At 45.6% G+C, this 71214-nt stretch overlaps 2 protein-coding genes and 1 long non-coding RNA gene across 3 annotated transcripts; all 3 read right to left on the reverse strand.

Annotated features, from left to right (window-relative positions):
* Nucleotides 1-3630: 3630 nt before the first annotated feature.
* TEX26 (testis expressed 26) lies at nt 3631-35741 on the reverse strand. Its single transcript, XM_058688313.1, has 7 exons — nt 35735-35741; nt 30204-30285; nt 25039-25204; nt 19301-19457; nt 10948-11124; nt 9086-9247; nt 3631-3895 (listed from the first exon to the last, which is right to left on the reverse strand). Exons 2-7 carry the CDS (start codon nt 30251-30253, stop codon nt 3804-3806), a joined length of 804 nt encoding a protein of 267 aa, XP_058544296.1. The 5' UTR covers nt 30254-30285; nt 35735-35741; the 3' UTR covers nt 3631-3803.
* A 6835-nt stretch (nt 35742-42576) lies between these two features.
* Nucleotides 42577-59804, reverse strand: MEDAG (mesenteric estrogen dependent adipogenesis). Its single transcript, XM_058688322.1, has 5 exons — nt 59386-59804; nt 49541-49650; nt 46545-46657; nt 45843-46128; nt 42577-43758 (listed from the first exon to the last, which is right to left on the reverse strand). The coding sequence occupies exons 1-5, from the start codon at nt 59679-59681 to the stop codon at nt 43634-43636; spliced, it is 930 nt and encodes a 309-aa protein (XP_058544305.1). The 5' UTR covers nt 59682-59804; the 3' UTR covers nt 42577-43633.
* Nucleotides 49657-59210, reverse strand: LOC131487525 (uncharacterized). Its single transcript, XR_009249803.1, has 3 exons — nt 58780-59210; nt 55630-55874; nt 49657-55011 (listed from the first exon to the last, which is right to left on the reverse strand). It is a non-coding gene; the product is annotated as an uncharacterized LOC131487525 (long non-coding RNA).
* Nucleotides 59805-71214: the final 11410 nt, after the last annotated feature.

The following is a 71214-nucleotide window of genomic DNA, read 5'->3' on the forward strand; positions in this document are numbered from 1 at the left end:
TTGGAGTGAGTGTTGTAAGGACAGTCAGGAAGCCCCACACTACACACACTAAACTAAGAGTGAATCCATGTGAAATTACTGGCTGGCCACAGCGAAATCCCTAGAACTCCAAGAAAGACATCAACAGCAGCTTGATGTTCGAGTGCTGGCCCAAGCGGGGCAAACACCAGCTTATAGGTAGAAAATTACCTATCTTAAAGAGACACCATTGGGATATTGTTGCTTTCATACAAAATGGAAATGGAAAGTAGGACAGGTGCAAACAAGAGATCCATAAAACACTGTGTGGTCAAGCTGCCTCCCCACGCAAATCTTGCTGGTAATTGTTATTCAGGGCAGGGAGCAGAGGAGAGAATGCCCCCACACAACTTCCGGGGAAGTAGAGAGAGTGAGGCTGAGAAGTCTTATCTTTAAAGAGCTTCCGATGCACTCCAATACCTCACAACAACCAAACTGCACATTACTGAGCGGGGCCCGGGCCTTGTGTGAAGTCACAAATTCGTCAGAAATTCAGAGTAGGTACAGATCTTTACTCCCCTCGAATCTTTGTGCCATGGTAGAGCAGTAGGCACTGAGCCATGGGAGAAGCCCAGAGCAAGGATCTACGTTTCAAGGTTCTCTGATGGGCCCCAATGGGCAGGTGTGGGAATATACCTTCCAGAAGCACTACACCTGTCCCCTTGTCGCTTGTGGTTCTGAGACAACCTGTCCAAGCCTGATGACCATACAAAACCTGGAGGGGTTTGCAACACTCTTCCCAGTCTATGCAGTTGAGAAAAGAGTTGTTCATCCCCTTCTTGGAGGAGCCAGAGGGAGCATGGGACTCCCCCCTGCCCTTCAGTAGCAAGGGCCCCTCTATTAGCCAAGCCCTTCACTGCTCAGCTGGTAAACACATACTGACCGGCCTTCCCCTCAGGCTCATTTTTCTTGGCTCAGAGGCCCCAGGGGACTGACCTAGCCTGAGGGCAGACAACCTATGATATCCTTTATGAGTACTCTATACATTGAGGGAAAAGACCAGACCCAATAATTAGAAAAGGTGGCTCCAATTAAGGCAGAGTCAACGAAGAAGGTAAGGATAAGTTTAACAAAAGAGAAGTAAACTCTCAAGGAGATTCAATCATAGAGTGAAAAAAACACTTTCTAAAACTAAAGCTAAAATAAAATTTGATGCCTGGATTTTAAAATGTGGCAAACACGGGGCGTCTGGGTGGCTCAGTTGGTTAAGTGTCCGACTTCGGCTCAGGCCATGATCTCGCGGTCCGTGGGTTCAAGCCCTGCGTCGGGCTCTGTGCTGACAGCTCAGAGCCTGGAGCCTGTTTCAGATTCTGTGTCTCCCTCTCTCTCTGCCCCTCCCCTGTTCATGCTCTCTCTCTCTCTGTCTCAAAAATGAATAAATGTTAAAAACAATTTTTTTAAATAAATAAATAAAATGTGGCAAACAGAAGGATCATTGCTAAGAACCAAACTGATGTTTTGAGTGAGCAAAAGGAAGAAACATACAACAGAAGTTAAAACCATTTTTAAAAATGACAACTATAAACAAAAAGGCAAAAGACTAAAGGGACAGATCCAGGAGGCCTCTGCTGCAAATATTATTATATTCAGAAGGAGAAAAGGTAGCATAGAGTGTTCCATAGAGAAAGGCCATAATAACAAAAGGTGAAATAAAAGAAATTACCTGAAGTTAAAGAAAAATTCCAAATGAAACTGAACATAGCTTCAAAAAGTTACCGAAATAGTCTAGAGATAACGAGAGAATCTTATAAACTTCCAGGAAGCACACACACGTGCACACACACACACACACACACACTCACAAAACCCAGATCACGTATGGCAGTAATTGAACTAGACCAGTATCTGACTTATAAACTGTACTCTCAACCAAGACAGTAGAATACCTGTGGGCAATTGAGAAAATCAAAGTTAGTTCCAAGAATTCTACACCCAGACAAGATACCATTTAATTAAGACAAAAGGTCAAAAGAATGACCTTGTGGGATAAGTAAGGTTCAGTGTGTTACCATCCTGGGAACCCATCTGAGAAAATCCATAGAAACTATTCTAACCAGATAAAAGTAAGTCAGAGCACGGATCTCATCATTTAGGAAGACAAAAGAATGGAGGAACCGGTGATAGTTAAATATAAGTGGATGATACTGATGACGTGACTGAAAATTATATGCCTTACATCTTCTTTAAATAGGAAAGGAAATTGCAAGGAAATCCTTAAGAAGCGCTTGAAGCAAAAATTCCAAACTCCCTCAGCAGTGAAGTGTGTGTGAGTGTGTGTGTACATGTGCATGTGGGGATGGGACAGGAAGTACACTACGAGATGGGGAAATAAAATATCTCCCATCAGTAAGTGGGGAAGGGAGGAGTTGTGAAGGAAAAGGCACTGGAAGCATAGGAATTGTGTAATTTTTTATTTTAATAGAGAACCCCAAATTCAGCAATGGCCATGTATGACTTTTCAAAAACTGCTTTTAATTCAAAAAATAGTATAATTTAAAAATCAGGGGCACCTGGGTGGCCCAGTCAGTTAAGCATCTGACTCTTGATTCCAGCTCATGTCATGATCTCACGGTTTGTGAGATCGAGGCCTCTGTCACGTTCCGCACCGACAGCATAGGCCCTACTTGGGATTCTCTCTCTCCCTCTCTCTCGCTTTGCCTCTCCCCCACTCGTGCTCTCTCCCTCTCTCTCTCTCTCTCAAAATAAATAAATAAACATTAAAACTAATAAAAATTAATGGCTTAAGAAAAAAATAAAGAAAAAATTTACAAGTAAATCTAAAAAGAACAATAAAGAATAACAAAAACTAATATGGCAATCATAAAAGCAAGTATGTCAAGCATCATAATTACTGACTAAATCCTCCTGGCAAAAGATAAAGACTTTCATTAGTTACAATATAAAACCCAGGCATAAGGTATTTCTGGAAGCATACTGAAACAATGCTACAAGGAAAGATTGGAAATTAAGGGAAGGCAAAGATATACCAAGAAAAGGCAAAGAAAAGCAAGCCCAACATGGATGGCAACACTAATATCAGCTTCAAGGTAATTCATGGCCAAAATTATTAATGAGGTCAAAGAGGAAGAGCATGTAATGAGTAGGAAACTAATCACTGAAAAAGCTCTATGAGTCATGAACACTGACAAACAACATAGCAGCTATATATTATATATTTACATATATAAATATAAATATATGAAATCCAAGGAGACATTAATGAAAACATTTTTACTGTGGGCTGTTTTTAATATTATTCTTTCAGAATTTGACAGTTCAAGTATACAAGCAAAGATAGACATGACATGAGAAACACAATAACCTACACATTTTTTTCTCCTCTTATATTCATGTAATTTACAAATTAATCATATGCACAACGAAAGAAAACTTTGGTGTATTTTTCAAAGCAAATATATATATTTTTAACTTTCAAACAGGCAATCAACAATTACACGTTTTTTTAAAATCCTCTAATTATTGGAAAATTAAGAAACCTCTTTGGCATAATTTCTGGGTCTAAGAGGATATCAAAACTGAAACCACAAATTAAGTATCCAAAAGATAATAGGACAAAACATTACAGCAAAATCTATTAGATACACTTAAAGCTATGGTGGTGGGAAGGATTTATGACCTTAAATGATTTTATTGTTTAAAAACAAAAAAAACCAAAATTACACAGCATCACGAATAAATTATTTAGAACAATTTGGATCTTATTATTTTTTCATTATTGAAAAAATGACTCAGTAGGCCCTCTGACCTGGTGCTTTCATTGATTTTCAATTTTCTTCATTTGAACCGTTTCCGTTATTTTCCTGTCCCACGTCAACGCCACAGTGAGAGCGAATAAAGCGATCAAGAATTTGTCTGTCTGAAAATTATGAAGAAAAACAGGATGAAATCTTCCATTTAACTACTTAAGCACTAAATAGAGAAATTCTGGGAAGGAGGAAAAATATCTGAGAATAGCGCTCTATATACAAATTTGATGGGACCAAAATATCAAAGGGCATATGTCTAATACCTAGAAAGGCACAATTGTATAAGTATGGATTAAAAAGAGTACACTTCATATTCAAAGGATCAGCAAGTCTTCCTGGAAAGGGCATGGAGTTTGGAATGAAACTGACTTAAGTTTTGTTTCCGTGCTCGCAAGCTTTGGCAAGTCACATGGCCTCTCCATCTCACTTCCTTGTCTTTGAATATATATAATAGCGCTTACCTTGCACCTTTGCTGGACTGGGTTAGGAATGCTATGTGAGAAGCACCTGGGCAGGGCCTGGTCCATAAAAGACAATAAATAGGATAGCCTTGTCCTTTACTACTGAGAACACAGTAATAAACCGTGATGACATAAAACCATAGAGGCTACTGTTCAAGAGCTTCTTGAAGCCAGGGCTATTTCTTCTGCCAACAAACCTTGGTACGCTTTGCTATCTTTGAGTAATAACTGACCATGAGAGGGCCCTTCAACCTTCTGGCCTCCATTTCCTCATCTGGAAAGTAAAGGAGCCTTGTCTGAGTCAGAACATCCATGGTTCCCTAATCGTCATTACATACACGTGTGCGCGCGCGTGTGTGTGTATTATATACATCAGAGAGGAGCTGTAAAATTTTTCTTACTCCCAGCAATTGTCATCTATGTAGCAAAGACCAAAAGAAAGGAAAAATGCAAGTGGCACCATGTCATCAAGTTCAATGCCCATGTTACAAATGTCAGCCGAGGTCTAAAGATCAAGAGTGCACGTGTGTGCACCAGGTTTACTCTCCAATTCTCTGTGGTTCTTTGCTTTTACGACCTAACATTTAATTGTAAGCCATCCCCACCCTGCTCCATATCTTTTCTGACCTCAGCGTTTTTTGAATTTTGGTATATTTTTCATGAAGTGAAACGCGCTGATCCTTCGCGTGCAGTTCGATGGGTTGACACTTGGGTGTATGTAACCCATACCCATATAATAGAGATCGCTGCCACCACTCCAGAAAGGCTTGTCAGGCTCCTTCCCCGTCAACACCTCCTCCCTCAAGACACTCACTCTTCTGATTTCCTTCATCACAGATAAATGTTGCCTGTTGTAGCCCTTTGAATAAAGGCCCACATACAAAACGTATGATTTTGTGTCTGGCTCCTCTCACTCGGCATAATGTTTTGGAAGTTCTTGTCGTTGAATACACCAATCACTGGGGCTTTTTAAGATCTAGTAGTATTTTGTGACCATACCAGTCTGTTTACCTTCTGCTATTGGTGGTAATTTGGGTTGTATCCGGTGTGGGACTATTAAGAATAAAATGGCCGTGAACATTTTTGTACAAGTCCTTCCATGGGCATGTGTTTTCTTGTCTCTTGGGTGAATACCCCGAAGTAGAATTTCTGGGTCATGGAGTAGATTTGGTTTAACTTTGTGGGAAACTGCCAGATCTGTTACAAGTGTTACAGTGATCCTACTATTTGATATACCCACCAGCAACTTTTTGCTCCCTACTCTCAACATTTGCTAGTTTGAGTCCTTGTCATTGCAAGCCCCAAATGGCTCCATTTTAAACCTTACAGCAAAGAGGTAATTGTAAATAAGCAAGCAAATGAACCAAAAATCATTCTTATACCAAAGGTAAACATACAGGGTGAATCAAATTTGGCGTGAATTAATAAAAAAAGATGAGATTGTGTCCAGTTTAATATCAATTTAAATAAATTAATGTCAGACAGGCTACTAGTTGTAATCCAGATGCTACTGTATTTATTACGTACAGATTCAGACTCACGTCTCCGTGATTTCATTTATGCTCCTCCCTCTGAAAGGCCCTGGTTCTTGTCAGGGTGATTCATCCTTAACCTTCAAAGGAAGCCTCCCTCCCAGAAGCAGCCTTCCCTCAGGCAATGTCAATCCACAGGGTTGGAACATACCCAAAGACTACTTCGATTACACAGCTCATGACATTACCACTGTGTGCCTGTCTCCCACACCTGACGATGAGTTCCTTGAAAAAAGAAGGATTTGTTTTTTATTTATCTTGGTATTTATCAAGTAGGCATTATAGGTATTCAATCGGTGAAGTTTCTGGAGTCCGTGAATATATTCGCCACAACATTGAATCCACACCCTAGGAAGGAATACTCCTGGGAGTGTTGATTGGAAGAGATAGAGAGGGAGTAATAGTTGAAAGCATCTGAAGCCAGATTTCAGGTAATTTTGTCGTTGGAGGGGGGACTACCCGGGGAGATGACAGTCCTTATCAATAGATAACAGAGGCCCCAAGAGTCAGAGCTGTTGGTGGTCTGAATCACTCAGAGATTAAAGCAATTTTGAAAACAGAATGGCCACTAAAGACATCTAGTTCAAAGCCCTCAAGTTCTCATAGAGAAACTCAATACCAAGTAGCGATCCTCAGAATTGTTGGAAACAAAAGATTTGCCTTCGGCTGCTCCCCCTTTCTTCTTCCCCAGCTTCATTTTGCGTCTTCCTGGAGTCTTCTCTATCCTACCTCCCCCCACCACCTCCCTAGCCCCTGCCCTGGGCCATATCCTTCATCCCTCCCCTTCCCCTCTCTCTTTCAAAATGTACCTGTTCTGGGCTCTGAGACTGTCTAAGAGGGATAATCCAGTAAAATACTTTAAGCTGAGGTGGTAATCATTCATTCAGCCTAACATATCTGCCAAGATTGTTATTCTCTTGCATACTGGCTCAGCCCTACCACAAATGAGCTCTGCTGAGACACTCGCCATCCAAAAAGCATAAGCGTCGTCCCAGATACTAGAAAATGACAGCAGGTTTTGGGCATAAGAATTCAAAGGGAACCTCCTACTTGCTTGTCAGCCTGTAGCATAGCTGGCTGATGGGTAGGTCATTCTAAAGCAAAACTAAGGAAGAGAAACCAAGACCCCATAGCAAGCAGATCCTACAAGCCACCAAGTCAGTGAAAAATGGCAAGGCTCTGGGGCACAAGCATCTTGTACCTGCCCCAGCACCCATCCTGAGGGCACCAGGAGGAGATCTGAAAAGCTACCGAAGCCTAGCTTGGCCCCAAAACTACTTTGTTAAGTAATAGGCCATGTCTCACTTGTCTGGAGAGAAAAGCCCAACTGGAGAGGTCCAACGGAATCAGCTTATGCTAGGAATCCTGGAGAAGGTACATCTGAGTGGAGCAGAGGCTGCAAAGCATCTAAAGAGTCCTCAGTTCACCCCTGGGGGGCACCACTAAGGCTCAATTACAAATCACACACACAGACAACCAAGGACAGAAGTGCCAGCGGCCACCATGGTTTTTCCACGCAGGCAGAGAAGTGACAGCTGCATCTGTATTTCAAGTCCCTGGGAAGATGCGAGCATCTGCTTTGGGAGCACTCTATAGGGTCAAACAGATGTGGCTCCCAGGTGAAAAGAGCACCTTACAGGACGCTGACTACAGTTTTATATAGGTGAACCACGCTGGGAAAAGGAACAGAAATCAGGCTTGAGCTTGATGGGATGACTCCCTGGAAGATCTGACCAGCCGACCTCAAAGAGCCTCTTGGTTTCCTTTTGACGTGCCAAACGGGCCAAGAGGCACCTGCTGAGAGGAATGAGGCTCCCGATGGAAAATACAGACTTCTGCTTCTGCCTTAGAGTGAGGCAAAACACCTGCTTCTTGTACCTCTTAAAACCCAACATTTAAGCTCTTTTAAAGGCCTTTGGGCCATCAGCCCTCAGTCTGCAATCATGGGAAGTATCCTCTTTCCCCCCTACACACACACACACACACACACACACACACTCCCTTTTCTGTCTTGCCCACAGTAGGGTTTCAGTTTTGTGTGGGGTAGGAGATCTCAGGATAAAAGGGTTTCAGTGAAGATTTCAGAAGATCAAGCTCTTCCGATCATAGCTGGGGACAGGCAAAGGACAGAGATTGGGGACCAAGGCAGGTAGGCGACAGGGAGCAGTCGGAGGATTACTGAGGAGCTGGCAGAAGACCTAAGCTTACGCTCGAGCACAGGGCACAAAACAAGGCAGTGACCCCCACACAGCCCGAAGCACTTCTTCCTTTAGCATTTAGTGTGTTTTATAACTTACCTAATACGTTAGTTTAGTGGCGTATGAATATACTTCATAAAAATAAATGTCTGCACTGGGGCATGTGCTCAAAGATGAGGAGAGACAGGGCAGTCACTAGCAGTGGGTGTCGAGCACAGCTGTCGGAGGAGTTGAGTTTCCTTCTCTCCAACTGCTCTGAGTTGACATTTTACACAGGCACAGAATGACCAGCGGCCCCTGAGATGCTCTCGAGGAGATTCCGGTCCCCAGGCCCTGAGCTGGGATAAGTCTTTGTCATGCAGAATGAACTAACACTGTCCTGAGCACGGCCTTCGCTTTTTGAGGGCATTATACACAGAGATTCTCATGTACTCTAAAAGGCTGTCACAAAAAGTACCACCAAACAGGAAATAAAGATCACATAAGATAAAACGAAATCGTGAGACAGTATAAACACCCACGGAAGAAATCACTTAACTGTAATAAAAACAGAAGTCGTATGGGAGCAATTCAACCACGGGCTGAATGAGTGAAATGAGCGAGATCAGGAATGAGTGAAAAGCTAGGTGTTTCTTTTGTAATAAGTGGGGCTACAGTCACTGGGGCCTCTTTTAAGAAAGCTTTTTTTCCGGGGCAGCTGGGTGGCTCAGTCGATTAAGCATCCGACTTCAGCTCAGGTCAATATCTCATGGTTCGTGAGTTCGAGGTCCATATCGGGCTCCTTGCTGACAGCTCAGAGTCTGGAGCCTGCTTCAGATTCTGCGTCTCCCTCTCTCTCTGCCCCGTCCCCCGCTCACACTCTGTCTCTCTCTCTCTCTCTCTCAAAAATAAAAATAAACACTAAAAAGTTAAAAACAAAAAAGAAAAAGAAAACGTTATTTTCAATGGGCTGAGGCTTACCCAAAACTATGGGATTTCTATGAGGCAATACCTATCTTTTCGTGAACATTTAACTCCAGTGGCTGAAAGTTGCAACAGTTTCTATTTGCATAAAGCAGTGTATTATGATCTGTAAATCCATTAAACAGTAACTCAAGACCTCCTCTTACCTTTATAGGAAAGACTCTGAAGGTACTCTGTGATTTGAGAGGGAGTAAATGAGTTTAAAATCACTAAGAAATCCAGGTAGGTCTTCCCATAATCGCTTTGGTACGTAGTCTGCTTCTTTGTGCGTTCTTGATTCCTCATGTGGCTGTACAGCACGGAAGGGACTAGAGGGACATACGGGAGGGAAAGACATGGAGGCTGTCACTGAGGAAAGAATTCCTGCCCTTATTTGTCTAGCAAGCCCCCAACAGCCCTGAACCCAACTTGGAGCTTAATCATCACCCTTAAGGTGCTGGAAAGGGAGGAGCTGTACATGAGTGACTCCTCCCGGGACTCGGGCTGAGCAGAGCTGCTCCGACTCAGGACCGTTGCTGTTGGCAGTGGTGGTGACTGGGGCTGATGGCCGGAGACTCAAGTTTGACCTCCGTTTTCAGAAAAATGCTCCCTGAAATCGACTCTTCTGCTGCTCAGCGTGTTGGGATGGTAGCATCCACTACCTCCTTAGTAAACTACTGCCTTCACGGAAGCTTCTTTCCCTTTTGTGCCATCCCCTGTGCAGACATGGGCTGACACACTAAGAGGAGTCCCTCAGGGACCCAGGTGTGTTCAGGTGAGACGTGATGACATCTCCAGCTGGCACTCATTGCACGTTCAGACTAATAAAGGCATCAGGTGCAAGCAAAGCCAAAATCACTTATGTTTGATTCTGAATATTTGCTCATTTAATGTGGGTTCCGATGGTCATGGAATTATCACAGAAAAAAAAAAAAAAGCAATGAAAACATGAGGTGAGAACCTAACTTCTACAGCATGCCCAATCTTTGAACCTTAAGGACACCTGAAATACTGCTTTCAGTTCCAGCTTGTCCCTTTACAGGGACCACTGGCCAGGGGAAGGAAGCAGGGGGAGGAAGAGGGCACTGTCATGCTACATCCTAAGAAGAGCATTTGGAGGGTCTGGAAATGCTTTCGGTAGAGAGCGTGGAAGGTATAAAGGAAGGTTTTCATAGAATAACTCACACTAGTTAACCTCTGTAGGAAGACGTAGAACCAAAGCCAAAGTGTAGCAAGGAAGGTTCCAGCCATTGAGAACTTTCCAAGAGTTGGAGTATCTAAGAATGAAAGAGTTGCCTTGGGGGTGGGGGGTATCCTCCAAAGAGTGACAACATCAGCCCTTGGCAAGGACGGGGTAGAGGGGATTCCCACAGGGTGTGAGATCCAGATGAGGTAACTTCTACGCTGTCTTCTAATCCCGAGAGGCTAAGCTTCTATCCTGTGATTTTTGTCTAGAGTACTACTCGATCCCACCTCCACACCAGGAATATATCACCATCTCAGACTGACAGCAAATTATCCTCTTAACCAGTAGCTTGGAGGTGGCTTGATCATGGAACTTTTAAGAGCTTTTCTGTTGAAAACAGTAGGAATCAGGATCGTAAAAGAATACGTGAATGGAATGGTTGCTGAATCTGAAGATACTTGATGGACATACCATACGGTCAAGCTTCCAGTGGATGATTGACAAATCTAAGTTCAGTCCCACTCAGTCTCTTTTTTTAGTCATTTTATAGTAACTAAATTCTTCCTTTTGTTTTACAAGGAGGAAGTGTCCCTCAATCCCCACCGCTGCCCCCAGGCAGAGCGTGCACTCATTTCACAGCAAAAGGAATCAGTTCTTTCCCAGGACTTATTCATTCCCTGGGTTTGAAGCTAGGCCTAGTTTTGATCCCTTGGAGGCTTACAGGGATCACTGGCATTCTTTGTGACTGTCACCAAGATTACCTGCCAGGGCCCAATGTGCTGAAGAATCTTGGAACAAGGACAGAATCTATAAAGTTGCTTTAAAAGCTATAGGTGTACTTACCTAGACCCTGAGAAGCAACTGGGAGGCTTGAGTAGCATCCATATCTGAAGCTAAAGTCCTGAAGCTCAGGAATTTTAGCTGGAACTTGGTAATTCCGTCGAAACTCAGTGTCTGCAGGTTGAGGAAGTAACTTTTTCTGTCCCAGCGACATCTGAGAACTTTCCTGAATCTCCTGAGCTGGAATGGAGACACAGACACAAGGCAGTAACCCCATGTAAGCTACTTAAAATAGCATCATATTTTCATTCCATTTTTACTTCCGGCAGTAGCTTCCAATTTTATCACACTAAGCCCACTCTTCTCGTATTTAGAGGTATAATCAATGTCGTTTTTATGGATATTTCAACCAAGAAATAATTTTCTGCTTTATCAGGCATGGGAAGTATATGCTCCAATGATTAGAAGTGGATTTTAATGAATATATTGTATGTCAGTTTGGAACGCTCTTCCGTTCTGCTCAATGGACACAGAAGGCATCCCTCATTCCAGTAGGGATGCCTCCTCCCTGGGGCAGGGTGGGGAGTGGAGAGAGAGATCTCAGGTAAGGCTACGGTTGACATGTAAGACATAAGATGCCAGTTAACTTTGAATTTCAGGTAAATAACGAAGAATTTTTGTAAAATACTCGCTTATCTACTCAATACTGTTATTCTAACGTAACAGGGCATCCTGTATTTTCATTTGTTAAATCTGGCAACCCTAGAAGTGCATATCATCCCCATCACCTGGGAAAGAACCACCTGAAGCTCATCCCTTTCTGATGGAGGGTTAGGTAACATCGTTGTCACTGGCGGACAACGGTGCCATTGTTTCGTTGTAATAACTCTGCTAACGAATATTCATCAAATACCGATGACGTGATGATAAATAATCAGTAAATACCTACGAGGCACTAACTAAACGCCAGCTTTCACAAGCGCTACCAGATCACAGAGGAGGCACAAGCTACCTCACTTAGAGGGAGTTCATCCCTAATTCTGGCTACCAAGGTGGTTGAGAGGCACGTCACACAACACCAATTTTATTCAGGACAAGAATGTTAACATGGCCATCTTGAGCAATATCCGAATGGTGCCACGATCTATTGAAACTAAACTCGAATCTTGTGCTGAATTTATTTTTCCGTAGTTTTTATGGATATTTTTTTTTTTTTTTTTTTAAATTTTTTTTTTCAACGTTTTTTATTTATTTTTGGGACAGAGAGAGACAGAGCATGAACGGGGGAGGGGCAGAGAGAGAGGGAGACACAGAATCGGAAACAGGCTCCAGGCTCTGAGCCATCAGCCCAGAGCCTGACGCGGGGCTCGAACTCACGGACCGCGAGATCATGACCTGGTTGAAGTCGGACGCTTAACCGACTGCGCCACCCAGGCGCCCCTATGGATATTTAATTCAAAGATATATCCAACAATATGTGATGGCATCTACTGGCACCCAAGAGCATTTTAATGATCTGTTTAGAAATGATTTACATCTAGACCAGCACAGTGAGAGAAAGCTTCACTACGTGCTGCCTCTTCATTTAGATGAGTCAGGAAGAGAGGATGTGGGTACTCAATGGCCCTCATAATGACCTCATAACCTGTCCAAGGAGAAGACAAAGTTATAGAGAAGATGCAACTCTAGGGCTTAAAAACAGGACATCCCTGAAGATGTTTTGGGAAACCATCTGGTATGGTTCCTAGTAAGCACCATCTATACCTTGGTTTTTGTATATCACTAGTAGCTTTATAGGAGGAAAATAAATTCTTGGTGAAGTCCTTGAAGTGCTCTGTGCCAAAGCTAAAAATAACTTAGTCATCGTTCTACCTTGCATGACCTCAAACTAGTGTGATTAGAAAGATGTACACACGGCAAACAGATACGGAATGTGACATCTTGTAACCGTAACCCTTGGAACCGTGGTTCTCACATGGAGATAATACATCACACTTACCTAGGAAGCTTCTTCCAAAACACAGTTGCTGAACCTCATCCCAGACATGGAGAATCTCTAGAAGTGGGGCCCCAGGCACTTACATTGTAAACAAGCTTCCCCTAGGCTTAAGAATCACTGACTCAGAGCCTTCAACGGGTGCTATAGAAGCCCAGAGAGGGCATAATGAGCTCTGTTAGGGGAAGGGAAGGAAGACAAGAGTTAAATGGCCGACACAGCGAAGGATGTGCTTCGGTGATGGGTCAACAGGGCAGCAAAAGTTGTGCACTGTGTTCATTAAGTACGATCTCGCTGGCAAGAGTGTGAGGTATGCAGGGCAGGGAGTAGCTGAGGGTGAATCAGGAGAGGTAAGTTAGAAACCAGGCTGTGAAGGGTTTTGAGGGGCTGGTCCGTGTAGACCAGGATCAAGCAGCGTAGTGGAGCAATTGGACGTGAAGACCCAGAAAAGACAAAGTTAGAGCCTAGACTTAGTCTGCGTTCCTTTGAAGATAAAGATTAAGTCTTACTCTTCATTGATCCTTAGCCATTATCACAGTAATCGACCTCGTTCTTCTCAACGCACGCTTTTATTGTCTTTACAAAATTTCACGTTAATGAGTTCCTTCAGTATCATCAAGAAGAGAAGTTCTTGATCCCAAGGGACCCAACTTATGCCTGAAGTCCCCGTAGTGGAACTGAAGTTTGCCCTGACGGGATAACCATGACTCAGAGCTAACGTGACCCAATGGTAACCACACCTCCAAGCCCTGGACTCCTCGCGGGGAGCCATCCCTGCTCCTCAGGAGCTCAGCTCCCACTCTTTCTTTTTCACTTGAGAACGGTTGACACCGCACTAGTGTACCTATAGCCCAAGGAGAGAAACTGGCCCATTTAAGATTAGCATGGCACTTGCAGAAAGTCCCAGTCAAACGTGCATCTACAACAAGGACTGTTCAAACCCACTGGGACCATGCGCATCATCTACAGCCAAGCAAGAACCAGTTCTGCTGTCTCTGTCTGCTGTTCTAATGCATCGGAGCCAAGTTCCCCAGGCCTCAATGTGAAAACAAGCACCTTTTCGTGCTTCTCACTCATTGGCCTTAATACAATGATGAAGATACAAAGATAAGACATGGCCCCTGCGCTTTAGAAGCTTCAAATACTAGAGAAACAGAACAAAAAAAGAGAGAATGACAATATTGGGTGATAAATAATGTGGAAAAGATAAGAATAAGATCTATAAAAACATATGGGAAGGCCAGCAATCCAAACGTGGGGGGTCAGAGAAGACTCCCAGGAGAGAGATGAAGCCTGTCTTTGGACTTCATTTATGGACAGACATAGGCTGCAAGAAGGGAGCGGCTGGTGGGCCACGGGAGGGGGGCAGTGTGTGCGCAAGGCACAAGGCCGCCGGGGGCGCGGTGGTTCTGGAGGAAGGAAGGCAGACGGTCTCGGGGAGAGTGTGGGGGCTGGTGAGGGAGCATGCTGGCATGGCAGGTAGGGACCAGATTGTACAGCCTCGCATTTAAGGCATTTAGCTTAGTGTCCCCTGAGGACACTGGGGAGTCACTGAAAGGTTTTCAGCTGGAAGGTGACATCAATTCGCACATCTGAAAACTATGGTGATGGTCCTGGTGATGGATCGGAAGCGACAAAACTGGAAAAGAGAGCTGGATTAGAGGTCATCCAAGGGGGAGACACGGGCGGCCGTGGCTTTGGGGAGGAAGAGGAACAGACGGAGCTAAGAGATTTAGGAGAGACTCTTGGCAGGTCTTGGGTATTTATCTACACATAGGGAGATGGTAATTTGTACATGCAGAAAGGCCTTTGCTTAGAAGCTCGAAGACATCTTTTAAGAAGGCTGACATTTCAGGGGCGCCTGGGTGGCGCAGTCGGTTAAGCGTCCGACTTCAGCCAGGTCACGATCTCGCGGTCCGTGAGTTCGAGCCCCGCATCGGGCTCTGGGCTGATGGCTCGGAGCCTGGAGCCTGTTTCCGATTCTGTGTCTCCCTCTCTCTCTGCCCCTCCCCCGTTCATGCTCTGTCTCTCTCTGTCCCAAAAATAAATAAAAAACGTTGAAAAAAAAAAATAAAAAAAAAAATAAAAAAAAAAAAGAAGGCTGACATTTCAAATCTTTTCCCATCACCCTTAATATTTACCTGAAGTAGGGAGGTCTTTTGATTCTATACTCATCTAATTTCAAAAAGTGTACTTCCTGTATATTTTTTCCATCATTCCACAAATATTTACAGAGCACCTCCCATACCCAGACTAGACTATACCGACCGTGCTAGATTCTGAGTGAATAAAGGCCTTTGGGGCACCTGCCGAATAGTGGAAGAAAGAATAAAGGAAAAACAACAAAAAACAAGAATCAGTAAACAAATGACTGCAAAATGCCAGGTGCTAGAAGGCAACAAATGAGATGGTGGCACACTTCTTCAGCTAAAACAGTAAGGAAAGGTCTCACAGGCAAGGGGACATTCTGGAGTCTACAGAATGACACAGTAAAATCACAGAAAGAGCTGGGAGAAGAACAATGCAGGCAAAGGGGACAGCCTGTGCACTGGTTGAAGGTTGGGGGTAGGGGGAAACGGTATCCTATAGGAATTTTAAAAAGGCCCATGTGGCTGGAGCCTGATGAATGAGGGGATGGAGGGAGGAGGAACAGTGAGGAGGTAAGCAAGGGCTATGGCAGTCTTGCAGGACCTTGTGAGCAAAGAGAAGGAACTGAAACTTGGATTTCATTCCAAGTGCAATGCAGGGAGCCTGGGTGGCTCAGTGGGTTAAGCATCTGACTTCAGCGCAGGTCATGATCTCACGGTTCATGAGTTTAAGTCCCTACCACCCTGAACGCACCCGATCTCGTCTGATCTCGGAAGCTAAGCAGGGTCGGGCCTGGTTAGTACTTGGATGGGAGTTCAAGTCCCACATCAAGTGAACTCATGCCCCACTTCTCGTGAGCTCCAGCCCTGCTTTGGGTGAACATGAGCCCCACTTTGGGTGAACACAAGCCCACTTCCCGTGAACATGAGCCCCACTTCAGGTGAGTCCTGTTTCTCTCTTTCTCTCTCTCCCTATCTCTCTCTCTCTCTGCCCCTCACTCACTTGTGCCCTCTCTCTCTCTCTCCCAAAAACAAAATCAAAACAAAATACAATGCAAAGCCAGTGAAATAAAGCAGTGGAATAATATGATCCAATTTAGATTCATAAAAATTATCATATATCATACTGGACTCCTCCCTCCCCAAACTTCACCAGAATGATAGTAGATTAGAGGTTACCACATTTTTAGAAGCTGGAGACCAAATACAGATGTGGCAACTGAATTAGCAAAGTAGAGGAAGCTAAAACTAAGTGGTTGATGAAAGGAATAACAAATCAGTGAGCTAATCCACATTGTAGACCCCCAATAGGCTTCTGTAACAGGAACAGGGTAAGGCAGGTACTGAGGCTCAGGCTGAAAACAAGCAGCTTGGGTGAAAGCTTGTATACAGCATGGTTGAGTTCCTGCACAATCTTCTTAACCTCATGCAGTCATTTGGTGATCCTTTCCTAACCAGAAATTTATTAGGTGTAAAACTGAATGAGAGAAGCTCAGGAGATTCCAGGACACGAGGCACAGTAGAAGGTGGGGTAGTGAGATGAACAGGAAAAAGAAGGGCTCAGTAAGTGTTGCATGGGAAGCAGGAAGATCCCAGTTTCCTCCCCAATCCTGCTCTCAGAAGGCCAACAGCCAAGGGTTTCTCTCTTTGGAGAAACTGACCTATAAATATGGGTATTTGGGGGTTTCCCAACAGAAAGAGAGCTTATCACCTAACCACCTAAATCAAGTACCAGCTAATAAGCCCCATCTCTGTATGTAGTTTGCAATCAGATTTGTGTGTCTCCCTTGTAGGTTTTGGGAACCTTAGAGATTAAGGTTTTGCCTACACTCACTTAAAAAGAGAGTCCAAAGAATTAAAAGAAGTTTTATTAGCATCATAGTAAATCCGCCTCTGCCCTCTTGTAAGTATGAACAGAAAACCAAATTTTCATTAGACCATTAAAACGCTCAGAAAATAGGGGCGCCTGGGTGGCACAGTCGGTTAAGCGTCCGACTTCAGCCAGGTCACGATCTCGCGGTCCGTGAGTTCGAGCCCCGCGTCGGGCTCTGGGCTGATGGCTCGGAGCCTGGAGCCTGTTTCCGCTTCTGTGTCTCCCTCTCTCTCTGCCCCTCCCCCGTTCATGCTCTGTCTCTCTCTGTCCCAAAAATAAATTAAAAACGTTGGAAAAAAAAAAAAAACGCTCAGAAAATAGAGACAATGCAAGGAATAGATGAAAATGTTGAAAATTAAGTGTATCATAAACATCCTAAAATTTATAAGAGAATTACTACATATATAAAACAAGAACAGAATGCTGTTTTAAAAAATAATCATAATAATCAGACCATAATAGACCATAATAATCAGAGGTCTATATATTGCAGTAAATAAAACTTATTAATTTTACTATTCAAATAAAAAATCAAAGGGAGGAAGAAAGCTAGTAAATTAATAAAAATCCAATAGGAGAGCTAGATTAAAAGCTAAAGAAATTTTCAAGTTAGCAAAACAAAAATACAAAGAGAAAGATACTAGGAGAGAAAAGATGAGAAAATTGGAGGATCAGTCCAACTAATAGGAGTTCAAGAAGAGAACAGAGAAAAGAGATGGGAGAAATGTGGGAAGGGACATGCAGGAAACAATGTCCAGAATTGAAGGACATGACTCTAGCTTCTAGGGCCCCTAATTGTCCAATATAATCAATGACAAAAGATTCTCACTGGGGCGCCTGGGTGGTGCAGTCGGTTAAGCGTCCGACTTCAGCCAGGTCACGATCTCGCGGTCCGTGAGTTCGAGCCCCGCGTCAGGCTCTGGGCTGATGGCTCGGAGCCTGGAGCCTGTTTCCGCTTCTGTGTCTCCCTCTCTCTCTGCCCCTCCCCCGTTCATGCTCTGTCTCTCTCTGTCCCAAAAATAAATAAAAAACATTGAAAAAAAATTTTTTAAAAGATTCTCACTAATGCATACAGTTGTGAAATTCATAATGTCAGGAATAAAGAAAAGATCTTAAGAGCTGCCAGGAAAAAAAATATATATGAGAGGGTCAGGAATCAAAATGGCATCAGTCTTGTACAAAGAAATCCTGGATGCTAGAAGATATTTGGAGGAATGCTTTCTGAGGGAAAATGATCATCAACATAAAATTTTATATCCAGCCAAACTATCAGACAAGTTTAAGGAATTAAAAAGGACATTTCCAAATAGGGCAGAACGCACTCAAAAAACTTCCTCCCATGCACTCTTTCTTAGGAACGTACTGAAAGATGTCCTTCGGCAAAACTAGGGAGAAGGGATAAGAAAGAGGAAGAGGAAACAAGATTCAATGCAGGCAGAGGCCAAAGTCATTCTTAGAATGATGAGAAAGGAAGTCATAGTGCAAGGTGGGGCAGCAAAGCTACAGAACAACCAGTCTGGATTAGAAGAGGATGATGAAGGGTGTCAAGCAGAAGATCTCTGGGAAAAACAGAAGTGATAGAGTGTTTGAAACTGTGTTTGGAAAAAAGTCTTGAAACGTATGTGATAAAGAATTTGGCAAAAATTAGTGACAGGCCCATAGAAAACTAAGCATATGAATAAAAAGTCAATTATTAACTCTGGTAAAAAAAAAAAAAAAAAAAAAAGGAAAGGAAACAATTATAAAATACCACCTAGCTCAGCAATGAATGTTTACATAATCATAATATATCATATCAGTATCACAATATAAACATTAGCAATTGAATCAAACAAGAATTTGTAATATAATTATAAAGAGAATGGATGGAAGGGGAGTGAGAAAGAGTTACAGGAGAGCCAAATCCTCAACCACTATAACAGGAAGTCAACAACAATGTCTAAAATTGATGAACCAAAGATAAAGGTATATGCATATTATTTTAAAATATGGAATATCACATAAGAACCACTGAAAGGATTGAATTGATCACCAATGGGGAGTAGGGTCAAAGAACTGCTATTACTTTGTAATAAGCCATTAGGTTACTATTTGATTTAGATGTACGCATGCATTAGTTTAATAAAAGTTTTAATTTTTCAAAATAGCAATAATTGGAAATGGCATGTTGAACTTGACCTCTTCATCTTTGCAGGGCTGTTTCGTCCTCGTTTTCCAGGCCCAGAAAGCCTTTCCTGGCTTCCCCTTCCCAACTTCAGGCTAGATGTCCCACTGTGTGCACCCACGGCACCCAGAATTTCCCGTATGATACACCTTTTCATATGTGACCTTTTGTTTGCTAAATTGCCTCTTTCTGTGTCTGTATTGTGAGTTCCTTAAGGAAAGAGACTGCATCTATGCTGTTCCCCACTGCAACTCCAGGGCACAACATATAAGCAGAGAGAAAATGAACGTGTTTACCTTTTGCTGTGTCCACAAAGTCTCTTCTAGTACTAGAAATAAACTGATTTGCTATTGCCTTCCTAACCTCTTCCTTTGTAGCAGCGATTTTCCAAGGGAGGTGGTTCTTTATTGATGCTGTTGATTGGCCCTGAGGCAACGTCCAGAGAAAGAAATCCTATTAATACAAACACAATTTTCAAGAAAATCGATATAGGTTCACCTAATGGGATGAAGACTATGTGTGTTTGTGGGTATATATTCTTCTGGGTCCTCTACACCCACTTACCACACTGCAGTGTGTGCAGAGTCCAGAGTGTGCCTCCAACCAGAAATCTCCAGCTGAGACCAGAGAAGAAGACCCACGTGAGTTCTTGACCTGGCTTTAAATGCCCAAGGAGCAGACAGTCTCAGGCTTCAAGAGACACCCTGCCTCCCATACAGAGTTCTCAGAAGCAGCCTGTAAGAGGGGGAGGGCAGGCGCTCTCTCCTCTTTGCCCCCAAAGAGATTTTACAATTATGAAACTTGAAGCCTCCAGCACCTCTTTCCATCTAACCACTCTCATGACCTTGCTTCCTATTTCCTTGAGAAAACTGAAGCCATCTGATGAGAACCTCCAAACACTGCCCGGCACGTCACCACATCTGCACTCATTACGCTGTGATGGGAGACCACTGTGTTTAGCCTACTCTGGCACGTGACCCAACCCCCCCCCCCCCCATTCTCACTTGTCTCTTGTAACTTCCATTTCTCCCTCTCTTTGGGGACATGGCTGTACAAGCTTGCCTTCATTTCTCTTATCTTAAAAACGCCCCCTTCACTCTACTTCCCCTCTAGTTACTTAGATATTTCCCAATTTCCCTTCGCAGGAACCCCCCCAAAATAGTTACATACATTGACCGCCCCCGAATTTGTCTTTTATGTGTCTTTTAATCTTCAGGGTCCCTCTCCATCCCCTTCTTTCCCTTATAATCTATTGAAGAAACCAAGCCCTTGGATGTGGAGAGGTTCCCACGCTCTGGATTTTGTTGAATGCATACTCATTGTGTAGTTAAACAAGTTCCTCTGTTCCCTGTATTTCCTACAGTTGGCAGAGACTGACTTACTCTCAGGATAGATCCCTCTGACAAGACTGCAAGTAGTATGTGACAAGGAGGATTACAACATATAGTTGTAATCTAGCTCAATGCCTAGATTAATGGATGAAAGGGGGTGATAGTCTATCAGTTCTTTATCATGTGTAAGCTAGAATATGTTTATAACGAGACATTTTCCCTCATCTACCGTTTAGTTTACCAGGGGCATAGTTCATATAGGGAAGGCACGGGGTGGGGGTGGGGGGGGGGGTGGGAGCTTGATCGTTTTCCTTCCATCAGTTTCTAAGATAATGAATTAGTTTCTTATCATCCTCTGAAAGTGGCCCCATTTTTTTTTTAACAGAACTCACAGATTTGAGCATATTTGATGTGTCTCAATCTATTGCATATGTTATCCTTATTGAAGCTCAAATTACCTTTGAGCCTGTGGGCACCTCTTTACTTTTGATATAGCTCTAGTCTTTTTTTTTTTTTTTTCTTTCTATATAGTTCCAGACTCATCTTGCACATTTCCCACCCCAGATCTGGACTCGGCCAGTTCTCCCAGGAGCCCTCTGTCTCACACTGATCAAGCATTCTTCTAACCACTACTCCTGTCAAGGCAACCCATGAACTCCATTCCATGCATGCCAATGGCCAAGTCTATCCTCGACTTCCTTGACCTTGACAGTGATCAGTCCTTTTTCCTTCATTTTCTTCACTTGGTTTTCAGCACAACACGCTCTGTTGGGCTTTCTCCTTCACCACTGACTGCCCCTTCTCAGTCCGTTTTGCTGCTTCTTCCACTGACCGCTTGTTAGTGAAATGCCCCAAGACTCAGTCCTTGAACCTCTTGTCTTTTCTAGCTTGATCATCTCATCCAGTCTCATTTGTTTCAAATACATAGGATGACTCCCATTTATCTTTGGCTTAGACCCTCTCCCTCAACACAGATCCCTACGGCCCAACGTCCTTCTTCTGTCGATCTCCAGTTGGAAGCTTGCTAGGACACTTCTAATTTCACATTCCCACAACCGAACCCCTGAGCGTCCCCCTGAGTCTTGAATATTCTACCTTTCAGTTAATGGCCACTCTATCTTTGCCACTGTTTCAATCTAAATCCCTGGAGTCATTCTTGGAGCATCTCTTTGCTTCCCACACCACATTCTTTGCATCAGGAAACCTTATTTACCTATGAAATATATTTAGAAGCAGACCAGTTCTTCCAATCACACATAACACCCTAGTCTGAGCCATCATCGTTTATCTCCTGGATTATTGCAGTAGCCTCTTGGCCAGTATCTCGGCTTCCACCTTTACGCTCTTATAGTCTACTCTTGGCCAGGGCGACCCGTTAAAGCATAATCATGTGACCCCCTCTTCTCAAAACTCAGCAGTGGCTCCTCCTTATTTCAGAGTAATAGTTATACTCTGCAATGGCCTATAGGACTCTACACAATTTACAACGCCCCCCTCACACATCTACCCCCACCTCCTTCCAACGCACCTCTCCTTTGTTTTCTGTCCTCACTTCCTTCTTCTCTCCAGCTGCCTGGATTGCCTTGCAATTCCTGAAACATCAGCCACGCTCCTGCCTCAAGGCTTTGCCTTTGAAAGGGTGAGAGGTTCTCACCCGAGATGAGATTTCCGGCATGACTTTTTCTCTCACCTCCCTCAAATCTCAATTTGCCTGTCACCATCTAAATGACACCTCCCTAAATTACCCCCACGTAACATTGCAAACCCTTCCCCCACCACTCCGCTCTGGATCCGCCTTACCCTGACCAATTTTTTTCCCCATAGAATTATCACTTTCTAAACTTTTATGGTGCATTACAGTTTGCCTGAGTGTTATATTTATCATCAGCTGTCCGTCTCCCCCTACTAAAGTGTAAGCTCTGTGAAGACAGGGTTTTTTTTTCTCATTTTCTTCACTGCTACATCCCAGACCTGGAAGAGTGCCTGACATATGAGGCACTCGGGAAATATTCGTTGCTTAAATGAATGAATAAAAGGTGGCACATATAACCATCCACTGCCTGAGGTCTTTGCCCTGCCAGTCATTGCTAAACCCAGGTAAACTGGTTTTTTCCAATATCCTGAATGGGAACTGCAGTCACCCTTGACCTCCGGTGGGACACTCCATGGATAGCAGAGATAATTTACACGGTGATGGATCTCTCTTGTATGTATCTCTTTCCCAGGCATTTATGATACCACCTCTTTCAGGCTTTCCTCTGGGGCTGCTCCTTGGTCTCCATTTACGGCTTCTTTCTTTGACCTGCACCTCAAACCTGGGGATTCCCCAGGGCTTCATCAGCCGGAGGTGTCTTTATGGTCCACACGTTCATCCTCGTAATACTAGTCACTCTGAGGCATCACTATACACATGCAAGCCTTGACCGCAAAAGGGGCCAGCCGACGGAAACGGCTGCAGGGTCCTGTGATCACTAGACAAGCCCTGACCCACCTCCAGCCCGTGTTCTGCCTGACTGCCCACACCCGGATGCGTCACAATTGCTGCCAATATATCATCAGGCCCCTGTTTCCCACCACGGTTTCCTTGAAGGAGCTCCAACCCACCAGTCTGTATTTTCACCCCCAGGGCAATCGCTTTTGCGGCAGATCCTCTCTATTGGCAGAGAGGGAGCACTTGCCAGTCTCATCCTAGTTCAGGTCCTGAGCCACAGTCGTAACTGTTCAACAGAAACAAACAAATGGCAGATAGAGAGGCCTCGGCAGAGTAAATAATGCAGCACACCCTCATTCAGGTCGATTGGAAGAGCCTTGATGGCTGGAGGGGCTACGCCCGGTGTGAAACCTCATTGGTTGAAAGCGTACAGGGCAGTCGCCCCCGCTACTGCTCATTGGCTACGAGTGCCCAGGACCACCTACCGCTCTAGCTCTCATTGGTTGGGAGCCTTCAATAACACCTAAAGAAAACAAATGCTTTGTGTGTGTATGTATGTATACATACACGGTATAATATTGTAACTGCTTTACATTAATTTTAAAATCTTAAGGCAAATATTTAAGAGGTAAATTCATTATAATGAATGGGTTCCAGGAGGCAATGGGGTGTTAAATGGGATATGTGTGTATGTCCTGATGACTCCCAAGTCGACATCTATAGCTCACCTCTTCCACACAAACTCCAGACCGAGATATTCAACTGCCTGTTGGACATATTTTCAACCAACGTGTCTTCAACTGAGTTCACATTTCCCCTATGCCCTTTCCCACCCAACGTGGTCCTCACCCATGCCTGCTCAGTAAACAGCAGGAGTGTCCACTCAGCCATGCAACTCAAAACCAGAAACATCATCCTTCATTCTTTCCCCTTCCTTGCCATTTATATTCTTTTAGTCATCAAATCCTACCCTTTCCACCACCTTATTACCTAATGAATACATCCCGGTGGGTACCATTCCGGGGGGCATCCAAATAAATGAAACTCTTTACTACAACTGAGCAGTGCCTTTTATGGTGGGAGAAGGGTACCCAGTGCCCAGAAGACAGAGGGAGGGTCAGTTACTTCCACCTATAGGAGAAGGGAATTAGAGATAGCTCTCTTTAAGCTGAGCCTTGGTGAATGTATGAATGTCCTTGGTGGACAGGAGAAGGGATTCTAGGTAGAGTAAACAAATGACAAAAGATCTGGCAGTTTGAGGACGCATAATACTGAACACAAATGTTTGCGAGTGCCAGTTGATAGCACTACTGACAATAGGCAAAAGGTGGAAACAGCCCAATGTCCAGCAATGGCTAAATGAATGAAGAAACTGTGGGATACACATACAATAGAGTATTATTCAACCATAAAAGGGAACCATAAAAAGGAATGAAGTACCGATAGATGCTACAGTGCGGATGAACCTTGAAAGCATTACACGAAATGAAGAAGCCAGATGTGAAAGGTCATGTGTTCTCTGATTCCCAATAAAAAGTATCCAGAATACATCATCCACAGAGATAGAAAGTAGATTGTTACTTGCCAGAGGCTAGGGAAGAGGGAAACAGGAAGTAATTTTATTTGTTTTTAATGTTTATGTATTTTAAGAGAGAGAAAGAGCACAAGCAGGAGAGGGGCAGAGAGGGAGGAAGACACAGGGTCTGAAGCAGGCTCCAGGCTCTGAGCTGTCAGCACAGAGCCTGACGCGGGGCTCAAACTCATGAACCGAGGGGCGCCTGGGTGGCGCAGTCGGTTAAGCGTCCGACTTCAGCCAGGTCACGATCTCGCGGTCCGTGAGTTCGAGCCCCGCGTCAGGCTCTGGGCCGATGGCTCGGAGCCTGGAGCCTGTTTCCGATTCTGTGTCTCCCTCTCTCTCTGCCCCTCCCCCGTTCATGCTCTGTCTCTCTCTGTCCCAAAAATAAATAAAAAATGTTGAAAAAAAAATAAAATAAAATAAAATAAAAAAAACTCATGAACCGTAAGATCATGACCTGAGCTAAAGTCAGACGCTCAACCAACTAAGCCACCCAGACATCCCTAAATTTTAAAAAATGTTTTGAAAACTTGGAGAGATAAGGGAGAAGTAGTTATAAATGAGAGATGGTAGGGGAAAAAATAGTATAAGAAGGACCATAACTGTAGATGAGGATCTTTGGAAATATTCAAACTCTTGTTCTTATGGAGTACTGATACAGCATTAAATTCAACAGATATGTAGGTATCATCTTACTTGACTGGGGCGAGATATTTGGCTCCTGACTCCTCTTGAAGTCCCGGTTTTGATCCAGTCTTCTTTAGAATATGATTTCCAAACATACTCATCGTTGTACTGTGTCTGATTGGGAATAGGGTCACTAAGTGAATAGGTATATCCTAGTCTTCTGATACCCTTTCGACTACAAGAAAAGATAGCGAAAATCAGAATAAGGGATTAAATGCCAAATCACACAGCAACACACAGGTCAAATAATTTTCCTTATTACATTTTTTTCTTTTTAAAGATTGGCTCAAGCAAGACTTGATGCCAGAAAGAATTTAATTTCCAGATTCCCTTGAAAGGAAACAATCCCATATCTTAGGAGGGCTCTTCACAAAAGTACTGGAGGCCTAAAATGGAATTTAAAAGAACAACAATCTAAAATTCATTAATTTTTTTAATTAAAAATACTTCTTAAAGAGCTAGGTACTCTCCCGTATAAATAACACTTCAATGTAATCAAATACTTGTTGAAGAAATGTTTCTCTCTATGCATGTATTCCTTCTGGTTAATAAAAGGAAGGTAGGTAAGAACCAGGACATCACTGGTCTGCAAGGCTGTAATGAAACCAAGCATCCAGGCAACGATCATCATTTGTACTCACAGTTCAAGAAGAGGGTCCACCATGGGGCACCTGGGTGGCGCAGTCGGTTAAGCGTCCGACTTCAGCCAGGTCACGATCTCGCGGTCCGTGAGTTCGAGCCCCGCGTCAGGCTCTGGGCCGATGGCTCGGAGCCTGTTTCCGATTCTGTGTCTCCCTCTCTCTCTGCCCCTCCCCCGTTCATGCTCTGTCTCTCTCTGTCCCAAAAATAAATAAAAAACGTTGAAAAAAAAAAATTTAAAAAAAAAAAAAAAAAAAAAAAAAAAAAAAAAAAAAGAAGAGGGTCCACCAGCTATCATGTTCCCTAGATGGACATACGCAACACGTATTAAATATTTTTGCCGAAATACCCAGTTTGAATTAGATGAAGTCTTTGGTATATTAGATTATAGGAAATGCATAAAAAGAGGTATATTTTAAATAACACAGTGGAGATGAAATCAGAAAAATCCAGAATTCTCAGAAAAAAAAAAATGAAATTCTCAGAAAAAAAAAAGAAAGGGAACCTATAGATTAAACGAGGCAAAAAACATAATAACCAAGTGCAATGTGTAGAACTTCTTTGAATTTAATTTCTAACCAACTTGTTATTTTTTTTTTTTAATTGTGAGACATCAGGGGGAAATTTGATTGCTGATTGGCCATTTGATATTAAGGAATTATTTTTTAGCCGACACAATGGTATTGTAGCATATGATTTTATTATTATTTTTTAATGTTTTATTTTATTTTTGAGAGAGAGAGATATAGAGAGAGAGAGAGAAAGCGGGGGAGGGGCAGAGAGAGAGGGAGACACAGAATCTGAAGCAGACTCCAGGCTCCGAGCTGTCAGCACAGAGCCCAACGCGGGGCTCGAACTCATGGACCATGAGATCACGACCTGAGCCGAAGCCAGATAGTTAACTGACTGACCCACCCCGGCGCCCCTATATCGTAGCATACTTTTAAAGAGTCCTTATCTTTTGGAGATACATAAGAATAATACTTAGAATTAAAATGATAGAATGCCTGGAATTTGCTTCAACATTATCCAGTGGGAAGGCTGGGTGGAAGGTATTGTCTGGGTATTGATTATTGTAGCTGGATACTGGCTGGGGATTCGTTGTATGTTCTTTTGTGTACGTCTAAAATGTTTCATATTGGCTTTTTAAAAAAAGAAGACTGGGTTAAATTCAGGTACTATCTATAAGAAACCAAACATCTGGGAAGTGGGATACATCTGGATGATGAACCAATTTACTTGTTATTCAGATGTGTGGGCTCAAGTAGGACTGTGGTCCTAAATCAAACTGAAGTAATCAAAGGCACATGACGATTTTCCAAAGGCAACACAGCACAATCGGCTTGAAAGGAGTTGATGTTCAGATCTCCATCTCCCAGTGTAATCTTCCTTAATGTGTCTCTGCCTGAAAGCAAACCCGCGTCGCTACCCAAGTGCTTCTGTCCCACACCTTTCTCTCCCCCCTAGGTCATGGCAGGATCTTAGGAAGGTGCAGTACGCCTCTGGGTCTAAGCCTCCAACAGTGAGAGGGGTGTGGTTCCAAGGAAGCCATCTTGTAATCCAAGTTCCATGCCCTTACCTTGGGCTCACGAGGATTTCTGAAGGGGTGGAGGTTGGGGGTGCTCTAACCAGGGCAAATGCTCTGTGGGGGGAGAAGGTGTTCTGGTTTTAGGTACATTGTGCCCTGCTTTGGCTAAGAGCAGTGTCTAGCTTCTCATTTCCTAATAATTACAAAACGTTCATCCCTCTTTGGGGAGAAGCCTCTGAGGAGAGAGCAGAGAATATAGAATGCTTTGAATGGTTCTTCTCCCCACCTATTTAAACATTTTTTTTTCAGGTTTTCAAAAAAAAATCCCGAAGACATGTCATTAGCTAGAAAGAAAAGCATCTCTGAGCAGGGGAAGCAGGACAGGGTGGTGATGCTTGATTCTTTTAAACACAACTGGAATCTTTTCTGAGACTACCAAATTTTTAAGGATTCACTGGGTAACGCTGGCACATAAAAATGTTGTCACGTTTTCCTTCAGATTTCCATCATTCAATAAGGTACTCAAGTCTTGGGTTTTTTTAAGCCAAACATACGATGAAATATTTAATCCAGTCCAGCCAGTCCTCATCTCATTCTACAATGTAAAATATTTAACGATACACAGAAATATAGGCTGCCTGGCCAGACCAATTAATTTTCAGCATATAGAACTTTCTCCTTCATTAAATGCATAGTGGATGTTTGATTTGTATCTATAGGAGAAGACGGGTGTTAGCTGAATCTATTGTGGCGATCATTTCACAATGTATGGAAGCCAAGCCATCACCCGTGGTGTGCCACACGGGTTCAATTTATACAGTGATGTGTGTTAATTATTCCTCAATAGAACTGGAAAAAATATTAAACAAGTTCCTTCCATGTGAAAGAGTAACTGATGTGATTTAATAGCCATTTGTTAAGACACAGACTTTCAGGATACTTGGAAAATGAGATGGGGAAAAACTCAATAACTGGAAGACATATCATCTAATTATTTGCTTTCAATAAAATCCAAGGAGTTCCCAGCCAGGTTGTCAGCTGCTCAATCGTTAACAAAAATCACCTTGTCATTTCTGGCACTTAACTCAGAGAGAGTTCAAAGTCTTGAATGGCAGTGCCACACCCAACTCCTTTCATTCACGGCTACTTATTCACGTGAACAAGACTGGTTAACATTAGCATCTATAAATTGAAAAATAAACAGCAGAAGCAGAAAAAAAATGGACGCTGAATGCAGTCTCACTCCCAAAATAGTAACACTTCAAACAGGATACATAAACTAATTGCAAACAGAACAGTCACATTTATCTCGTTAAGATACAATTCCAAAAAATGTCCTTCTTGTGTTTAGTGACTATTAACATCGGTAAAGTATTTATTGCTTTGAGCAATCGTGTACTAAAAATAATTGTTATAACTCAGTACTTAGGGTCACATAATGTGTTTAAAAATTAATTTCAATTAATATACTAAAATAGTTTCAAAGAAGTATAATGGGGCGATCAATAAATTGCTTTCAAACACAAAATATATGATAGCAGGGTAAAATTCTGCGGAGGAAGTGGAGAGGAATAAAAGTTCAAGAAGCAAAAGGAATGAAATAAATTGTCTACTGTCTGGTGTATTTTTTAAAAAGATCATAGAAAGTATCAATTTGCTAAGGTGTTTAGATTACCCATTGGCTATATTTTTTAATGACTTAATAGTTTTATCTTAAAGTGTCAATGTCTAGGATGGGCTATACATTTTATCTTCTGCAATTATTTTAATTTACGATGAAAACTTTCCTGTGAACTTTAAAAATATGCGAATTTGAAGACCACTGACCTAGACTCCATTAGTACCCATTTGTTTTTTGGCTCTTATCCCAAATGTTTCTTCTTCAGACAACTGTTACTGTCTGGGAAGCTGGCATGATCATCACCGTCAGATGATAAATCTCCCAGTTAGGGGACATAATGTAACTCAGTGGGATAGCCACTGAGGAGTCTTACAGCCCTGTAGTTTGTGAAAGTCTATCAGAGATTACCCTGGGGGGCGGGAATTAATGAAAAATTTTGAGTTACTTCTCCATGCTGGTCACTGTACTAGTGTTTTCTTCTGTCATCAGAACCACCACCTGAGGCAGGAATCATTATTCCTACTTTGCCAACCATAAAACTGAGCCACAGCTTGTCACCTGCCAAAGGTAGCAGAGATAAGAAGGGGTAGAGCAAAGAGCGGAGGTCAGAGCCCATTTCTGCCCGACTCCTCAGCCGTGGTCTTGCCCACGATCCATTTGACTTCTCAGCAGCTTGAACTTTTAAGGTGCCAGGATCCTCTTTATTGGAAACAATTCACAGAGTAAACACAGGCCGGTGAAGCATCTCCGTGCCGGCTTCCCTCCCACCCACCCGTGATGCAATGAACGGTAACGAGGCTTTCCTGATCCCGCTCTCACTCACCCACCAATGAGTTTAAAGAGGCAGCTGATGGACAGAAATTCCCACCCCGCACAATTCAGGTGGAAATGGGAGACGCTGAGAGGCCACTTAGGAAGCAGTGAGTGGAGGAGTGAAGGTAAGGGTGAGTGGGTCATGGCCTTCCAGCTTCCAAGATGAGTGTTGATGATAGAAGTGCCAACAATTCTTCATTCATCCAGTTACTGAATCGTCATTGTCTGCCTACTACATACCAGGTAATGAATGCAATGCCTGCTCCATGTTTTTTGAGTAGCACAATTCTGCTAACCTACATACTGGCTCTATTGCCCTGACCCGCAGTGACTTTATGAAGGATCCATGTGTTTCTTTCCTTAGTTTTCCTGTAGGAGGTCTGGATAGGGTCCGAAGGGGGGAAAGCCTGTCTGGTGCTTGGAGGAGCACTGTGCACGCAACAGGTTCTACCTGAGTGCACTTTTCTAAACCTTCTCTGATGACTGCTTTCTGTTGGTTTGGGACTCCGAATAATAGAACACAGGTGAACAGACGAAGGTGAGTCCATCGACCTGACACAAACCGGGATCTACCGAATTAAAGCAGGCACCGCTCCCGTCTTGGGCGTGAATGCAGTCCTCATTGTGGTCGCGTAGGAATCCCAGGTGGCCTCGCCTGGCAAAAGGATGACAAACGGTTTGAAATGTGGCAAACCAGAATACTTCCATCATGTGTCGTCTTCATAATTAAAATAATTTTTCAGGAGAAAAAAATTGGGGATAGTAATTTAAAGTCTAAACGAATAGGGGCGCCTGGGTGGCTCAGACGGTCAAGCGGCCGACTTCGGCTCAGGTCATGATCTCACGGTCTGTGAATTTGAGCCCCGCGTGGGGCTCTGTGCTGACAGCTCAGAGCCTGGAGCCTGCTTCAGATTCTGTGTCTCCCTCTCTCTCTGACCCTCCCCCTTTCATGCTGTCTCTCCCTGTCTCAAAAATAAATAAATGTTAAAAAAAAATTAAAGTCTAAAGGAATAAACGCCAACTTGTGGCCTCTTTCAGGAAAGAGGGGAGGCTCAATTGAATTATCTGAGTTCCTCCCTATATAAAAGTAGGTCCATTGTTTTTCCTCAGGATTCCTACATGCTATTGTGAAGAATTTAAGCAATGCGTAAAAATATAAAACAGAAAGTTCGATTGAAGTTCTATCCCCTTAAGATGCCCACTGTGACTTTAGTGACCAACTTCTCATGAACCCTATTAGATAAACCTATATGCACATGAAATGATTTTGCACAAAGGGGCTTACCTCCGGTTTTATTCTGGGCACCTTCCCCGTGCTCCCTCCTCCTCCTCAGCCCTCCTCCCTGACCATGTTAACAATTGTGCTGGTTTCTTTCCACGCTTTTACGTCTGATACAATGATACAGAGATTTATATATGCATATATAAGGACGTTGACATATTGGGTTTTAGTTTCCACCATCTTGTTTTACCAAACTGGGCTCATAATACACAAAGCGTCCTTTTCTTCTGTCACTGAACAGTGTCATCTGGGGCAGCTCTGGTGCGTTCTCTGCCGCGACTGTGCAGGATTCTGCAGCATGTGTGATATTTCAATCTGCATAAGCAGGTGGATTCAACAAGAGAGGGAGCATAGCTGGAGGAGACCAGCCCAAAGGCCAAATAAAGCCTGGGGCACGCCAATGTCAAGAGGTTGGGGAAGACTGAGAAAAGCAGTCAGTGAGGGCAGAGGACATCAGGGGCCACAGGAAGGAGGGCTTTCCACTAGGCGGTGGGGGAGGGATCGCCTATGGCAACTGCTGCCAGGCTGGGTCCAGACGACTGAGGATAGAGAATTAACCATCAGGCACCTGCTAGCAACAACAGGCTTTGACTGCCCCAGCCTCCCACTGTCCACAAAGCACCAAGAAAGTCCCTTTCTTGGGAATACAGATTTTAAATTTAACTCCGACATTTTCTCATTCTTCCTATCTAGGCAATTAACCTGGTTACATCTCACTAGAACCTGGGTCCAAAGGGTCCCCTTTACTATTTGAATAACCTGCTGTCCGGGGTCTAGGGCCTCACCGCAGGAACCCTGTAGCCACCTAACTGCCTGTGTATCTTCCCACTCCTGTATCCTGAAAACAATCGCTATACTTTTCTCAAATACGTCTGCAGTTTCCAAATAGCTTTACAATCTATATGCACCACCTGGCCTGTAGGGCCCTGACGGAACATTTCATTCGTGCTGCCTCTATACTTCTGTTTCCTCTCCCATCTCCCAGGCAGGTCTTGTTTCTCATTTAACAGGCCCTTTGGGGGAGCCAGGCAGCTGGACCCGCTCCTCCGTGACTGTTTCCCCACTGCCCTCCCACGGGTTGAGACGCCCCTCCGCCCGCTCCCCCGGGTCTCACAAAAGCCAGAGCCCCGCAGGCTACGCTCTGTGCCTCCGTTTACACACACGCTGCGGGCGTGCGCGCCCCGAGCCCACGCGCCTCCGAGAAATGACGTCATGCTCTGACACCGGCTCGTTAGTGGGAGTCACTTCATGCTTCGAAGCATTTTGTTCCAACTGCGGCATTAAATGTTCTTTGTTCAGAGAGTTCCAAGTATGGACAAGAAAGTGGGAAGAAACTGGGAGGCAGTGTGGCTCTTAAAAGAAACCTCCATGGAACCTGGTTTGAACCTCGGAGTGTGACGCTTGCAGGGCTCAGGAAGGATTCTCTCTGCACAGAGCCCACGCACCATTTCCCCCTCTTTTTCCTAAAGCAAACAACACTGACCCAGACCAGACCAATTTCCTGTTAAGCCCAAATATACCTCAAACACCCTGGCAACACAGCGCCGGGGTAACATCTCCCAACTGATCACACGGGCAAGCCAGGAACACCTCTGGCTGCCGCTGCCTGAGGCCTTTCCTCCTTCTGAGGACAGGCTGGGTGCTGGCTGCCTTCTGTTGCCAAGATCCTATTCTGGAAGGCATGGGGTGCAGGAGAGGCCATGCCTGGCTGCCTCTAGGACCTGAGACCGAGCGGACCCCCCACTCCCTAATGCTAATCCGCCTGGATGACCAACATGACGAGATGTGCACTCAATTTCCAGGACCTCTTTCTTCTTTTTGTCTAACGGTTTTTCTTACTAAAAGTCTCTAGGTCAGGTCTGCGTCTACGCTTTTTATTTCCATTGACAAAGCTCCTGCAAATAAAATGCTATTAGAATTAACCCTCTTCGTTAACAGCAGCAGTAACTTAAAAATCTATAATCCAAATATTCTAAAAACGTCTTTGCAAGCCATGTGCCACTGCTTTCTTTTACGTTTATTCTCGCTAAGTATCCCAGTGTCTTTCCCTCTAACTCTGTGTCCACCCGTCCCATGATTCTGTCTTCCTCTTTCTACCTCTCTCATTTTCTGTTCATCCTACAGGCAAGGCTTGAGCCCCTCCCATGGACCATAGAGACCACAGGCCCGAGGCCATAGAGACCCTGTCCTGGCCTTGGGGAGCTCACAGGTGAGGAGAAGAAAGAGAAAATAGCCAACAAGCACTTTAAGTGGGGTGCTGTGCTGTGTGCCGTGGGAGCCCCCAGGAAGGCGCAGTTCTTTCTGGTTGGATGAGAGAAGGGGCATCGAGGGTGGATCTGGGAGGGACTTCATAGAACAGGTGGCATCTGAGCCGGGACTTAAAGCAGGAGTTTGACAACGATTACAGGAGGACGCGGAGGGAAGCATTCTTCAGAGAAAGCAGCGCGAGGTATGAAAAGTCTCAAGTGGCCCGATGTGAGTGAAGCAGGGGAAGAAATGGTCAACGCCAGGCCAGCGAGGCCTTGTTTGCCTTGCTGCCCCCTTGAACTCACCACCCCTGGAGGTATTCACAATTATGAAAATGTATTAGGAGGTTTTGAAAATAGCATAAAACAGTAACGAACATGTGCGTATTCTATTACGCTTTACAAAGTGTTTCCACGGGTGGAATCTTGTTTCATCCATACCATAGCCTGCTGGGTAGGCAAGTATGAACAGTACCTGGTGATTCAACGTTTTCCTAGTTGTCGGGAGGATTAAAGGGGAGGGTAAATTCAAGCATTTAACGTAGGCTGAACAGAGACCCAAAAGATAGGTCCACGTCCTAACCCCCAGAACCCGCGAGTGGTACCACATAAGGGTAAAGGGCCTTTGGAGGTGCAGTTAAGGATCTTGGGATGAGGAGATCGTGCTGGATTATCAGTGGGCCCCAAGTGCAATTTCATCATCCTTATGGGAGGCAGAGGGAGACTCGACCCGGAAGAGGCGGGGATGTGACCGTGGAGGCACACGCCGCGGTGATGAGGCCACGAGTCGAGAATGCCAACAGCTCCCAGAAAACACAAGAAGCAAGGAAGGCTTCTGCCCCAGAGCTACCGGTGCAGCACAGCCCTTGATTTGGGGCTTCGGGCCTCCAGAATAAATCTCCTTGGTTTCAAGCCACCAGTTCCTGGTTATTTATGGCAGTCCCTCAAAGTGATGCAGCACTTACAAGCCCACATAGAGTAATAGTTCAACAGCAAGTAGTCCGTGGCAGTCATTGTCAACCTCTCATCTTATTTTTGGACCAAAGCCAGGCAGTGTGACACATCAGTCCCCCACCTTTTGGAGCGTGACACTTTTAGCAGTGGAAGATCGAGTGGCACAGAGTGCCTGTTAGAGCCCCAAGACTGGGCGTGAAGAATGAAACTCACCCACAGGAAGGGGAACTTGGGGGGCAGAATCAATGAGCCCCGGTGATCAAACTGAGATGTCAGCCAAGCCGCCCTCCCATGTACCGTGGGCAGCTGGCACCCTCCTAACTGAGCCTGCAAAGTCGAGTGGACAAGGAGTGTCATTTTCTACGTGTTAGATCAAGGCCCTTCCGTGACACCCAAATGAACTATCCGGTAGACAGTTGCATACTTTGGTTTGGAAATTAGGGGGAACACTGGAGTGAGAGGTAAGATTAGAAAGCCGGTGGGGCATTTCTGTAGACTTGAAGCCCTTGGCAGGACACGGCCACGACACAGGATGTGAACCAAGGAGGAGAGAATCTTGGAGGATTCCCACATTCCCCAGACTGGAAGGGGGAGGGGAGACAGAGAAAGAAACCAAGAGGAGTGACTAGAAAGAGAGATTCAAAAGGAATGCGGTTCCTGTCTGTCTCTCTCTCTCTTTTTTTTTGTTTTTTTTTTTGCCTTGTCATCATATAGAAACAGAATGTTTTCAATATGTTTTTTACAGGTTAAGTATTTTCATTTTCTGTCCTTAATTTACAAAGGGATGAATGGAATGGAATGAAAATACGCATTTCATTCATTCTGGTGGGTCTACGATTCCAGGGAATGCACCATTGAACAGTTCCCACTGCTCTGTAGCCACTGTGGAACCGCAATTACCCAGCGAGGCGGCTGCGGTAGGTTATTATTGCCGTGAAAAAAGGCCAGGATGCGGCTGAGTACCTGGGAATCACTCTCCCTCCACTGACCCAGAGGCGGACTTTGTAAACCTGCTGCATTTGCACAATTAGCATTAAAAGCTCTACCCGAGTTCAATGCAGAATCGCTTTGAAAGAAAAATCAGCAAAGGTCGCAGAGAAGTGGCAGCTAAACGTCTAGGTGCCAGCCTGGCTACGACCACGTAGGGGTAAGGTGCCTCTGCACATCTACTTGCGGGGTCCTTTCCCTGCCTTCGGGCACCTCCCCGCGTTCTGTGCACTTCCCCAGATCCTGCACAGGGGGTCAGGTCTCCGCTGGGTCCGCTGTCTTCAGAGCATCCGACCTCCGTTCCTTCTTTGTCTTTGACTTTGGGATCCTGGAAAGGCACTATTCCTTCCTTTTTGCTCTCCCCTCCTAGGCACCTGGTGGGGGGGGGGGGTGGTGTTTGAAAGCACCTGAGAGGTTTAGGGAGAGGTTTGGCAGAAACGGGACCAAGGGCTGTAAAAGGGCAAGATCATGAACATCTCATTCTCTCTGACTCCCAGACTCCCCATGAAGTGAGTCCCACCCGTAAGAGGGAGGCAAACACCCCTGCAGACCAAAGCAGCCTTTGCTCCGTGTACCCCCATTCCCAGGGAAAAGCCTCGCCCCCCCCCCCCCGCCGGCAGGGTCCGCAGCCTTACTTGGCTGAATCTGAAAGGGGCACGCAGCCTCCAGCCCAGGCGGTGCCATTCTTGCTGGAAAGAGGCCACCGCGATGCCCTCTGCTCCAGCTGGACTGGGTGCTGTGGGTGGAGCGGCTGCATTGTGACGCATCGCCATGGAGACATGGGTCACTTCCTGCAGCTCAGCTGGGGGCCGACAGGTGCTGGAGGGAGGCTGGGCTCTTAATCAGGAGGGCCAGGGGACCGGGTGGGGAAAGCAAGGAGATGTGTTTCCAGTAATATGGCTACTGACTTTTGTGTATTTGTATAGTTCTTGCAATGAGCTTTCCTGAGCATGGTCTTATTTGGGGAGAGGAGCAAAAAAGAGGAGTAAGCTGAAGATTTTCAACTGCAAATTTTCTTTTTTTAAGTTTTTAATTTTTTGTTAACTTATTTATTTTTCAGAGAGAGACAGAGACAGAGCATGAGCAGGGGAGGGGCAGAGAGAGAGGGAGACACAGAATCCGAAGCAGGCTCCAGGCTCTGAGCTGTCAGCACAGAGCCCGCCCGACACGGGGCTTGAACCCATGAACTGGGGAGATCACGACCTGAGCCCAAGTCTGCTGCTCAACCAACTGAGCCACCCAGGCGCCCCAACTGCAAATTTTCATCCACGCATAACTTTCAACTTAAGTGACTATGGGCAAAATTGTCAGATCTTTGCATTAGGTAGGAAACAAGAGTGGGGAAGGATGTGAGCTGACACCTTTCTCCTCACTGGGGTTCCTGGCACAAACCTTTGCACTTTGTGATTGTCAATTTAATTGTCCTTCTATCCCCACAAGACAAAACAGTGTCTCTCACCCCAGAGTTTTCCCAGAATGTGGAGGGATTTTTATCCTCATATTCTTGGCAACCACCTTGGTAGTTTGACACATAGTAGGGGCTTAGTGAAAGTGAATGCCTCCAGGCTAGGACACAGCTATTAGCCACCTGGCTGCAAAGAAAAGACAGGAAGTGCACATTGGAGACTGCTGGCAACATATTTAGAAGGCAATCTACAACAATCCCTTCTCTGCAAAGGGGTTATTCAAAAGTCAGACCTCTGTTGGCGGTGATATCTACAAAAAGGGAAATTATCAAAGGACACAGAAAAAGCATCAAAGTAAGCATCCCAAGTGCATATGCGAGGTATTGCTTAAAAATCAAGATCCCAAGTAGAATTTTCTGAGAGGATTCCTACCCGTTTTACATTCCTAATGCATTTTACACTTTCAAATTTTACATCAATGAATGGCGGTGGGAACACATAGAAGGTATAGAGTTCTGTCGATGTTATTAAAAGGAATGCGTCTAAATTGGGATTTAGTAGTGGCATCTAAATGAAGAAAATAACACCCAATAACAGATTACTGTCTGAAAATGGCAGAGTTAATTAGCATAGCATAATTTAAGAAAAATATACTTTTTTAAACAGAGCGGGGAGTCTATAGAATTTCGAAAGTGAATTTGTATTAATATCTTACATTTGTCTCATCTTAGGCAAGCTGTGAAATTGTGGCCTACGCACCGAATCAAGGGCTGGAAGAAATCTTTGCACTTTCTACCTGGGGGGCTTTGGGATCAAGCAGATTCTTCTCTGAGCCCCAGTTTACCTGTAAAATGGAGTATAGCAGTACCTACCTCACTGGGATGTAAAGATTAGTAACTCCAACAATAATTTATAAGTTATAAAGCCGTGTAAACCTAAGGTACTGCTGTTTTGTCTCACTGCTATTCTGAGCGTCCTTCTTTTTTGGTCTTGCATTTCTGCTTCAGAATGGATTTTTGGTACAAGTCCATTTTATCGCGAGCAGTATAGCACTATTCCTGCCCTTGAATTCGGGTTGCTTGAGGTAACCCCTTTCAGTGATTAAGTTGATTCTTTTTTCCTTGGCCTCTTTCCCTTCACAAACACGGACTGTGCACTGAAAATGAGCTGGAGGGTGACATTAAGGGGCCCTGGATACCATGGGAGCTTAGGGAGCTTGTCCTGGAACTGGAAATGCCTAAGCTGGGTTCTCAGCTCAATGGGAGACAGGAGACGGGAGAGGGAGAGCTGTCACAAGGGGGAGAAGGGGCCCAGGAGGCAGGGGACAGCGTGGGATTGTCACACAGTAAAGGGTGAAGGGAGAGCTAAGAGATACCAGAGCACAAGGCCCTGCAGGCCTTTTACAGTTTTCCGTCATGAATTTATTGTTCTTCTTAGCTTGCACACCTGTCTTCTTTTATAAAACTGGATGCCCCTTGAAAGCAAGGGCTTCGGGAGTGCCTGGGTGGCTCAGTCAGTTAAACATCTGACAGTTTGTGAGTTCAAGCCTGGCATCAGGATCAGTGCTGGGAGCCTGGAACCTGCTTGGGATTCTGTGTCTCCCTCTCGCTCTGCCCCTCCCCCGCTTTTGCTCTGTCTCTGTCTCTCAAAAATAAACATTTTTTAAAAATTTAAAAAAAGAAAAAGAGAGAAGGCAAGGGCTGTGCTTGGGCTTCCCCCCCCACCCCGCCCCCGAAACATGAGAAGAATTCACTGGAGTTGAGTTAAAGCAACAGGGTGAAGAGATCAGATCAGAAGTTTACATAAATCCTGAAGAAGAGGGAAGATTATCCATATCACCTACCAGAATAAGTTCATCATTCAGAAATTAAGACATCCAGGTTACTAATATGCCTTTTACAGAGTTTCAAATTGATCTAAAACAATAGACAGTAGTTATATTGAATGGGTTAAATGTTACACGGTTGTTTCCAATTCAAATTATTATAATGAATTTCTTTCTGTGCACGCACGAGCACACACACACACACACACACAGAGGAACCTGCTGTTAAAGCAGCGGAGAGACGGGTGGGTGGCAGAGGGAGGGGACAGCAAGTATAGAACACCCAGCTTTGGGCTGTGAGGGAGACGGAAGTCTCCAGCTGGAGGAGAGGGAGTGTGTCAGGTGGACAGTTAATGTTCCAACGAGAGATGAGTAACCAAGTTCACGGGCCGTGGGTAAGAAGCAGGGAGAGAGATGGCACTTGCCGCTGTGGAGAGAGTGCATGGGGCTCAGACCTGGAGAAGATGTCTATGCCCCTCCTCGGACTGAGTGTGCCCACCTACAGCTGGGCATCTTTCGAGAACATGGATTCTGAGTAAGTCAGTCGGGCGGGGCCTGAGGTTCTGCTTTTCTAACAAGACCCCCGGATGATTCATAAAGTTTGAGATGGGCAGAGCTAGAGCCGAGTCTTAAACCCAACAGACTCTGCATCACCAAGAGCTTGTTACAAATGCAGACCAGGGTGCCGGGGTGGCTCAGTTGGTTAAGCTTCCTTCCGACTCTTGGTTTCAGCTCAGGTCATGATCTCATGGGTCTGTGAGACAGAGCCCCGAGTTGGGCTCCATGCTCATAGTTTGGAGCCTGCTTGGGATTCTCGCCCTCTCCCCTTGCCCCTCGCTCCCCCACCCCCCACAATCATCAGCGTGTCCAGTGCACATGAGCTTCTCTCTCTCTCTCTCTCAAGATAAATATATAAACTTAAAAAAAAAGAAATTAAAACACATAGACCTCCTGAATGAGTCCACAGCTTGACAAGACCTCCAAGAGATTCCCAGGCACATTCAAGTTTGAGAAGCTCTGCTCCAGGAAACGTGACAGCGGTCACAGCGGTGTCTCCTGAACAAGAAAGACGATGGGAAATAGTTGATGGGAGAATTCAAAGAGCAAGCCAACAAAGGATGTGTAAAAGATTTGACAGGGGGCTGCTTCCAAAAGCCCAGGAGAGGTCACAGATGCTCTCTAGTGTTACCCAAGTACTTTGGATATGGATACACTGAGTGAAGTTCCTCCCCCGGGTTGATATATTTGGGCAAAAGTCTTTCCGTTATGTAGTATGCAATGCTTTTAGTCAAGGGTCTTCATGTTAAAAAAAGAAAGAAAGAAAGAGACTAAAGTGGCTGAGTAGCTCAGTGGGTTAAATGTTTGACCCTTGATTTCAGCTCAGGTCATGATCTCATGGTTCATGAGTTTGAGCCCCGAGTTGGGCTCTGCACTGACAGCCTACTTGGGATTCTCTCTCTCCCTCTCTCTCTCTCTCTCTACCCCTCCTTCACTTGTGCTCTCTTTCTCTCTCAAAATAAATAAGTAAACTTTAAAAAAAAAGAATATTGCTTTTGCTCCTTTGTTTTAGCTTATTGATTAACTCATAAAACATTTTCTCAATGCCTGTGATGGAGTCTATATGATTCAGGTTCTCAAAATAAAAAAACCAATAGAAGGTGTGTGTGTGTGTGTGTGTGCGCGCGCGCGTGTGGATAGAGAAAGAGATTTATTTTAAGGAATTGGCTCACAGAGCTGTGCAGCCTAACAAGTCCAAAATCTGCAAAGGAAGCTGGCAGGTGGGTGGCCCAGGGCAGAGCCCATGTTGCCATTCAAGTTTGAAGGCCACCTGTGCAGACCCCTCTCTTGCTCAAGGGAGGTCAGTCTTTTGTTCCACTCAGGACTTCCACTGATGGGAGAGCCCCACTGACATTGTAGAGGGCATTCTGCTTTACTTAAAGTCCACCGATTTCAATGTTAGTCTCATCAAAAATACTTAACTAGAAATATCCAGAATAATGTTCAGACCAAATATCTGGACACCATGGCCCAGCCAAATTGACACATAAAATTAGCCCTCACTGACCTAGATCTTTCTGAAGTCTACTTAATTCATATCTGTCACTCAGAGGGGGTGTTGTTAAGCAGTCGAGAATGATTGCTATCACTTTATTGGAAGATCCAGAAAAGAAAATTCTATAATGTTCTCGATTTTATTAAGACAGTCCAACCTAATGGAGCAGATTCTAAACTCTGCTTCTAATGTGCCACTCAGCAAACTTACTGACATTTTATTCACATAGAGCCAGAGCAGCAAGTTCAGACTATTGATTCTATCAAAACCTTGTCAATCCAGTATGGACGTCACCTCCCTCCTGGGCCAGCTCTGCTGTCCCTGATTCTTGTGTTTTCCTCTCCTCTGAACTCTTAAGAGGTTAAGTGGGCCAGGCCAGTCATTGGGTAATTACTAATGCTCCACACTGTCAGTCCTTTCAAGTGTATTCAAGTAGTGAATATCAAGTATGAACACTCCTTTTAAATCTGTTATACCAGCATTTACCCATCCAAATGAATGTTCTCTTCTTCAAAGTCATAATTCATTCTAATGACACTGCCATTGCTTAAAGCATTTTTGAAATTCTTTAGAAACTCCCTTCAGAACTAGATGCAATATTCTTTTGAATTTCTTAAATAGGGGCATAACTTGGCTCTTTGAAGATAGATTGGGATTTGAAACAGTAAAAAGACATTCACATTTGAGCTGATAATTAAGGTAGGCAATCAAGTTGGGCAATATTATCCTTTAGCCAAAAATCAACTATAACCATGAGGTAATGAGAAAAAAAAACCTCCCTCCTTCTGTAGATAATGTCTGGATTTGCATTCTTGGAATAAATTAATAGCCTCCAAGGTGACTCTTGTTCTGAGAGCTTCAACAAATCAATCACTTGGATAAATCAGTCCTCACATATTTATTTTAAAACTAGATTCTACAGTTTTATGTCATTAGTTTCACTCCGGAAACTGGATTCTAAGTGTTTTAGACATTCCCTTTTTTTTTGAACGTCTCTCATAGCACTCGTTTTGTTATTCTTCTTAGTTTGCACACCTGTCTTTTTAAAAAAATTTTTTTGGTTTTTTTTAATTATATTTTTGAGAGAGAGAGAGAGAGTGAGGGAGGGAGGGGCAGAGAGAGGGAGACACAGAATCCGAAACAGGCTGCAGGCTCTGAGCTGTCAGCACAGAGCCTGATGAGGGGCTCTAACCCATGAACTGTGAGAACATGACCTGAGCCGAAGTCAGACGTTTAATCCACTGAGCCACCCAAGCGCCCCACACACCTGTCTTCTTTTATAAGACTGGACGCTCCTTGAAAGCAAGGGCTGAACTTTATATACCAGCACCCACCTCAGTGCACCGCAGAGTAGGCACTTGATTATATGTGTTGCATGCATGAACTGAATGAATGGATGACTGAATGAATGAATTGCTTAGATCGTTGTTGTCCTATAGACTAGGATCGATCTTAAACTGTTAAAATATCTGAATAAGGCTGCACTTATACCCAGAGTGAAGCCTCTTTTGCCCAGAAAGATCTGTTCCAATACACTTTTCACCAATTTAAAGGCTGCCCGGCATTACTTCGTTGCAACACTTGCTAATAAATACATTAGCACAGTGTATATCTCCTTAGAAGCAGTTCATGAAACTTTGCTGAGTGAATAAGGACTGAGTGAATGCATCCAATAAAAACTGCTTTTAATTCAATGAAAATACTGTTTTTAATTATAAAAGAAACCTTCCAGATTTCTAGTCCATTCCTGGAGTGATTACTGATGGTTTTTCTCAATTCAGCTACTTAAAAAAAAAAAATCTTTGTCAATTTTTGTGAATTAGAGTTTCTATTTCCTTCGGGAAACATTTAATATTTGATATCTGCCTAAGGTTTGTTTGCATTGACATTTTACTGTGAACACTCTTCATCTTGTACTGAGTTGAATAACAAATGTTTAGCCTCTTCTGTTATTAAGGAACATTTTTTTCTTTTCTGGAAGATCGGTTATCAAATTGTTTCTATTCTCCAAATACTTCATAGACCTGTTCCTCAAAAAGCTCTTCTTGAGAAAGTAGCTGTGAAAACCACAGTTCTTACTGTAATTTGGTAAGTTACAAGGCAAATCTACCACCTGCAAAGCATGATGGAAATATCACACACACACACACACACACACACACACACACGGTCACAAATTTAATCAATTCCATGTTGAATGCTAAGAAAAGTTTTAATTGCACAGAGTACCCAACATATCAAATATAAGAGAAGGGACAATCAGGAGCGCTATCAAAATGTATAATACAGGAAGTTATTTAAAAAGAATAGAAAAATTATACTAAGGACCCATAAATCTTCCTCTTTATAAGCATATGTAGTGATTCCTTCAATGCAGGTTTTATATGTAAATAGGAATTTTTTTCTTTTTGAAGAACTCCATTGTAGCTATGAGATGAAAAGTGTACTGATGTAACAATGTATTATGGTAATGTTATAGCTTCCTTCTTTTTTGCTTTTAGTGTTAGGATTGCTAAAAGCTTATTTAAAACACCAAACTGACATAACCCGCTTTCACCAGAGGACACTGCCAACTACGTTATCCTTCCCCCGTCACTATTTGGTTGCGCGTTATCCAGCCTCTTTCTACACAGGTCATTTTGATGAGAGAGAGAGGCCAAGGGAGCTCAAGTTTCAGGCAGCGGGTGGCAGGTTACCGTCCTCTCGACCTGGCCAATCCTCCAGTGACCCCTCCCCAGAATGTTTCTCCTAAGGATGGGAAACATACTTGTCTTCCAGTGAAAGGTGTCCTAGGCTTTTTGTCCAGCCACATTTGCAAGAAAATAGCACTGCTAACCATCCACTCGCTGGGGCTGGGTTCAGAAGAGGAGGAGATCCCGAGCAGAGGACCGCTGATTTATGCAGTATCCACAGTCAACGCCCCAGACAGACTGGCCCGTCAAAGGCTGCCTGGGGAGCTCCCAGGATGCTGGGGTTCTAAGCAAAGCATTCAGGGTGCTCCCTCTGCCTCTTTGGAGAAGTGTTCAAAGGAGAAGATACCCCTCCGGGCCACTGGGCCAAAGCCCGCCCTTCCTGGAGTCAGCTGCATCGGGCGGCCACCAGGGAAACGGAAGACAGGAGCCTCCTGCGGGAGCACAGGTAGGGACAAGCAGGGGGAAGTGCCCGCCGCCCACCACCTCTTGCCTCCCCCCAGCCTTCTGTCTCGGCACAGGCCTGGCAGGTAGCAGGGACCACAAAGTGTTCAATCCAATCAGATAAATTGATTGGGTGTCTCTTCCGATTCCAGAACACTTGGAAATGGCAATTCTGCCAAAAGAACCTCCGTCAGAGATGATCTGGGTGACAGACTGCAGTTGAAAACGTCATCTATTGAACCTGAGAAAAGTAACAAGGCACTTTATTATCGTCACTGGAAAAACAAAGCCAAAAACCCAACAGTGCCTTAAAACTCATACAACATACAATGTAACCATTTCAGTAATTAGTAGAGAACCTTGACTTCCTCAGAAGAACTCAAAAACCCAAGCAGCTTTTTATGGTTGTTTGTGTACCAGTAGGATATGGATCATTCGCTTTTCCAAGGGCCAGAGAAGATGTGCAGAGTTTTCCCACTTGTGACAAAAGGCCCCCAGTTGGCGAATAGATGCCCAGGACAAAGGTCAGTTTTTGCAAAGGCGAGAAGGGGACGGCACTAGGTTGATTCACCAGGGCAGAGCCAGTAGAGGCCAGGCTGGCCTGCCTGCAGGGGGTTGCAAACAGCTGATGCATCTCTGGCTGTGCGACCTGCCTGCCTGCGGTGCATAATGATGGCTCAGGCCTGAGGCGGGGCTCCAAGAGTCCCTCCCCACTGCTCTGTCCTGGAAGTGGCCCCAGCTTGACTCCTAGTCAACTTGCAAGGAGGCACTGGCCAACTTCACAAGCCCCTTGGTGTCCCCTGGATGGCAATGGTCATCCCAGGCAGCCGCACTCACGGGCGCCAAGGCCAGTGGGTGGGGCTGGAGAGATGTCACAGGAGGGACCAGGCACCTGGGACTGCAGCCACCACCGGGCAAGTTAATCCTTCCCCCCCAAGAATCCGTGTATGATCCCCCACAGGGCTGCAAGGGAGCGAAGCACAAAGTGATTTTGTAAGGAACACCCAGATAGAGAAAGCTAAAGCAATGTGGAGGGAGGGAGGGAGTTAGGGGGAGAAAGAGAGGGAAAGGGAGAAAGGTGGGGGAGGAGAAAGGGAGGAGGAAGAGGGAGAGAGAGATCAGGGCAGGGGGAAGCAAGGAAAGAGGAAGGAGGAGGAGAAGAGTGAGAGAGAGAAAGAGAGAGAGAGAGCTCTCGCGTGCGCATGGGAGGGGAGGGGCTATCACCAAGACAAGAAATCCTCAGGAGTAAGCATTTTTGCTATAAACATCGGAAGAAAGCAACCCTCATTAAATATAATTGAGACTCTTGTTTTTTTATATCTGAGTATTTTTTAAACTGCAGGTTCATAGAGATTGGTGTTTTTTCGTGTGTTTGTGTTCGGGCTCTTTCTTCTTGCAATTAGCAGCAAGAGTCCTGGTTCAAGGAAGTTGCCTTCGGGCCCAGACTCACGTGGGACCGGAGAATGGGCTCAGCAGAAGACAAACCCAGATGAGACTGGACGGATGTCCTCTGCCTGAGCCACAACCAGACTGAAAAGTCGCACCAGCTCCTGAGGGGGAAGCACTGGATACTAGGATCTAGATTAAAATCTGGTAGGTGAAGCCTTCTCCAAAGCTATTCTTTCGTGGTCTTACAAACCCTTTCAAAAGTTTTTAAAGATACATATCGCCCATGGTTAGTCTTCCCCCAGCTGCTCCTGGTTAACATTCTGTTAACTCCTGTTAACATTCTGTTGCCTTGAATATGCACATCAGGAAAGCATCACTCTTTCATAACATTTAAATGTTGTTAATATTTAAATGAGCAGTAAGATGGACTTACATGAACAATGTATTTAAAAATTGTATTCTGGGCATGCTGCACACTATAACTGCTACGTCAGAAAACGTTAAGGAGCCTAAAAAGAAGAGCCACCGCATTTTTTTCTTGGTAGTAAACATTTCTCACTTCTTACTTTCTGAAGTCCGTGATGTTATATTTCCCTTTTATCAAGAGGCCTTTTTCTTTCTTCCTTTTTTTAAATGTGTATTTATCTTTTGAGAGAGAGAGAGACAGAGACAATGCACAAGGGAGAAGGGGCAGAGAGGGAGATACAGAATTCAAAGCAGGCTCCAGGCTCCGAGCTGTCAGCACAGAGCCCAACGGGGGGCTCGGACCCATGAACCAGGAGATCATGACCTGAGCCGAAGTCTGACTATTAACCGACTGAGCCGCCCAAGTGCCCTGAAGCCTTTTTTTTTTCCAATTAATTGTCCACTCCCATGATATTATTCTACCCTCTTATTTAACTACCTTCCTCAGGTACTTACGAATTTGTAACATACCTCTGGAAGTTACACTGAATTTTCGGTCAGAGAAACTGCTCCTTCGGATTAAAGGTTCACTCATTTTTTCCAGAAATAATTTAATTGTCTCCTTCTTTTCTGGACTTGTGCTTGACAAATTCAGAACTTTTCCTTCTACCTTTACAGTAGAATTGCTGAGCCCAAACCAATAGAAGAAATCAAATAATGCATCAGCTTTGAATTCATACGCAAAGCTCAAATGTTCTCCATTAACCACCTTGTTTCCTGGAGGGAAAAAATTTTGTACTGCCTCTTGAAAATCAAACTGAAAGAGAGAGAGAAGCATTTAATTAATGTCATGGCTATAATGTTATATTACAGAACCGTATATTACTATAGAATTCTATTATTGAACTAACGACTGCCCAAATATCCAAAATATCACCTATCTTCTTTCTTTTTCATTCTGACATATTTTTCAACGGTTGACTTCTGTTTTTTAAAACAGACCTTCGCACTTATACCTTATCCATCTGAAGCCCTTGAACCGCTTGGTCACATTGACCTTTATTGTTACCCCGTTTCTAATCGGTTGCTCGAAACCAAGCTCATTTTATTGGTAGTGATAATGAAACCACAGAAAACGTATGTCTCAGCTCTAAGGACTCAGCCTCTCGTGAAATGCCACCGACCCCTCTCTATGCGGTTAGCAGCCCTGGAATCCGACTGACGCAAGCTTACCTGAAGCCGGTAGCTCTCCCCGATCACTGAGGAAATGACCATGTCCATTCCATGCTCTATCTGTCTTCTTATCTTGGGGTGCCTTGTGTTCACGAGAAACGCGTACGTTCTTTCTAGGAATTAGGAGGCACGATTCAGATTGAGGTGCGCACGTGCGACATCAACATACTTCTCAGCATTTGATAAAGCAGTGACTCCCACCTTATTTGGAGACTTTGTTCATTTATAGCCTCCTCTGCAGCTCCCTCAGACCCTCACTGTAAGGCCTAACCAGATTTCTAGAAATGTTATTCCTGAGAACCTTGGGGATGCAAAGGAAGCTCTGGGCAGCTGTAAAAGCCAGTTAGAAAAATCAGCTCCAAGACTACTCTGTCACTCTTGTCTCAAAAAAATAAAAAATACAGGGGCGCCTGGGTGGCGCAGTCGGTTAAGCGTCCGACTTCAGCCAGGTCACGATCTCGCAGTCCGTGAGTTCGAGCCCCGCGTCAGGCTCTGGGCTGATGGCTCGGAGCCTGGAGCCTGTTTCCGATTCTGTGTCTCCCTCTCTCTCTGCCCCTCCCCCGTTCATGCTCTGTCTCTCTCTGTCCCAAAAATAAATAAAAAACGTTGAAAAAAAAATTTAAAAAAAAATAAAATAAAATAAAAAATACAAAAAATAAGTCCCCTTCCCCGATTATCACAGATGAGAACTGACTCCCACTGTGTGCGTCCGGCATGGGGAGCTAACGTCACTAGGAGGAAAATCCCTCCCACTGTTTAAATAATACGATGTCTCTGCCCCCGGCAGTTGTATCCTTGGTGGTGTAGTGCTGGTTTGTTTTGGGGTTCTTTCTTTCTTTCTTTCTTTCTTTCTTTCTTTCTTTCTTTCTTTCTTTCTTTCTTAATTTCTTTCTTTCTTTTTTTAATTCCTTATGTCCACTTCTGCCCAATCCTACACAATCTAAGCAAAGAGAAAGTTGTTTCCTCATTAGGAAATTTGAAATATTATGAACCAACGATCTCGTAACTTTTCCAGTCCCCAGAATCAAGCTCCTTGGCCTTAACAGTCAAGTGTTGTTTTCTAGACAGACACGTTACATGGATTCCCACTCTCTGTTAAAGGCCACGGACCAGCCATTATGTGAGTTTGAGAACTGAGTATTTTGCATTGGCTTTGAGAGTCAAACCTACGGTCCCTCAATAATTAGTCTTACATCCCTCAGGAATATCATTTGAGCTAACTTTTGCACTAACTTTGTTCATCTTATTTTTTTTTTTTTACCCCTGTTTCCTTTCTCCCAAATTGCCATCCTGGGGGGCACTTTAAATATAAATGACCTTATATCCTCTTTGAGACAAGAGATAAAGAAAGCAAGCAAGCTATTTGAGACCTTGAACTAACTTTCACACAAACCAAACTAAGATCTTTAGGTTCCTTAGACGCTAAGGGCTACCGCACTCCACTGTCATGCTGGCTGGGCAGGTTGCGCACTGCACCACTCTAGAGGGTGCCATTCACATTCATAGACATTGTCTATTTGTACAGTTATTATGACAAACTTCTGGAAAGGATTAGTAAATGATGTTGAGTTACTGGTGGCTTTTTCTAGTTTGCACAAAAGTGCAGCTTAGCACCAAGGTTAGACGTGTTACCTTACTTATAACTTTCATAATTTAAACTTGACCATCTCAAGCTTCTGTATCACAGAAGCCCTTTTTTTCATGGCTTTCCTTACAATCGCACAGCACTGGGTTTCTGTACCTCCTTCCAGGACAGTTGTCACACAACCGTATACCTTTTACAGGCCACCCGCAAATCCACAAACACTTCCTGCACCACTCCCTGCTGTTTTCATTAAAATGTAAAAATGGAGAGGTCTCTTATTCTTTCTTAAGATTCCTCCGGAGAGATCGACGCAGGAGGTGTACTTGATACGCCTGTGAATTACATTCCCGGAGAACTCTCCAGCTTTCTGGTCATCATCAAGCCAAATAACATCAGGGGCTCAGATGCTCTAACAAGTGCTACTTGCTACCTCGTGTTCCGTTCCCGGCCCCTCCTGCCGAGAGAGCATTGTGGCTGAATTGTCAAGCCAGCGGAGAATCTGAATGATTCTGAAGGAAATGAACAGAGCAGCAGCTCCACGAATCTGAATGAGAATGAATGTTTGAGAGAGTCTATTTGGAATTTGCAGATCACTTCTTACTACTTTGGGCGCATTTTAAGAATGCTATTGAGAAGTAGGATTAAGAAATTCTGCCTCTATCACCGAGCATTATGCCCATGGCTTTCCCCACATAACACTGTGCAGGAAGCAGGGAAGATGGAGATATTTTCCTATCGGAACGGGAAGTCAATGGAGTTGTTATCAGTAAATCTGATTTCTTGGAAGAAACGGTAAAGAGATATCCCTCCAGTCGAGATTTGAAGGCCACAGCATGAAACATAAAAGCCTCTACAACAGCTCTTTCTTTACCTTAGTTTTCTTATCTGTTAAGTGGGTATAAGCACCTCATAGGTAGGATGACTATACATCCTAGTCCCCCTGGGTTAGACCTTGGTCCCAGCATAATTATTAACAGGACCTACTTTCATGCTCGAAAACGTTCCCGTTTGCATGAAAGTCGTATGGGGCTGTTGCGTCCATCAAGGACATGAGCCTATGCCTCACACACGTGAGTGTCTGGAATGTGGCAGACAGTATTATATATCATCAGCAGCGTTCCAGTCATTTTTGCAACCCTCGTAGACTCAGAACCTGATAGCACTTCCTGCCTAGACAGGAAGTACAAGACAAAAGCCCAGAGACAGATGGCTTCTGCCCTAGGATCATATAGAGGTTCTGCAGGCTGGTGCTGTGCTTCAGATGGTCTAACGCACCAGGGTCCTTGCCCCCCAGCGTTGTCACAAGCTGACATCTACTCTGCCTTCTCCGTGAACAACTTGTACCTCATTAGCATGCCACAGTCCACAGCCCCAGGAAGCAGCATCAAACCCAAAATATTTATATACCTACCTTTTGAGGTGTCTTTTTTGGTCTGTACATTAACAAAGAACAGCATTGGCTTGCTCAATATAGTTTCCCTGTAGTCTTTATAATCGCAGTAGTTGGTCAGTTCCACATACCTACGAAAAAAGCAGAGATAATTGCGAACGTAATATACCCTTCCATCTAGGTCAGGAAGGGGATGTTCTGGACGGGCGCCTGCCACATCCACGGAACTTGTGAGGGAAATAGCCTAACGTGTGCCCTCTGGAGGCAGTCATCTTTTGTACGATATAAATAAATCCCCTCCCTAGTCAGCTGAGACATCAGGACACAACCTGAAGGTGGCCCTGGTCTTTGGCATGACCTGGCACCAATCCTGGGCTCTCAGAGGCAGCCTTTGCTATGTGATGGCCAGCACCATCTATCTTTTGGGCCCTTAAGAGTTCACTGGAAGCTAGAAGTGCTCTGTCTCTCCGGACTGAGAATGAATTACACCCAATTAGTGGGATAAGCTAGGGTGGGTCTGAAATTTCCCTCTTCTCCTCCTCCTGTCTTGCCTTCTCTGATCCCTAGATCCCAGCCCCCCTATAGATTATGCAATCGACCAAGAGTCATATGAACTAATTCATGTGTCCCCGATCCTGAGCTTTGTGCAATGAAGAAAAAAAAAAAAATACCACTAATGTTGGACTTTTGCCCATGACCCTATTCAGACTAGCCTCTTTGATTTTCATTCATTACCCCAGCCTGGGAAGTTCTTCTTCACACGTTGACTCTGTCATCCAGGATGTCAGCTTTCTCCCCCTATACTACAGATTTTCCAGGTAGTTTCTATGTTTCTACCTGTATTGTTGATCGAAAGACAGATTGAAGTGCAAAGTGGCTTCCCTCAAGACGATGGCTAATTTTCTATCCATACCTCAGCTCAGACGCCACATGGGCACAGGCAGGCTGAATGGCACCCAACAGGCTGGAGGATGTGTCTGCCACCATCCCTCTTCAACACAGAACTGGTTCCCCATTGACTGGCCCAGCTGTGTGCATGTGCATGGAATGAATGGCCGCCCTGGCTGACAGCACAGGCCGATTGTGCTATGCTGTGATGTGCTTGCTTCCTACATCTAGTTGCTGGCAGAGACAGCTCGAGTGTTCTGGCTTGTTGTCCGTCCAGTGCCTGATGTGAAAATCACAGCCTTGGAGAGAGCCCCACTGCAGGGAGCTGTGACCACCCAGCCCTATTAGCCTCCCGCCCCACCCCACTTCCCATAACCCGCTTGGGGGGGGGGGGGCAGCGCACGAGACCCAGACCTGGGCGTGGGTTGGGAACACGTGGGAGAATATCTACCCCCAAGGCAGAAAAACACAGCTTTGGCTTGTCTGTCTCCCAGCTTGGTTTCTTAGAAATCTGTATCATTCTCTCTTTTCTGGGGATTGTCAGACCTGATTTCGAGAGCTTTTAAAACCTGACCCCTGATGGAGTCTCTAAAATGCTTCCTGCCTTGTATTTCATCAGGCTTTTAATGTAGTCTCTGCTTCCCACTCCAGGGACACTGGGTGGTCAGGGGGCTTGTCCAGGGGTGGGGAAGGGGCAACAGGGCTGGTGTATTCCGGGGAAGGGAAGCGGGGACAGGTGTTGACATTCAGGGGTGGGGTGGGGAGGGCAGGAGTAGGGGAGAAGGGGTGGGGGGCCAGGGGGAATAACAAAGGAACAGACTGCGGAAGATAATGCAGCCCAGGGATTTTGTATGGTCCTTCTGTCATCCGTCTCCTGCCCTTTTCCTCACCTGAGCAGCACAGTGCCCAGTGAGAATGGGGAAAGGGGAGGCGGGGGACTGAGGGGGAGTGGCCCTTGTGTCCCATAATCAGCAAGGAGAGAACGTTCCTATTCCTTTTTTGTCCCAATTGGCCAACTGCCAAAAGGCACTGAAGAAAGGAAGCAGAAGAGAAGGGAGAAAGGGAACCGGAATTTGCCGAGTTCATTTGCTCTCATTCATTCATTCAACAGCATTCACTGGGCGCCGACTGGGTGCTGGGCACCAGGCAGGCATCACACGTGCCTTATCACACCTGAGGGGCTCAGGGCCTGCGAGGTGGGGCTGGGATGGAGGGTGGCAGTACGCGGGTGCCCTCCCAGCCCCTCTGCCATCATCTCTTAACTGTCCAGGACCCGGGACGACCAGACAAGAGTGGCCTGGGAGAGGCTGTGTAAGGTCTGTAGTCGTAAGGGGCGTGGGGAGAGGCGCAGAGGAAGAAGAGAGGAAGAAAACTCTTATCTGTCGTCATGGAAAGGAAAGGACAAGTCCAATTGGAGTAAACATCAACAAGGCAGATGCGTGAAGCTGGGGCAGAGTCGGATGTCACTTGTGACCCATCCAAGGCAGATTTTCATATTCTCCTGCCTTGTTTGCCATGGAGCTAATTTACAGTCACTTAAGCATTTCATATTTTTCTCAAGGTGACTCCTCTGCTCTCTCAATATCCGTGGTCTGAGTGTCGTTCTCTAGGGCGTGAGCACAGCATTTGTGTACAACGCGTCTGGAAAATCTGCCGTCCCGATTACTATTCTGATGTTGCACGTTAACAGTGCAACACTCGCCTCTGCGCGAGACCCATCAACATCCAGTCGAAGGGACCCTCGATTTTATTCCGATGAATCCGCAGCGTATAGGAAAAAGATGAAAATCTCAACTTAGAAATGATCACTGGTTGGGAACATAATCAGTTTTCCCCCCAATTCTCTGGAAGGTTTTTTTGGAATGCGAGGGGGCTCAAAGAGCTGTTGTCTGTCATGATCAGAGAAGGGGGACCGGGCAGGGAGTGGTGGGGGCTTCCGGATAGTCGCACACTCACTGAGTTTAATGCATAACCTATACATGTGTCACCCTTTCTGGAGTCTGAATTTCATAAGATGCCCTGAATAATAAAACTATGCTCAACATAATTTAATTTTCCTTTGATGATTTAGAGGCACTTTTAGGATCTTAACAGGGCTGTAAACATCACCACAGAGCATGTCAGTTATCACTATGCCACAGATGTGTGAAAATGCTGCTATTTATATGAGAGCTCTGTAACAGAATTTACAGACAAGAGATTGTAGCAAGATCCCTGCTTAATGAACTCTCTATTTAAACCAGGTCACAAATAAGAAATACCTCCTTAATTCATCATTCCCAGCCTCCCAGGTACGGTACAATTGTTAAACACCTTGAAATTCCAGAGAAATTAATAAATGTGAGCACTCCTTTGGAATCCACTGTTAGAAAATTTGGATATGTAAGCCACTAAAATACAAAAAGATTGAGGACCTGGCTGTGAAGTCTCACAGGTATTTAAGTATCTGGCATTCAATCACTGGCTTTATTTTAAGATGAGCCTTACCAGACTACATTAGGGAATAGTGATTTCATCTTTAATCGTGCATATTTCTGAATTACTGATGCAAACGTTGCTTCTTGTGTACTGGATGCTTGTTGTATTTGCTGAAATTATTAAGGATGAAAAGCAAATGGTTTAAGATAGCTCTCTTTAAACTCTTTATTTCTTCCTGGCTTTTACCCTGGCCCCAAAATGCTTCTAGGCTGAAACTTTCTATGCCTGGCTTCAATCCAAAGATTGAAAGGCAGACCAATGTGACGGCCTTTCGAATGCACAGTGATTCGAAATGAGAAGATCGAAGTCATGCCCTAATTGACAGGCAGTGTGAACTCAGCTGCAGAGCCACATCTCACTGTGACCTTGGGTGAGTTACTTAACCCATCTGAACCTGTGCCCTCATCTATAAAAGGGATATAACAGTATTTCTTTCTGGGCGAGGATTCAATGCAGTGCAAGTAACATAGGTGTATGCACTTGGGCCCATAATAGATGCTCAACAAACACTGTCAGTATCTTTAACCTGAGCCAACTCTGCTGGCCAAAGGGTGAAGTTCTATAAACTTGTGCCACACAATCAAGGCTGTGTTCATCTGAGTGACCGGGAAAAAGGACAACGCAAGCATCTGAGAAACAAGTGAGCAAGAGTTTCTCCTTCTTTGCTCCAATTTCTTTCCTCGGTTTTTCAGTCTGGAAGCTAAAGCTAAAGCTTAATGAAGGCAATGCCAGAAAGATGAGACCAAGAAAGAACACTGTATTTTTGCTCCTAGCAAATCAGGAGTGGCCGAAAGATCACTCCCCTCTGAGCTGCCTACCTTTCTCTGGGGATTCCTTCAGGCATTACATCATTTCTAGCACAATCTGAAAAGCTGCCCCAAATTTCCCTTGGCTCCAGCAATTGAGTGCTCAAAGGCGAATAAGAACTCAACCCTATGGCTTTTCCATCTGAGGAGGGGTGGGGGGGTGTGCGTGTGTGTCCCTGCATGTGCTCATTTAAAAAAATATGGAGAGTGGAGCGCAGAAAAAGAGGAACACATATGGAAAACAGGCCTTGTGTAGAAGTCCCAGAAGTTGCTTATAGCTTTCATAATCCTTTGCTACGACACTAAGCTCAAGCGTTCTGCCCTTGGGAGCAAGCAGGATGGCCCTGCCGTGTTTCCAGTGTTAACTTGACAGCTTTATGTGAGGCCTCAGCCTAAGCTGTCAGACAGCTTCTTCTCTTTCACTTCCTCCCCTCCTTCTGCCCCAACTCTAGGGAAATTAAGCAATGGTTTCAGATTTATCACTCCGCTGTCTGCTGATTCGAATCAAGGATGCACATGTTCATCTACTCATTCATTCATTCATTCCTGATGCTCAGTTCACGCGAAGCGCTGTCATGGCACAGAGAAGGATGCATTCGTACATCCATTAATTCGTGCAACAAATATGTACTGAGCACATGCACTGCGCAGCGGGGGCACAAAGAAGCAAAAGGAAATAGTCTGGCTCGCAAGAAGCATCTAGTCTGCTAAGAAGGCATAAGAAAATGCACCACTTCGATATCAAACGATAGACAGGTAAAGCCGTGTTGCTTAACGCATGGCCGCTGGACCATCAGCACCGGCATCACCTACGAGCTCGTAAAACTGCAGAGTCCTGGGCTCCTCCCCAGTTTTGTTCAACCTAAACAACTGTGTTTTAATAAGACCCCAGGAGGCCTGCAGGTTTATTACAGTTTGAGAAGCACCGGACCGAAGACATGGTCCCTGCCATCGAGAGGCTCACAAACGAATGTGATGACTCAAACACGCAAATGCCAGAGAAATGCATAGCTCTCTGCCTTCGTGTGTCCAACCTCCACTGGCTTACGCTCTAGGTATTTAAATAAGAAAGAGCAAAGCAGGAGGGGTCTGGAGTTAGAACCGTGGACTGAGCTGAGACAGACAAGAGGGACCAGACGCGCCACCACTGGGTGGGCCAGAGCGGCAGGGAGGTGTCCCCAGCAGGAATCGCGGGTTAGCCAAGCCTTGGGGACTGTGGGGTGGCTGTGCTCAGGCCTGCAGGTGGGCATCTGGCAAGGACCAGGTGAGCTGAGAGCAGGAAGCAGCCCGGAGTGTGGCCGGAAGCCCACAGCAAGGCTCCTGAGGAAAGAAGGCAGCAATGGCACGAAGCTTTTGAATCATCAGATCTGGGGTTGATTTCTGTCTCGGCGACCTCAGCAAGGTTATTTTAGCTTCGATGAGATTAATTTCCTCACCTGTAAACCCTGGCTAACCAAAAGGACCCCCATGAGGCGGCTAACAGATTAAATATTGCGTGTGAGGCACTTGGCTTACGGGGCTGCGAGCATTTGTCAAGTGGTCAATATGTCACCATATCCGATGTCACCATATCCGAGACTCAGACACGGGGACCAAAGCTGAGGACCCACACTGACTGACGGGGGCCGCAATGCTGCAATCGCGTCTACGCCTCCGCCTCCCGTTGGGGTTCCTCCAGGGAGGTGGGCCCGGGGCCAGCAGACAGAGCCCAACGCTTCCCACGGCAGGTGGAGGTGAGACTTGCCCCTGAAAATCTACCTAGGCTCCAGCCCTGACTCCACCCTCACCTCGCCCACCTGTCTCCCCGCTGCCCCCTGCACCCTCTGCCCCCAGGTCGCTGACCTCGAGGTGGGTGTGACTGTCACCATCTAACAGCTCGTCCCCGGGAGCAGCTTGCATCTCTGCTTTTAGTGGCTTCCTCAAAGCCGCTAGATTTACCTTCTCTTCTAGGCTGATTATCTACAGTGCGTCCTGTCTGATAGAAGTCCAGTTACTTCCTTGTGGATTCGGGAGACCTCTGGGAAAGCTGCTGCCGTCTACAGCAAGCCAGAATTCTTCTGGCTTCCAGGCAGCTGGCTGAGAGCGGAGGCTGACAGACAATGCTACACAGAAGCCCAAGTGCCACGACTCACCAGCACCTTACTTAGGCAGGTTATTTAATCTCTGCGTCCTAATTTCCTCATCTGTAAAAAAAGGGAAATACCAACAGAGCAGACTTTGAAGTCTCTTGCGAGGTAACGGCTGTAAAATACTTTGTACCATTCCTGGTACTCAAGTAAACATTAGCAGCCGCCGTAATTATTGTCATACTTATTTTTATTACCCGAATAGCCTCTTTGATGCTAGGGAACCTCCGAAAAGGAGGCTGGAGCTCCTATTTGCACGCCACTACATCTCACTAAGGGGCTGCATCTAATTACAGGAAAAACGTGTGTGCATGTGTGCGTGTGCGTGCACACGTGCGTGTGTGCGAGTGTGCGTGAAAGTTAATGGTTACTTTCACCTGGAATCCTGAGCAGGTTGTGTGTATAATACGGCTGGAAATTCTGAGCTTGAAAGAAAAAAATAACAGGAAAGAGCTTGCCATGAATCTCCCAAAATTAGGACAAATTTTTAAAGAAGGCTCTCAGGACTTCTGCAGCCCTGGTGGCCATCCCTCAACCTCCCCTCCACCCCGAGTTCCCTTCGGCTTATTTAGTAGGCATAGATTTGGAAAAACGTTCAAGTATCAAAAAACACACCCCAGTAAGTTGGGCCACCAAATCATCCTCTTGTCTGAATGAGTGACTCATATGAATGTCAGGGTCAGTAGCCCTAAGCGTTTTCGTAAAAGACACAGCACACGTTTCCGAGGCCTCAACAAGGAAATCCTGCTTACGCGGTAAGCCGACCCACACCAAAAATAGTTGTTGAATGACAAAAATAACTGAATTCATTGATAGAGCAAGGATTCTTAACTTGGATCCAAGTAGCTCATAAATTACCCGGATGGTCAGCAACGTTAGTGTATATATACACATCTGGGGAGATGGTCTACACAAATTCTCGAAAACCCAATAGTCTGAAATGATTCATAACCGTTGCTTGGCTTTTTCGTTCCCTGGCCATTTTGGGGGCTCCTCTTGGTTGGGGGCCATCCTGCATCTGAGGGAGGAATATGGTGGCCGCAGGAAAGATGAAAAAGTTGTTGGATTCCATCAACTCTAGGTCTTAACTGGTCATGAAAAGGAGGAAGTATGTGCTGGGGTACAAGCCTACTGTGAAGATGGCTGACAAAGCAAAGTCAGACTGGTCATCCTCGCCAGCAACTCGAGGAAGTCTGACGTAGAGCACTGTACCACGCTGGCCAAGGCCGCTGTCCAACACGACAGTGGCAATAATGTTGACTTGGGTATGCCATGCAGATAATAAATAATGCATGCTAGCTATCATTGATCCAGATGAGTCTATGATCTTTAGAATTGTGCTGTAATGGGCTGTTTAAAAGTAAATCATGCTGTTTGTCTTTAGTAAAATGGGCCAAAGCTTATGGAAGGAAGGAAGGAAGGAAGGAAGGAAGGAAGGAAGGAAGGAAGGAAGGAAGGAAGGGAGGGAAGGGAGGGAGGAAGGGAGGAAGGAAGGAAGGGAGGAAGGAAGGAAGGAAGGGAGGGAGGAAGGAAGGAAGGGAGGAAGGAAGGAAGAGAAGGGAGAGATGGATGGAGGAAATGAATCACTGCTTTGGAGTGATAAATATTCTGAGAGAGGAAGCTCTATGCGATCCCCAAAACCAAAGACAACTGGGTGAATTTGGCAGATCTGAGGAGACAACTTCCGATGTCTCCATTCGGACTATCGGCCCACTTTGTAGTCCATGAAGACAAAACTTCTCACTGCTACCCACAACTCAGTCTTCCCTCCCTTTCTAGAAGGATCTGGATCTCCATCCAGATCAGGTTCATCCTTCAGGACCGCACACCCGCCTATAAAAGCCTATCTCCCCTGCCATAGATATGTCCCCTGAGAGGAAGACAGATTGTTCATTCTATCACCCAGATTATTCTCAGATGCTCCTTACTATTTCCCAGGGTTCAAAGGCCCTCACTCAAATGCTTTGACAATGAGAACCCTGTAGTTGCATCCTGACGGCACTCTGGTCTGTGTCACCTGGCCATTGTTTACTTTGGACTCTATACTCCAGGGGAGCACTGCCCTTTAAGAGTCTTTTGTGTGGGAGGTGCTCAAAGCAAGAGTGCACACTTTGACATCGTTTTAAATTTTGCCGCACTGTTTGCTAAGACTGAGGAAGCTGGCTATGTCAAAATGCTAACCTCTAGCTTCAATTAATTCTGCACATTTTAATTTTTCATACTCTATTCTCAGATACAATGGTTACCTTTTTAAAATAATCTTTGTAAATATAATTTCTAACTCAGTTCCTCCATAGTCCCCTGCGTATGGGTGGGAATTCTCCATTCATCAGAAAGAGAGGTTTGGTTTTTTTTTGGTTTTTTTTTTTTTGTTTTTTTGGTGCAAAAAGAAAGGGTGAAATTCTTGCTGCAGAATGGCTTTTCAAGCATTCAAAGCCCCCACTTTCTTTGTGTGGAAAAGCAACATTTTTCCCAGCAGCTTTGAAGCCAGTATTTTAAACATCTCATTTTGTTTGCTTGCCCTTCTTGGCTCGATCCCACTTACAAGGTACCATGGTGCTCCTGTCTTTCCCAATAGCAAACGCTTTGAATCTTAATAGGTGGCCAGCTTACTCATCTCTGATTCAAACTCTAGACTGCACTGCCTGCTTCCCGACACTCAGTTCCACACCCCAAATATAAGACACCCCCCCACACACACACAAGCACAGGGTGACCTCTGGAAGGCATGAAGCCATGTAGAATCAAGCATGATGCTCCCTCCTCCTTTACCCCATGATGATCAAAGCCCGCTTCGGACAGACTGCAGCCTTCTGGCTGCAAGTTTGCTAAGAAGCGCTTCAGACACTTTCGCCACCACAGTGAGGCATCCCGGGCCCCCTCCACCAAGTTAGGTTTGGGCCCAGCTCTGCCCCGGGATCCTGGAAACTCTAGGCACTGCATCGATTTTCCCAGAACCTACCTGCGCACACCACAGCCCACTGGGCCCTCGTTTGCACTTCACAGGGCTTTGTTCCTTTCTCGGCCGCGCTTCTGTATTTTTTGAAAACCGAGGCAGGCCAAAGATGGGAAACTCTGAACTTCTGCACCTTCTCCACTGGGTCTCCTCACCGGCTAAAGCCGGTAAATACACAGAATGGAGCATCCTCTCCCCTCCCCACAGATGCAAAGCCGGGGCCTGAGTCTGTCCCCCGCAAACAGCCCTGAAGGGCGTGCCTCCATTTGAGCTCATATGACCCAGTTAAGGAGCCAGAAAGAGAAAAATCACCCTCCAGTTATGCGCTCTCCACCCAGCCCTACGCCACGCGCCTGCCCTGATGCCCTCGTGGGCGGCTTCAAGTGGCAGCTGAAAAATGTCATCACTAGGGGCGGAAAAGGCGGGGTGGGGCGGGGGGGGGGGGAGGAAGGTGCACCTCCAGGTGACAGTTAGTAGTGAGGCGATCGCACAAGCGGCACGAAAGAGGGGGAGTCCTGGTGGGGACGCGGTTGGCGGCAAGCCGGGCCGGCCGGGGCTCCCGGCACCGCAGCGGGGTGGAGGCCTCTGCGGGGACCCGGCGGGGCCACCCACCTCTTGATGTAGCTGCTGAGGCGGTAGGGCTGCCCGTCGAGGCGCACGCGGCCGTCGCCGAAGACGTTGAAGCCCCCGCGCGCCGCCCCCGCCGCCGCCGCCGCCGCCGCGGGCCCCCCGGGGCCGGGCACCACGAGCTGGTCGCCGCGCAGCTGGAAGGCGCCGGGCTGCAGGCGCAGCAGCTGTGCCAGCGGCAGCAGGGCCAGCTCGCAGTCGCACGTCCACAGGCTGCGCAGCTCCCCCGACGAGATGGAGGTCAGGCTCGGCCTGGCCGGCGCGCACGCCACCCCCGCCATGCCGCTGCCCGGCGGTGCCTCCCGCGCCCGGCTCCGGCGTCGGGTGCCGGCCGGCGAGCGGCGCTCTGCGGGCCCGGCGCGGAGAAAGCGGGCCCCGCGCCGCGCCGCCCTTTTATCCGCCCCGGGCGCGGCCGCCCGCCCCTCCCGGGCCCCGGGCACGACCCCGGACGCTCCGGGCCGAGCGCGCGTCGTGTTGGAACTTGGCACACGCTCCCGGCCGCGCCTGCTCGCCGCCGGGGGTTACTCATCCCCCTCGGGTCCGCCGCTCCACACCCGCGGCCGGGCCCGCCCCCGCCTGGCCGACACGGCCGGGGGCGGGGTGGTGGCGACAGTCGGCCCGCGGTGCGGGTCGGGCCTCGGGCCTCGGGGGAGAGGGGAGCATCCATCCGCCCGCGGGACCCCGCGCCCCTGCGGACGGGTGGGAGGGAGGCGTGGCGCTCTCTCCTGGCTCTCCCCGGCTCTCCCCGCCTGGGGTCCGGGGATCCGCCCGCCCTCCGCCCTCCGCTCCCAGGTCGGGCCCCGAGTTGGAGTCAGTTACCAATCACTGTCTCCCAGCCTGTTTGCTGCCCTTTTCCCCAGCACATCATACCCGGCATCTCCGCTCCTCTCCCTGATTCCTCCCCCTGGGCCCCCACCACGTGGAAACTCCGCTGATCATCATGTGATGATCACTTTTCCACAAAGCCTTCTTGAGTCCGCCTTGGAGTTAGTTCATCGCTTTGCTTCGGCTTGCTTCTCCTGCACGCGGCCCACAGGCCTCTCGGCGCGCGGGGTAGTGGGGATGGACAGGACCTAGCAGTCCTGCCTCCTCCCCAGCGTCCGTCCGTCCGTAGTAGGCTAAGCTCTCTGAGTCCCGGAATCTATTTATATGTTGAGTCAGTCTATAGATAGTGGAGTGCCAGCTATGTGCTCATTCTGTAGCCATAATGAATGTGCTTGACCTGAAGTATGAAAGGACTATCTCATTCACTTTAATTAAACAACTGTTTCCGAAATACCCACTAGGAGCCCGACAATAGGTCAATTCTGAGCAGAAGAGGATGTGTTAGCACCAGCCCTGCCCTTGCCTAGCTGTCCGTGTGGTTACAGAGCGTAGGCAAGCATTTCAACAGCTGCATTGCACTGAATAAAACGCACGGCTGAGGGTAAACCTGGAGTTATGGGGGGGGGGGGGGACAATTCAGCCCCGTTTTGAGGAGCTGGGGAGGCTTCCTGAAGTAGGTAATTTAGAACACTAAACTGGATCTTTTTAAAAGCTGACTAGAACTTAGAGAATATTTTTAGTTTGTCTTTGTGTGCAACCCAGCATGGACCCCTGCATAGGTTTAAATCAAGTCGAATGAAGGGCCTTTCGCTCACATCTCATTGCAATCCCAGAATATAAATGAACGCCATTCACTCCTTTCTCCAGACATGGGTCCTTTTGCCCCAGGATCAATCCCCATTGCTGAGTCTCTCTGAACAAATCTAATTCACCCGATACATTGGCCACTACTGAATCAAGCTTTTGTGGGGAGGAAGGGGGAATCCACCTGTGAAACAAGCAGTCAGGGGGATTCTTTCACAAAGTGAAGCCTGAGGAACATTGCACAGAGAATAGGTGTGGAGTGGGCTGGTTGTAGGCAATACCCAGAGGCTGGGCTTGTGTTCACAGGGAGGGATGTGGCACCAGGTATATACCCATCGCACCCTACTGGGACATTCATTCTTGCCCCAAAAGAGATCACGATGAGTGCTGTAATAGATGTATTGACTCAGTACTCTGAGATCAGGGTCAAAGGGGTGGTTGGTTCTACCTGGGAGGCCCCAGGAAGAGTTCTCAGAAGAGGTGATGAGTGGGCTGGACTTTGAATACAAGATAGGAGCTCCCAGGTGCAGAAGCACCGTGGATGAGAAGTTGGGAGAGAAGATGCTGGAATAACTCATGCAAAGAGAGAAAGTATGGTCTATTGGGGGAAGAATGGGAATTCTGTATGGCTAAAACAGACAAGGTCTGTTTAGGGTGAGAGGGGTGAGTTTTATAAGAGATGAGGCCAGAAAGAGAAGTTGGAGCCAAATTATGATAAGCTCTCTGAATCGTCTGAGAATTTAGATTCTTGAGGCACTGGGATGCCTTTGAATGTTTTGAAGGAAGGGAGTGATATAATTATGTCTGAGCTTTGGTTATGGTCATGTAGAAGATGTTTTAAAACTAGGAGATTGAAGGCAAAGAGACTAGAAAGGAGACCGATGTAACAATCCAGGTAAGATATAATGAGATTCTTCTGCTAGTTCACACAGCAGCTGTGGGAATGGAGATGACAGGATGAATTTGGGGCATTTTTGAACCAGGATTCAGCAGGATTTTATGAGCAAATAAATGGAAGCGGGAAGAGAAAGACAAAGGAGTAGAGAGAGACATTTCGACTCTCACTGGGGTACCTACACAGATGGTGTAGATTTTGAGCCACTTAAGGAACAGCCAAGTGGAAAAGTGCAGGAGGTGGCTAATTAGGTGGGTCTGGAGTTTTGGAGAAAAGACAGGATTAATCATTGAAATTTGAAAGTGGCTAGCTCAAAGACAGTGGTAAAAACCAAAGAAATGGATGGGAGCATCTAGCTGATCAGCAGTCGGGTGGGAATTTGAGCCTAAGCCTGTAGTTTGCTTCCATCATGTTTATTGAGCACTGCTATATTCTAGGACCACTGGTTCGCTGAAGATTAAGAGGTGAATAGACCATGAAAAGGAGTAAAGGAAAACCGCATTCAAAACGGGGTCAGAAAGACTGGAAGGGTGGGGGTGTTGTCACACAGGCACCCCTCATCCCACTCATTACCTTACATTCCCTATCAGGAACATGCTTACTTTCCATACCCTGGCCGGAGGAAGGAAGATTTTCTCCTCGCCCAGCAACAAACCCAGCCAATGAGAAGCTTCCAAACTCAGCCAATGAGAAACTGCCACAACTCAACCAATGAGAAGCCACCACAACCCCAAACTCTTACGCTCCTCCAATGAACTTTCATTCAAAACCACCCCACCCAACTTCCTCCTTTCCTCTATAGACACAAGTCTCTCTCCTTTGCTGTCTGTGCTTGCCCGCGGTTTGCCACCGTTTGCATTTCCCTACTTGCAATTCCTCTGCTATTCCAGAATAAACTTATTTGCTGCTTGATAACCTTGGAGGCTTAATTGTTAAGATTTACAAGAGGCTGGTCCTGTCCTCAAGTAACAGGGAAGAAGGCAGGGATCAGCACAGCCAGTCTTCTGGCATCGCGTCCAGACTTATTGATGAATTCTAGCTATATTTTGCTTATAGCAGGCCTCTGATCTCCTCAGCAACGGCAACAGCAACAGCTACAAATGTTGCTTTCCCAGTTAGGAAGATCAACAGGGGCAGGTCCACTGCAGAAGCCCACCCAGCCCCGCTAGACTGAGCTCAACATTGTTGATCACCCTTAAACCTACACTATGGGGCGCCTGGGTGGCTCAGTCGGTTGAGCATCCGACTTCAGCTCAGGTCACGATTTCGCGGTCCGTGAGTTCGAGCCCCACGTCGGGCTGTGGGCTGATGGCTCAGAGCCTGGAGCCTGCTTCTGATTCTGTGTCTCCCTCTCTGTCTGCCCCTCCCCCGTTCATGCTGTGTCTCTCTCTGTCTCAAAAATAAATAAACGTTAAAAAAAAATTGAAAACAAAAAACAAAAAAACCTACACTATGGATGATTTGACTTCGTTGAGGGATACAGTGTAGCATAAAAGATTTATGTCAAGTTATATGCAATTGGTTAAGATGGGTATAGCAATCTCTCCCACCAAAATCTGTTTCCTTTGCAGTAAAATATCAACATTTGTTGTCTGAATAGGATTAAAGGAAATTTTTCTTTGCTTCTCCATAGTTCTCTGATTTACAATTTTTCTACATTTTCCAAATGGGTGTATACTGTTTTGCGCAGAAAAATGGTGCTAAGCACAATAAAAAACATGCTAAAAAGATGCTTTCTTAGTGTGTTATCTAGAGGTTTCATTTGATGCATTTTCAGTAGCACACCTGCATTTTTTTATGGATAATTTATGCACTACCAAAATGCCAGAGAACGGTATGAAAAAGTGAACTGAAAAAAAAACAAAAACAAAAACAATTGCGTTTGTTGTAATGCCAGCCACTGCTAATCAGGGGAGAGCTAGAGAGATCTTCTCCTGGTTAGTTATCCTTTTCATTGCCAAAGAACCAACCAAGCAAACATAATCACCTAAAGAGAAGATATTTCCGGTCTGTTTTATACTGTTGGCTTGTTTACACCGTTGTGTTCATACTGTGGAATTGTTATTCTGCTTTTCTCACTTAACATCGTATGTATTACAAGTATCAAAAATTATCTCTGTAAGTAGTATCTGAAGCCACTGCATTATTTTCCATCAAGAGGATTCTCCACTGCTGGTGTAGACATGCCTTTACTCAGGACGACTCAAATTGTTGCCGGTTTTTCCTTATTGTAAACAATGCTGCAATGGACATCTTTGTACTTCAGCTCCTTTCTGTATCCAAACCCGCAGACACGGAATTATTGAGATAAATGATACCACGATGGGAAAGGTTGTTGAAACACACGCCATTGTTTACTAAAAGAACACCAATTTGTCTTTTCAGGAGCAGGGAATTCTCATGGCTTTAAATTTTTTGGTAGTGGGTGTGTGGTACCCCCTGGCTATTGACAGTCGTGCGTCTTAGATTACCAGTGAAACTAACAGTTTAGCTGTGATGTTACTCTTCAGCTTGGGACACTGTTTATAGCGGAACAATTACCCATTGATGAGTCTGTGGCTATGTCCACAGTTAGAACTAGGCAAAATAAAGTTGGGGGCCATCCCCATGTGCCCCCACTGGGGTGACTGCTCTTTGGCAACGTCACCAGCTTGTAGGCTCAGTTCCTCAGTGGAAGTTCAAAGTTAGAGACCTTGATTCAAATTAACCAAACTCACAGCAGACTGAAAACCAAAGCCCCACCACCCCTGCCCCTGTTCTTGAATTTCCTGTCAGCATACAAACATCTGCAGGTTTCTCCCTCTTGATTAAAAAAAAACAAATTTTTAACATTTTTACATCCCATTTTTCTTTTTAGCTGCCTTCCCATCTCCCTTCTTATCTCTATCGTCCCTGAAAGAATCATCTAAATTCCTTGCCTGTCATTCACTCTTCAAGACTTTACAAACCCGACTTCTGCCCCATCACGACACTGACCTTACTAAGTCCCCAGTGCCTCCACGTGGCCAAATGTAAGACACCTTCTGTTCCATTCTCACTAGATAATACTTGTCCCTGCAATTCCGTATTCCCTTAGTTTGTGAGCAAGGTGCATGGTGTAGCAGAAAGTGCAAAAGCTTTAGTTTAAAACCCGACTCGGACGCTTTCTCGCGATGTCATCTTGAGCAAATTTCTCAACCTCTCCGACCCTTTGCTTTCTCATCTCTAAAATCAGTTTGGGACCGAGTGAGGCAGAATAGCTCCTCGGTCGGGCGCTCAGACTTGGGTCCCTTATCACCCGGGTCCAAGGGCCAGTCTGCTCTGGGATCTTGAGCACATCACTCCTCTGTGCTCCAGTCTTCCTGTGTATAAACAGCAGGACTTTGCGAGGATTTAATGAACTATTACAGAATACTCCGAGCAGTGCCTGGCACATCGTAAGCGCTATTTCAGTTTCTGCTTTATGCCTACATCAGGGGACTTCTGCAAGAGTAGAATGACCCCTGGTCCATGGGCCCTTATTAAATCAGTGCCAGCTCCCTATCTTCTCCTGGTCTCCCCCGCCCCCCCCCCCCCCCGAGTCCCAGAGCTATGTCCTTAACTACTTTCCCTTTCCCTGGGTGGCTTTGTTTAAATCCTTGGCTCCCATGACCTCAGATCTCTAGCTCCAGGCCAGGCCTCTTTTCAGATTCTTACACCAACATGCCCGACAGCCTGCTGACCTCTCCCTGTGATTTTCCACTGGCACCTTTAACTCACCATCTTGCTCTGGCCTCCAGATGTGCCCCCCTTCCCACGTTCCTCATTCCAGGGAGGCATCGCCGTCCTTCTGTTCAGAGTTGTGACGTCGTCCTAGACTCATCCCCTCGCTTCCTGCCTCCACCCGGGCCCTCCTCCACTGCCCTCCGCCCCAGCCAGCTGGCACATCCAGGTACAGGGGAACCTTCCTCACGAACCTGTCGTTCTCTTCCCATCCTGACGGCCGTTGTCCACTTCGCCCTCCCTCCCTTTACCCCCAGACCATTTCAGCAGCCGCCGTCCCAGCCTCGGCCCCCGCAGCCCCTCCTCCTCATGGCTGGTGGATGAATTCTGCCTCCCCTGCCCCCGAAGCACCACAGAAGGTGACTGTGTTTGGAGACAGGACCTTTAAAGAGGTGAGTAAGTTAAAATGGAGGCCACCAGCGTGGGCCCTTATCCAATACGACCGGTGTCCCTATAAGTAGAAGGGGAGACACCAGACACGCTTACACAAAAGGACGACCATGTGGGGACGTGGCTAGAAGACAGCCATCTATAAGCCTCAGGAGAAACTTAAACTGCTGACCCCTTGCTCTTGGGCTTCCAGCCTCCGGGGCTGTGAGAAAATACATTTCTATTCAAGCCTCCAGTCTGTGGTGTTTTGTTATGGCAGCCTGAGCAGACCGAGACCCCCCAGATACCCCTTGTCCTCAGATACTTTGCTCCAAGCTTATGGAATACGGCCCATGGCTCCCTAAAGATGCAGACTGACTTCCCTCAAGGCTGTGCACAGGCTGTTTCCACTTCACAGCCCCCTCCTCGTTTCGCAGGCCCTCGGTCGCTCTTGAAGACACAGTTTGGACATCATCCACTCGGAGCTAAGTGACACGCCCTTGCTCCCAGTCCCCAGGACAAATGATATATACTGTGCATGCCCTTATCATGGGCCCTGTGCTATTGATTTACTTGTTTGCCTCTCCCACTAAAACCGAGAGGGGGGAAAAAAACCACACTGTATCTTGTGTCTTTTTATTCCTAGTGCAATGTGGTCCCGCAGAACATATCCAGTTTATTTTTATTGAAGAATGAATAAATGAATGAAAGGCAGCATCGTGTTGTGGTTATATCTAAAGTTCTTAGAATGGTACCTGACACATAACACGTACTATTGAGTGTTTGTTAAATAAATGAACAAAAATACACTGAACATGCTTCAGATCAGGTTTTTTTTTTTTGCGATGATATCTGTTGAAGTCTTACGAAAGCTAAAGTAGGAACATATGGGAAAATAAAAGCCCAGATTTGCAGAGAGATTTACCCATGCAAATCAGTTCAAATTCGTCGTTATTGTACCGATTCCTGACAACTTTAGTCACGGCTAAACTAGAATGGAAAATTTTACTTCTTTCCCTCTGTGCTTACCTCATTGGGCCCTGGCCGTGTTATTCTCTGAGTTCACTGCTTCCTGTCTGCCCAAATAAACACTCCCTCTTGGTAGCAGAGTTCATGTGGAAGCCTACCCAGGCCAGTCCTGCTACATTCTTTGGCACTTTGGTTAAACCTCTTTGCTGGCAGGGCACGGAGGAGAATGTGGGTTAGGATGTTGTAGCCACTGGAAACCTCTAGCACATGGAGAGTTTAGTGCAAATGACTGGAGAACCACATAGGAGAACAAAGGAGCAATGCCATTCTACGTCTGGTCGGGTGCTTGCGTGGCCTGGGTGCCTGGGGTGTGAAGGTGCTGAAAACCTGTTCCTTGTCTCCAAGGACCTCAAATCAAGCCGGCCACAAGTGTTCAGTAACTGTTGGAGAAGGAAGAAGACACAGAGAAGGAAGAAGGGGGACATGAGGGCAGCCAGATATGGGAGGCAGTGTCGGGAGGGAGAGTCTTGCAGCCCAGGAACAGAAGGGTTGGCTAGTCACAGGAGGCAACCAAGGGCATCTCCAGAACTTTGAAAGGGGGTTCCATGCAATTTTAATCTCACTTGAGGGGACTGACTCTGTAATGGTGGTGGAGACGATTCCCACCTTAGACGGGAGGTTGCATTAGAAGGCCTGAGATAGCCCACCCCACTCTAAAGGCTTCTACTCTAAGGTGAGCAGACGGGGAGGGCCAGGAGATGGAGCCAGGGAACTCCATCCATAATACCCTCCAGATCACTGCTCCCTGGAGGAAGCAAATGTGCCAGACCGTTGTTGGGATTTTGCCTCCTCCTGCGTCTGTAACAGCATCAGCCATGACAGTAACCATCGTGACTATGGCTGACAGTCAACGAGGACTTCTCTGCTCTAAGCGCCTTCAGAGGATTATCTCATTTAATCCTCCCAGCTAGGGACTATTCATACTCATATTCCATATTCATACTTTATGGAAGGAGAAACAGAGGCACATAACTCCAGCAATATGCCCAAAGGTATACAGGTGGTCCAACAGAGAAGCACTTTTCATAAACCCCGTTCTACCCCAGGTGGCCGAGCTCACATCCTGGATGGAAAGGGTCACTCCTCCCATTGGCCTTGACTCCAGAGCAGGGTGGGCAAACTCCCATCCACAGGCCAAGTCCTGCCTGCCACCTGTTTCTGTACAGTTGTAAGAATATTTTTTTAGTAGTTGGCAAAAACCATAAGAAAAGAAATGCTTCGTGACATGTACAAATTATATGAGGTTCAAAGTTCAGTGTCTGTAAATGAAGGTTTATTGAACACAGCCACACTCATTTGTTGACATATCGCTTCATGTGTGCTACGGTGGCAGAATTGGACAGTTGCAACCGAGACTGTCTGGCCCTCAAACCTAAAATATTTACCGTCTGGCCCTTTACTGAGAAAAAGTGTCCGTCCCTGCTCTGTGGTCCAGTCTGGCACCTAGACCTCTCCAGAGCTTAGAGTACCCTCCGCCCCCATGTAAGAGACTCTGGATCACAAGAGAACAAAAGCCATCCCCAAACCCAGACCCTCAATCCCCCTAGGCCCTCTCAAATAATAACAATTAAAACAAGGTACTAGACTTAATGGCCATTGTTCACATTCTCTGGCAAGATGGCGTGGCTCAGTTCATGCGTTCATTCTCCCAGTCATCCATTCATTCCACGTTGGCTGAGCCCTGTGGCCTTGGTGCTTTCTAGGGTGGGGGAAGGAATGGGAAGTGGACCCACAATCTCACATAGTCAACAGTTTCCTCTAGTCTTAGACCCTGACCTTGACGGTCAGGCACCGACTTTGAACTTGGACAGGCCAGTGTTAAGATCCTGGTTCTCCCACTTCTGAGCTCTGACTGCACACAAGGGGACGAAGGCCCCAAACCCTGCAAGAAGGGCGGATATTTTCACCTCCCTCCCATTTCTGTTAGGGGTGGTGGGCAAAGCACTTGGCACAGGGAGGGGCATCGGCCCAGCCCCAGAGAACTGTATCCACCCTCAGAGTCACCATCAACATTACCCATGTTTTTGAAGAATCTCATCAGGCCTACCTCCGAGTTGGTAAAGCTGACACAGATTTAGAAAAAGCCACCTCTGACGTGTTCTCTCTTTTTTTTTACAGACTTCATACCGGGAACCACTGTATTATCTCTAGGCCTCTTGATATTTGTCACGATCTCAAGAGCCAAAATGATTTGAATCAGAAAAAAAAAAAAGAGAGAGAGACTTTTCCTGTCACCAAGATCCTCTGGGATTGTGAGAAAACACAGAGCAGAAATAACCAGGATCTTGGCAATGCTGGGCTGACAGCAGCAGGAAGAGGGGCCGAAATCCTGGTCTGAACGTCAGGACTTTGGAATGCTGGGCCCAGCTCAGTAATCCTTTCAGAAGAAAAAAACGACAGGCACAGACTGTTCAGAAAGAAATAAAATTAAAAAAAAAAAAAAAAAAGACACACAAAAACACATTTTTGCCTTTGTGAGGCCTTACAGTGAAGGGCTTAGCAGAGCCCAGGGTTAGGAAAGCTGAGCTGGTCCTCCTTAATCCTGTTTTGGTCGGTAAATTACCAAAGCAGCGGAACAAGGGGACGAATGAGTACCTGCTCACCACTTATGACAATTTTGCAACTTTGAAAAGCTTGCAGTTCATTACCACCCAGTGACAGGTCTTTAAGGGTAGAAAAATCAGAATATATTGGGTTTACTTTTTTTAATTAATAAACAAAAGCTTGTCCCCAGCATCCTCCCATCCAGAGGTAAGCAGTGAGGGCTGGTCAATGTGCACCCCCCCAAGTCTTTCCTTCACCGCGTAAAGTGAGCACACAAAGCACACTTTTGTATCTAGTGTAGCCGGGTTAGTCGTTAAGGCTCCGCGATCTGGAGCCTCGGGACCTGGCTTTGAATCCCGGCTCTGCCTTGCCAGCTGTGTGACTTTTTGGGTAAGCGCTTCCCTCTTTCTGCCTCAGTGTCGTCATTTGTGAAATGGGGTTCTTTATGGCACCCACTCCCCAAGGTTGTAATGAGGATTAAGTGAATTATAAGTAAAGTACTGAGAAGAGTGGCTAGCATTGTTCTGTGTGTGTGTGTGTGTTCTGTGCTGTACATGTATTTATTAATACACGCATTTTTAAAAATAAAATTACATCAAGCTATTCATGGTATTTGGTAACCTTTCTTTTAATGGGTTAATTATAATATGTACAACTCTATATTGTAAGTATTTTAAGATGTTTCTTATTTTTCACTATTAAAATTTTTAAGTTATTTTTTAAATATTTATTTATTTGGGGGAGAGCACAAGCAGGGAAGGGGCAGAGAGAGGGGAACAGAGGATCTGAAGCAGGATCCCTGTGCTGACAAGCTGACAGGCTGACAGCAGCGATCCAGATGTAGGGCTCGAACTCATGAACCATGAGATCGTGATCTGGGCCGAAGTCAGATGCTCAGCCGACTGAGCCACCCGGGTGCCCCAAGGTGTACCACTTTAAGTTCCCAACAGCACGGCATGAAGGTGTCTATTTCCCCAAATCCCTGCCAACAATGGATATTCTTTATTTTATTCCTCTTTTCTCCCCATCATTAGAGACTTTTATTGTTTTTGTTTTTATTTATTTTGTTATGAGGAAAGTTAAAAATTTTTGTTTATGTTTATTGGCCATTTAAATTTTTTTCCACAGGGAATTTGCTGTTTGTGTCCCATTGTTAGCATATGGATTCATGTTTTCTTTATTGGTTTGTAAGAGCTGTTTATATATTAAAGGTGTTCTTTACTTTTTCTATTTCATTATTTCCTTAAGTTTGTTAAATTACAATGCATATCAGGGTATATTTTTCACCATTCAGAAATTTCACACATGTGTGTTTTTAAGTACTCAAGCCTAGCAACACTTTTCCATCATAACTTTCATCCTGGGGGAGGGGGGTCACAAAGTCCTTCTCTACCACCACCCCTCAAATAATAACAATATTCTTTTCATTTTCTTCAAAAATATTTACAATTTCATTTTGACATTTAAAAATTGGGTTTATATCAAACTTATTTTTCAATTTGTATCTAATATGTGTGGTTTCACCTCCAGACTCAATGATTCTATAAGCTGATCATCATCCAAATTGGTTAATTTCTTTGAACATCAATATTTTCCTCCAAAAAGTG

The sequence above is a fragment of the Neofelis nebulosa genome, chromosome 1 (genome assembly GCF_028018385.1).
Source record: "Neofelis nebulosa isolate mNeoNeb1 chromosome 1, mNeoNeb1.pri, whole genome shotgun sequence".
Classification (NCBI taxonomy): Eukaryota; Metazoa; Chordata; class Mammalia; order Carnivora; family Felidae; genus Neofelis; species Neofelis nebulosa.

Bases quoted from the DNA above. Each gene is read 5' to 3' on its own strand.
- TEX26 (XM_058688313.1), bottom strand. From the start codon at position 30,253: ATGAGGACTGCATTCACGCCCAAGACGGGAGCGGTGCCTGCTTTAATT. The intron at 11,125-19,300 runs GTAAACACGTTC...TCTCCATTCCAG, and splicing joins CTTTGTGGACACAGCAAAAG to CTCAGGAGATTCAGGAAAGT. The intron at 3,896-9,085 runs GTAAGAGGAGGT...CATAATTTTCAG, and splicing joins TCAGAGTCTTTCCTATAAAG to ACAGACAAATTCTTGATCGC.
- MEDAG (XM_058688322.1), bottom strand. From the start codon at position 59,681: ATGGCGGGGGTGGCGTGCGCGCCGGCCAGGCCGAGCCTGACCTCCATC. The intron at 46,658-49,540 runs GTAGGTATATAA...CCTAATTCCTAG, and splicing joins CAAAAAAGACACCTCAAAAG to AAAGAACGTACGCGTTTCTC. The intron at 46,129-46,544 runs GTAAGCTTGCGT...TCTCTCTTTCAG, and splicing joins GGGAGAGCTACCGGCTTCAG to TTTGATTTTCAAGAGGCAGT.